Genomic DNA, 72,089 nt, shown 5'->3' with positions numbered 1-72,089 from the left:
CTTACTGATTTTTTTCTTATTTGGGGTACACATTTAATTTGAGCCTCTTATTATGGTGATTTTAAAATGTTTCCATGCAGCTTGCAGGCATTTCTCTCTTGTGACTGTTCCTTTTAATTTCTGTTTAACTAGCTTCCTCATTTTTTGTGTAGTTCCCCTTGTGAAGTTAAATGCTGCTGTGGTGGGTTTCTTTGGTATTTTTCTCCCTACAAGAATGGTAAATCTAATTACATCCTGGTCGCTATTACTGAGTGGTTCACCTCTTGGACCAGATCCTGTGTGCCAGTTAGGACTATATCAAGAATTGCCTCTCCCCTTGTAGGTTCCAGGACTAGCTGCTCCAAGAAACAGTCAGATGTTGTCATATGCTGCTTGACATAGGTGAAAAAAAAATCTGCCAAATTGTAAATGATCACTGGTGGGGCTGCATTGCGGTGTCAAAAATTTTTGCCACCTCTGAATCTCACTTATGTCAACACTAAATACCTGACTAAAATATGAAATTTTCCTTATTGCTATGACAATAGTTGGGTCTTTGGAAAATAAGTTGTTGAACCTGTCATGCATTTTCATTTAAGACCATTGTGTCACAGAGTTCCTGACTGCAATTAATCACAAAGTAAACATTTTGATAAAAGCATTCATTGTTTCAATTAGTAATTGGGCCTTGTCCAGAAAGGATGCAGAATTGTAACTGGTGATATAATAATACTGTCAAAATTAAACCTGCAATCATTTTGCTCAGCAGATTGTCCTGAAATGATCCCATGGGGAGAAGCATTTTTCACATTTTGTAAAAAGTGAATTGCATATGAAATTGGAGTTAATTTACAATTTGCTATTTCCAAGCTTCCTGCTGGGAGGTGCCATCGTGCTGAAAAGCAGCGTTATTGTGACACCAGCCATACAGTGGCTGTCAGCAGGAAACTCTGAAGTGTTTGTTTTAATCAGAAACTTTAACTTCAAATATAACGTAAAATTTGTACATTGCTACCAGCACTTTTCATGGCCTGACCTGTCAGGAGACTAAAGCAAAACATGAACCAGTCTCTTTTTCTTCTCTAAAGGAAACCAAGCTTTTGGTACTGCCCTCCAAAGATTTCTGGGCCTTTTATTTTTGTACTTTCAAGTTAATGAACATTTTTTTTCCCCTCTTCCTTTAGGGAACGGAGAGTTGAGTAACAAGGAGTTTGTTGCCATTATGAAGCAGCGACTTATGAGAGGTTTGGAGAAGCCCAAAGACATGGGATTTACACGACTCATGAGGGCAATGTGGAAATGCGCGCAGGAGACAGCTTGGGACTTTGCTATGCCCAAACAATAACTGCAGCAAATGGAAGAACCTGGTTTACAACATGTTATTGGGGCCATAAATCTGTCTGTACTGCTCCTGCAAAACATGCCATTGTCAGATGCTCTGCAGATGAACACTCGTCACACAAAACTCTACTGAATGATAACAGACCCATTGCTACATTGAACTAGAAAAAAACCACCCAAAAGACAGACTATTAACAACTGGAGTTTTTCCAAACACCAGAACAGAAATTGGAGTCTATTGTATCTTCTGCTTTAATTTTTCCACTGTTGATGCCTCTTTAATATTAATCTCTCAGGAAAATTACAAGAATAATTAGTTCTGTGTATTGCAGCCACCAGTTTCATCTCCATGGTACGCTCCAGTGTCCAACAAACCCAGGATTTTATGTAGAATTGAATATGGATAGCTTCAGAGAACAACATTGGTCGGAATAGTCCCATATGGGTCAAGCAGTGGAACAGAAATGCCTAGCAAATATACTAGTAACAAATCCTAGTCTTTTGCTCCTGAATTATTTTTAGTTTAGATTTTAAGCGTTATTTACAAAAAGTGTGTTTAGAATGAGCTTTCGAAAGAGAGCTGGGTTTATAGAAAACAATATCAACCTTTGTTTATTACGGAAGCTGTCCATAAGATTAAGGGCAGAGGGGGTCCAGCAAGGGTGAGAAGAATGCCAGAGAAATTTCTTCTATAGGACTGTTTTGTTTTTCCCAGTTGGATTTCTTATCTTGCAAGCTTGATGTGAAATAGGGATATACCTGGTCAAGCAGGGGGCTGCCTTGGATATAAGGAATTTAAAATGGCTTAATTTTTTCCCCACCTTTCTCCTGCCTTGCATAAGCAACCTAACATATATGCTCTTTGTAATTCTCTTTTTAATAAGGGGATCCTCCCCCGGTGAGACTGTCCTTCTATATGGGGTATTGGCTTTAAAGCTGCTATTTACTGAATGCTTGAACATTGTAAAATATTACTTTAATTACATTGGTTCACAACAAAAGCAAATGCTCATCTTTCAACTATGTTTATGGGAAGCCTTGTGACTTTAAGTCACATTTGGCTTTGTTGGCAGCAAGTCACCAAAAATCTCAACCTCTCTCTGCTGAAAATGAACTCCTACTAAATGTAAAAGGAGAAAACACAAAGGATCAGTTTTAGAGAAGGCTGGAGGGTGGAATTCTGTGCATCGTCCGTTCTCACTCACTGGTAAATGTGCTTGTTGTTTTGAAAGGATCTGTCGACCGAGGTTTTACGTGGCCTGTGTTTGGCAAAAAATCTGATAACACAGTGTACCCTAAAGTACATTGATTAGAAAGCTACCTTCCCCCTTTCACCTCCAACTCTAAGTCTGACATTGTTAAATATTTAGCCTTCCCTAGCTAACTTGTCTGTGTGGCATGAAGTATGCATCCAGATCGGAAATAGCATTATTTAACCCAATGGAAATCAAGACAGAAATGGATTGTCCTGTCAGGTTTGGGCACCAGTACAACAGGGCTGTACCAATTACTTTGAGACACCTTTGTGATACCTACTTTGAGCATCTCTCAAACTTCCCATGCAATTGCTTCCTGCATTTTTTCTGGCACCCAGGAAGTCTTCCTTACTGGTTTTACTTCTGGGTTGGTACAAGTATGATGGGAAATAGTTTTTCCTGAGGCTGATGAAAACTTATTAGTTCTTGGGCTTGTTATTCAGTTAAGCTCTCAGAAGAAACCATTTCAGCCAATGCCAAAGGCCCTAGAACCTCAGGACCTAGATTTAGCATATTGTCTGGATTGACAAGGAAACTTTCCCACTTCCTCCAGGTTTCAGCAGATTCACATGAAAGATGTTTTTTCCTTTTCTTTTGTTGGATTAGTCTTGGGTGCAAATAATTTAGCATGTACAAGTCCAAGTGTTGTCAAATAAAAAGATATAGCTCCTCTACATTCACATCAAGTATGTGAAACAATAGACTGTCTGTAAACTATCAAACCCCAACCACATTGCATAACTGAGTATTACAGTGCTCCTAATTCACTTAACAAATCCTAACTCTAGAGCATTAATGTAATCTATTTTCATGAGAGAGAGCTCCACAGAGCTCAGGTGATCTGAAGAAGAGCTCTCTGGAGCTTGAAAGCTTGTCTCTTTCACCAACAGAAGTTGGTACAATAAAAGATTTTATCTCACCCATCTTCTCTCTCATATCCTGGGACTAACATGGCAACAACACGCAGACATCTACTTTCGTGTCCATTGTCTCAGCCCTACACTGCCTTCTACTGTGAAAATGGTAGTCGTTTTCAAATTCTTTTAAATTTATTTTTACTAATCTTTTTTTGCAATTATTGAAAGTCACCACCTTCTCATGGATATTCAGTTGTCCTTGTGAAAGGTGTTGGTGTCAAACAGAATCCACATCATAACTGGCTTCGTAGTTGCTAGTTTCCACCAAGAAACAAAGGACTGAATGGGCATGAAGACAACCACTTGCTTACTCCTGGTTTTTCCAGCAGAGAGGGGAGGGGAACTTATGCTGCTGCTGCCTCTGGTCTACCCACTCTGTGTATAAACTTATCAACCAGCGATATTTGACAACTGTTCAACCTTCTCTGAGAACTTCACCACTCCCTTAGTTTTGTTTAAAAAGAAAAAACAAAGTGCATGTTAAAGTCCACTACAGAACTGAATTCACCAAGAAGCCTCTGCTGTGAATATGAAGAACAATGCATGGCAAGTATGAACTGCAAAGCTCCGATTCTACTGAGAGCTAGCTAGCCTAATCAGTTGCAGTAGCTATACTTCCCTCCATTTTGGATTTTTTACTCCAACAAACACATTCCTGGGTGCGTAGAGCAATCAGAAGCAGATGAATTTAAAGCAAAAGAAAGAACCACATGCAAGATCCTTCAGGAAAGCTAAACAATCATCCAATACTAGTTTGGCTCCTCTTGGAGACAAAAGAGCAGAGCCATCTGCAGTTGATCAAGCTGCACAGTGGTATCAAAGGCAGCTGAAAGATCTAAACACAAATATGAGCACTCTGTTTTTATCCATTGTCAGAAGGTCACTGACTGAGACCAGTGCAGTCTCTGCCATCCCCAGCTCAAAGCTGGACTGATGAAGTTGAGAAAACCTAAGGACTTCAGGTACTGAGTTGCTTTGATGCCACCTTCTTTATAATCTTCTCAAAAGGTAGATTGGTGACTGAGTGATAGTAAGCAGGAATCCCACTGTCAAGATAGACTCGTCATCAAGAAACAAACAGTTGTTTGTTTAAGAGATGCTGTGCCCCTACCATCCTGAAGAGAGGAAATGACACTTTCTGCTAATAATAGGTCCTGTGTCTGAGCCATAGGTTTTAATAGCCAAGAGGGATAGGAGATAATAGGATGGACCTTATTGAGGCTGGAAACAAAGGACAGAGCCCCAAAATCGGGCCACCTTTCTATGTCATACCATGGTCTTGTCAACTCTTCAACACTCCAGGGCTAGTTTGTGTAGGATAAGATCCTCTGCAGAAGAAGACATAATGAGACAGCTGAGGTAAGGTGATTAGAACTAAAATCCACAGAGGTGGGCATTCTCTACAAATTGCAGCAGAATCTCCGGTTATGCTTTCTACTCAGTGAGCATGGGGATGGGAGGAAAGAATGTGCTGACACTAGCCACCGCTGCTCACTTATTGTGGAACTGTTTCTGTGTGTCTTCCAAATGGTTAACATGTATTGGATCCATTCCTTCCTCAAGGCTAGAGCACGTATATTTCTCCTAGAATTCCATACGGCAGTTTGTTTCATATGAGCCCCTTTTGAACTGAATTGGACGTAAACCCACTAAATGAATGACACATGGAGCAGGAGAGACTTTTAGGACTCTTTTGTTGGTAGATGTGTTCTTTCGCAAATCTTGCCTGGATGAAGAAAGTAAGCTGGGTATCTAAAAGAAGCAGTGACTTGCTAGAGCAGTGAAGAATAATTGTCTGACGTTCTGGAGCTCAGCTGCCTCTAATCTTTGATTTACGTATTCCCAATTAAATGGTTAAAATAAGGCATAAAACCAAACTGACTTTTTTAAGGTTCAAGCCTCCAAGGCAGTTAAAGATCATTTAATTTAGTGGAGGACTGTGAGCAACATGAGTGATACAATCGAAGATTTTATTTAATATAAAACAATTAAGCAAACCGGCATTACAATACAACCATGCAGTGCAGGATATTCACATTCTAAGACAAAATGTGGGAGAAAAGTGGAGTAATAACAAAAGTAGGGATCAGTGGCAACCCCAGGGTGAAGGATTGGGAGAAAACTCATCTACCTTGGGTGCTTGGTGTTGACCCAGAAGGGAGACCTGGGGGTTTCAATACTTGAGACCTCACTAGCAAATGGTTTAAAAAAGCCGTTGACACAAGTGGCTTCTACAGTGCCAGGTGCAGATTGCATAAGCTAAAAGTATAAAAAGAAAAGAAAACCAATCTCCACTGCAGCTAAAGGCTTTCTTCAGTCAAGACATTAAAGGTAAACCTAGTCCGATAGCTAGAAGAACGATTCTGCCATCTGCTGTGCAAAGGGAGTTAAAGCAGCCCACACTGATTTCAAACTCGAAGGTGCAGTGAATCTGGGAGATCTTGTTTTAGTCCTTGCAATTCAACTTTCCTTTGAATGTGAGTCATGGAGCCTTTGCCTTTCGCCCCATATTACCTTGTCTATGTGTCATAAATCAGTGCCAGAGTTACAGATAAGAGTGAAAAGTTGTAAATGATTTAACACCTCTCGGCCAGAACGTTTGTGTCACAAAAACTGTTATACATTTAAAATGTGTCCTAGAACTTAAGAAATGGGGTTTCAAACACTTTTGAAAAGGGCTGAATTCCGTAACCCTTTAGTCAAGAGAGGTGCAATCCAGAGGCAAATATATAACCAGCAGAGGGCAGTGCTACTCACTGGAAGCCCGAAGCAAAAATATTTTGAGCGCCTCACCCCCCCCAACTCCCTACCACCTCCTAAAAATACTAATTTAATTATTTTCACAATCAAAAAAAAAATCCCAACACTGCACATCCTAATACACTTGTTAAACAGTTCATGTTAAATAAGATGAATGATATTTTGGGGTAATACTAAATCAAGGCCCCCTTGAACTGCCTGGGCCTTAAACAGTTGCTTAGTATACTTAGAAGTTCCAAGCATAGAAGCAGGAATTATGAACAACATGAACAAACAAAGAGGTTATTTTACTACACAAACGTTATGGGAATTACATGGAGGGAAAAAGTTTTCTCCGATGACTATGTTCATTGGAGTGACTACACACAAAGAAAACCCCAAAACATAAGTAAATCTTGGATGTAACAATTCAAATACTATATAAATCATAGTGTGCAGTGCGATAGAGAACATTTTCTACTCTACAAAACATCAGTGTAAAAGAACAGGAAAGCTTTTTTATATTACAAACAAGTTAAATGAAGCAAATGCAATCAGTTTGCTCACGTCTAAAAATATATATGCAGAGATATGAGTAATATTAAATGTTTTTAATATTGTGCATTCAAAACAAAATTGCCTCATAGAGCATTTACGTAATAGAAATGTAATGAAGGCTGATTAATACTTGTTACTCACTATAATTCAGCCAGAAAGAGCTTGTTCTTTTAACAAAAACTAAATAGACGTGGAGTTGGGGTAAATATGTAGTTTTTTTGTCTTTTCAATCAGATTGCACCCCATGCCAAATCCTGGATGTGGCTTAATGTTTGATGCTTTGTCCAATAGTGTGGGGCTGACGTCTTTATTATATAAGGATATAAAGATTTCAAAGTAACACATGACAGTCATTTCTTTCAGATATGCTTGTAGTTGCCATTGAAGTTGCATGCAACCAATGAATACATATAGTCCTAATTAAACCACTTTAATTATTTAGTTGATCACATATAATATGACCAAACAAAAGAAACATGTACAGTTCTGTGGTGCATTGTGGGATAGTGTACACAACTTGACAATATATTTTTGGTAATATTAATGAAGTAAATTAAATAGAATAAAGGGTGGCCAGTGCTGATTTGCCTTTGTGCCCACTCATTTCTATAAGGAAGGTAATCTATCAATTGATACAGAAGTGTGATTATGCAGATACTTAGGAAGAGATCTCTGCTCTTTAGTTTAAACACAGAGAATAAAATAAGACAAGTTGTCTAGTGACAAAATGCTTTTGTTACTATTTTCTTCATCAGATAAGGGCAGTGACCCGCTTTATCATTCGTTCAAGGCCTCTCTAACAGGCAAAATTGAAGATCCTCACTTCCAGTCCCATACTATGGCCAAAAGCGATCCCTTGTACGTATAAACAGGGCAGTAGTGAGCAGGATTTTACCTCTGTGTATTGCATTGGCGAGACCAATCCTTGAATACTATGTGCAGTTTTGGTGTCTGCATTTTTAAAATGTTGAAAAATTGGAGAGGATGTAGAAAAGAGCCACAAAAATTATTCAAGGTTCTGGAGAAAATGCCTTGTAAGGAGAGACTTAGACTAGAGCACAATCTGTTTAGCCTATCAAAAAGATGACTGAGAGGTGAATAATGGCTAGGAGTTAAAGCCAGACCAATTCCAATTAGAAATAAGACATACATTCTTAAAGTGAGAGCGATTAACCATTGGAACAAACTGCCAGACCAGCTGCCTTTTGAGAAGATATTTAGTCAAACACAAGTTATTGGACTTAATGCAGAGGTAATGGTGAAATTTCAGGGCCTATGATATACAAGAAGTCAGACTAGATGATCTAAATGCCCTTCTAACCTTATGCTTTCTGAATAAACCTATTCTGTCCTTATCTGTCAATGCCTGGCAATATCTAAGCTGACAATGCCAAGTCCTACGCAGTATATCAAATGTGGTAAGGTTCTGGGATGTAGTCTACCAAGGGTTTTAAAAATTAAATCAATAGCCTTAAACTCTACCTGCCAGAGACCAGCAAACCAGCATGTAGCTGGAATCTTCTCCATCCACACCTGACAACATTCCTGCTACTGCGTGCTTAGTGCATTGCAATAATCCAAAACTGCACAAAAGCTGCACAAATTTTTCGGGACCAAGAGACTGCAGTCTGCTAATATTAAGATGTATTTTTAACAAGCTGTCCTGACAATGGCTAAGTCACCTCCTGTTCAAAGATCATACTGAGTCTTGTCCTAGCCGTGTGAGGCAAGTTCTTGTCAAACACTAGGAAGCCTAGGATGATGATCTCTGTTCTCTTGCAGGCCAGAGAGGGAGAACTGGGTATTGCCTATATCACAATAGCTTGGATGGTACTGTTTAAAAAAAAAAATGGGCGGGGAGTATCCAAATACTGAAGAACATTTAAGACAGTTCACCCTACACACCTTGGAGCACATCACATGTAGTCTGAGCCCAGGGCCAAATGAACTATCCCAACATTCTCATCTCAAGGATGATCTCTCTCTAACCAGGATTCCCATGACCACTACACTACACTCCTCTAAAACAAAGGAAGTGCCCACAACAAGGGAAAGGCTCATGATAGAATTAGGCAGAGGTTTCTTGGCAGTTGGCCCACAAGTTGAGATGGACACAGATTTAGCACCTTCAGGACAAAGTACAGGATGTATCTTATTTCTCCGGCTCAGCTTTGCTACAACACATTTAATTTTCAAATAACATCATGGAACTTTTTTGACACCTCTGTTCCCAGACTTCCTCATCCCCCACTCCCCCATACAGCTTGCATCATCCCTTTTCCTAGCAGGATGTTATCGCTGCCAACAACTGGCCTCTTGCCTGGAGGTGTGGATGGTTGGTGGATGAGGTAGAACCTGGTTAAAACAATGAGTTATAAGCCATGTGGAATGCACACGGGACAGCATTTTAAGGGATTGGAGACCTGTTGTTAATTCATGCACCAATTTCTTCTGGGCCTGAGCCAAAGCTCACTGAAATAAAAGGGAATCTTTCCATTGATTGCAATGGGGTTTGGATCAGGCCCCAGATTAGCAGGAACTCTGAAATACTGTGGGCACCACACTGAGCCCCAAAAGGGGAGAGAATGACTGTTTGGGGGAATAAACCATATTGATAATGATTTGAGGTCTAGAAAACCTGTCTTATAGAGAGAGACTTAAGAAGTTCAATCTTTTTAGTTGATCTGGGAGAAGGTTAAGAGGTGACTTGATCACAGGGTTGACGGACTTATGTGGGGAAGATATTTCTGACAGTAGACAGTGCTTTAATTTATCAGAAAAAGGCATCACAAAATCCAGTGGTTGAAAGTGAAAGCTAGACAAATTCAGACTAGAAACAAGATGCAGTTTTTTAACGAGGGTAACTAACCATTGGAGCAATTTACCTATGGACATAGTCAATTCCCCAACTTTTAAATCAAGACTGTCTGCCTTTCTACAAGGTAAGCTGCAGTTCAAATGGAAGCTTTGGACATGATGCAAAAATTACGGGGGAAGTTTCTATGACCTGTGTGATGCAGGAGGTCAGAATGGATGAGCCTAATGGTCCTGCCAAGCCTTAAAATCTATGATATACACCTTTATTCCACCATAACTGTGTCCACAATAAGAGGTTGTACCACCTTAACGATAGGGTCCGGAGTGACCTAGACAAATTGGAGGATTGGGCCAAAAGAAATCTGATGAGGTTCAACAAGGACAAGTGCAGAGTCTTGCACTTAGGACGGAAGAATCCCATGCACTGGTACAGGGTGGAGACCAACTGGCTAAGCAGCAGTGCTGTGGAAAAGGACCTGGGGATTACAGTGGACGATAAGCTGGATATGAGTCAACAGTGTGCCCTTATTGCCAAGAAGGCTAATGGCATATTGGGCTCTATTAGTAGGAACCTTGCCAGCAGATCAAGGGAAGTGATTATTCCCCTCTATTTGGCACTGGTGAGGCCACATCTGGAGTACTGCATCGTTTTGGGCCCCCCCCCCCCACCACCACCACCACCACTACAGAAAGGATGTGGACAAATTGGAGAGAGTCCAGCAGAGGGCAACGAAAATGATTAGGGGGCTGGGGCACATGACTTACAAGGAGAGGCTGAGGGAACTGGGCCTATTTAGTCTGCAGAAGAGAAATGTGAGGGGGGATTTGATAGCAGCCTTCAACTACCTGAAGGGGGGTTCCAAAGAGGATGGCGCTCAGCTGTTCTGAGTGGTGGCAGATGACAGAACAAGGAGCAGTGGTCTCAAGTTGCAGTGGGGGAGGTCTAGGTTGGAAAGTAGGAAAAACTATTTCACTAGGAGGGTGGTGAAGCACTGGAATGGGTTATCTAGGGAGGTGATGGAATCTCCATCCTTTAGAGGTTTTTAAGGCCTGGCTTGACAAAGTTGGGGTTGGTCCTGCTTTGAGCAGGGGTTTGGACTAGATGACCTCCTGAGGTCTCTTCCAACCCTAATCTTCTATGATTCTATGATCTGTTTCTATATCTATGTAATTAAATTGGTTCAAACATAAAAAGTGTAGAGAAGCCCTCATTCACTCAGCAGAACCAGAAGAGGAAATATTAGTCTAGAAATACACTAATCACTCTCTAGATGTCAGGCGTACCTGGCTCTGTACTGCTCAACGTATAAGGGTGAGACAAAGATCCAGAGTAAAAATGGCAACTTGAAATTCTGAAGGCCACCTTTCTTTAGCATAAATAACATTTTCTAAAATTAGTATTTAGCCTTCGTTATTTCTTCTGTTTAGCACAAATCCAGGGAGACTTGTGCTGGATGAAGGTAATCTTTGGTCTAAAGCTATCATGATTATTATTAATTATTTGTATTACCATGGTGCCTAGGAGCCCTCATCTTGAACCAGGAGCCCATTGTGCCAGGCACTGTACAAACACAAAACAAAGACAGTCCCTGTCCCAAATAGCTTACAATCTAAATATAAGATGAGACAACAGATGGAGGAGAATAAGGAAACAGTGAGGCAGTATTGGTTAATACGATAGGCAGTGGTCTCTGCACACTGACAGCCTAACAGTTGTCCAGGTTTATGTAGCCATCAGGGCAAAGCATAGTTTTGAGGTCAGATTTGAAGGTGGGTGAGAGAGCTTTGTGGGTATTTGTGTGGGGCAGCAAGGGAGAGAGCATGAAGGTGTTTATATTTTTTACACTTAGCACTCTTTGGCTGTTGATCTCACGGCATTTTACAAAGGTAAGCACTATTATCCCTATTTTATATACAGGGAAACTGAGGCACAGAGGGCAAACTGACTTGCCATAGGTTAGACAACAAGTTAGTGACAGATCTGGGAATAGGATCCATGTTTACTTATTTCCAGTCAAGTATTTACTCATTGGACCATGCTGTCTGTCTTCCCCCACCCGCCTCTTTGGCTTAAGAGTATTTACATGCTCATTTGAGAAAGTCTAAAACTGAAGCATCTTTTCTTTAAGTTTAATAGATCTCCCTTTATTTTTTTTAAGTGGCCTGTGTTATTTGTAAATATGGTGTGGCCTAATGCAATCATATTGTCACATGCCTCCAGGACACTTTTTAGCCAGGTATAAAGCTATTTGGTAACATCAATATCAATTTAAATCTGAAATTGAACTAACAGTTTAGAAACAGCCTGAGGGCCTTTGAGCAGTTGAAGCACCTTGTTTAGTTCACCCTTGAAACAATGCAGGCATCTTAAAACAGAGCCTGAGGTTTCCTCTGTACAGCTATTGACCATGTATGATAAGGTGCAGTTGAGCTGTGTGTTCAGCAGACTGTAAATAACATCAACACTGAACCACAGAACTTAGCAGTGGGAAAGACTTTTTAGATCACCTAATCCTGCTTCCTGCACATCCAGGATTGTTCCCTACTTTGTCCAGTGTACTCCAGTGTCCCAAACAAAGGGGCATCCATCACTTCACTAAACTGATGATGGGACAACCAGATAGAGCTTAGTCGGGAACAACTTCCTGTTATGCAGCCCAAATTTTCTTTAGCTCATTTTCATTCCATTATTCTTAGGTATAACTGTTTCACACCTGGAGCAATGTCTCAGAAGGAGCCAGGAAACACAGTCTGCCTTGTACGCATGTTGAAAGGGTTATTTTGAAGTGATCAAACAGTAGAAAATTTGCATTAATGACAGAGTTCTCATATAGACTGGATTTTGTGAGACAGTCTGATCAGACTGATCAAAAGACCAAGTAAGAATCTTCCCCATCCAAATGTCTTTAGGCTAAGGGACGGTGCACTGAGCTGGGAGCCACAAGAGAATGAGTTCTGGTCTCACACCTACTGACTGTATTTTTGTGCACACCTTAGTGAGCAAGATGACATCCCATTCTGGAAAGCAATTAAGTATCATCCCCCTGTTTTACAAATAAACTAAGAGGCAACTCAAGGTCACTTTAAAGCGAGCTGGGAATAAAACCCAAGTCTCTCATATGACAGATCCAAATCTTATCCTTTTAGCTGCACTGCATTTCAGAATGAATGTGCTAAATCTATGGGCTCAACTGTCCTGTCTTCTACTACTATTGTAAACACCTGCTAACACTGCCCCCAGAGCCAGGAGCAGACCCCAGACTATCTCCAATAGCTTATTGGTGTTCAGCAAATGGTTGTGTAAAACACTGACAAAGCATGTGGCGTGTCCACAAAGAAAAAATAAGTGTTACTCTTTCTCTGAAGATCCAGGATTCAAACCCGCCTGTCAACCCATTGCTGGGAGGAGGCTTACAGTGGCAAATTTGTTTTTCCAATTTTCCTCTTTTAAAGATGATTGATTTAATTCACACACTGAGAAAGCATCTTTAAAAACAGCTTTTATAATTTAAAATGATCAGTTATAGCATGATGCAACAAAACACTGGTGTTCTGCATTTTGGTCATTTGTCATGCAATTCAATTGCTTGTGTCCAGTATTGGCAGGATTGAGAGGAATGCTGAGTGATGCTAGTTTAGGTCAGGGAGTTTACTTGTCTTTCATCCCCACTCTCCAATAAAGCTCAGTTTACATATTTTTTTGTAGGCTATCCCCAAAGAAGGATCAGAAACAAGTCATTTATGCTGCTCTGTATGAAGCATGGGGATAGGAATATGCTTGGGTAGTCCACTTTTAATTCCTCTGTTTTTCTTTCAGAAGCAAAAAAGTGTCTGACTGCCAAGGCAGTTATAAAAATAGTTAAATAAAATAGTGGATTTATCCTGAGAGGCTGTGCTTTTTATGCTGTCTAATCATAGAGTATCTCTGCAATTCTATAGTCCTTAATTGTATATTCTTTGTTGCAAAATTAAGGCAACTGGTTAAACCCCTTTAGTATAAAATGCTGAGGACAGTCCTTTCCAGTAGAAATAGTAAAATTCAATCTCCATTTTTAAATCTGAAAGTGTCTCAGTGTTCATTTAGAGGCTAGACAGCGCCAGGGTTGATTTGCATAAAGATGGCCCCACTCCCCCAAGGAAAAACCCATCAGAGCTGGGCTATCTGCTTAGTCAGATGAAGCCACAGTCACCCACAAATCACACCAAGGGTGGTACTGGGAGAGGGGAAGGTGGTGGTAGTTTTCTAAATTTCACCCACAAAATAAGCTCTGGCCGTGTCAATTGGCAAAATGAAATATGGCTCACAGATTTTCAACAGATCATTGATCACACATGCCATTGGGCTCAGCTCCCCCTTGTGGGCCTTGAATGTGCCCATAGTTACTGCTAGGCTGGTCAAGTTAGCTCCTTGAATGGGGGTGGGGAGAAATTAGTGGTATCCCACTATTGTCACCCAATTGTGACACCAAAATTAGATGCAATTTATCATACATTGTACTGATTTGTGAGACTCCCTCTCCTGTCTTACCTGAGCAATGAAATAGTTAATTATATTGATGTTTAAATTATCATCACTTGGCATCTGAGCTAGCACCCCCAATGAGACACATGGAGCTGCTCCCGCTTCTCAGAGCTATTGTTCTAGCCTCTCTGAAGACTAAATTCTGCATCAGTTACACTCAGGTTTTCATCACCACTATAACAACTAGAGGCATAGGGGGTTATTTGAAAATGAAAGCTAAGATTCTGGAAAATGAGACAGCAGCTTGAGAGCAGTGTCTGTTGGCATGTCCCACTATTATTATTCTCTGTGTCCCTATTAGTCTCTGTAGGTTTGGGGAGTTGCAATTGAATGAAATCAAAACAATGTTATAACTTATATTTTAATTGTATCTTCTCTTCTCTAGTTCCTCTCCCCAGCCAAAGCCTTTCCTTTGAGATCTAATCTGAATGCTTTGACATTTAAACAACCCTCTCTCTCCATCCCCGATCTCACTCTCCATGGTCTTGTTCCAGGGAGGCAGTGTTTCTGCTGGTAATGAATGTGTATCATGATTTCAGAATTCTGTTCCCTCACTCAGCCATTCCCTCTACAGCCTTGAGCAAGTCACTTCACCTCTTTTTTCCCCTTCTGTAAACTAAGTAGATTGTACCTGCCTCTCAGAGCTGTTATGAGATTCCATTAACCATTTATGCAGCACTTTTGAGATCCTCAAAAGGAGCTATACGAGTGCACCACTTGATTAGTATCATTTTAAGTCTCCATAAACACTACAAATAATAAATGGAACTAAAACTGAAAATTACCCCCTCAGGCCCAGCAATGGGATATTCACTTTGAAAGCTGCCCCTTAGCCAGCTGCTACTGAGATATGGATGGTAGTTTTAACAAAAGATACAGATAGGGTGCTGTGATTTTCAAGGAGCAATGTCTTTGTTGTGTCATATCAGATGCTTATTATCAGTAAATAAACTAGCAGAAGGTATTTCTTGATAGGGAAAGGGAAAGCAATTTACTACCAACAATATCAGCACTTACCATGATGATGAGTGCTTTAGATAGATGATGTATGGCAATGCATGCATCATTACAACTGACGGGGACTGTTTTATCTATTCAGAATATAAATAAGGAGCCTTTGCCAGTGAGAATGATGCAGGGTGTTTGAGATTGATAAAGATTTATTTGTTAAAAGAAAAAAAAAATGGCAAAGTCATTTGAATGTAGGTTGGCTACCCTCTAGCATGGCCTATCTTGCTTGCTCTGAGCTCATTCAAACTCAAATGGCATTAATGGAGCTAGAAGAAAAATGTCCAGCACACCACCACTTTTTTTTTTTTTAAAAGAATGCAGTTCACATGTCCTAGTGGTCTCCTGAAATCCTACAAGCCTCATGCTGGCCCCACTGAGATCAGATGAATTGTAAAGACTGATTGAAACATCTTTAAAAACAATCCTTTCAAAAAGGGAGGAAAAGAGCACTCCTTTTAAAGTGGTGGTGGTGGGTTGTTTTATTTTTGCATTAGTAATAGCAGCCTGAGCTTTGGATCTTTTAAATAAATACATGGAGATATCCTATCTCCTACAACTGGAAGGGACCTTGAAAGGTCAATGAGACCAGCCCCCTGCCTTCACTAGCAGGGCCAAGTACTGATTTTGCCCTAGATGGCCCCCTCAAGGATTGAACTCACAACCATAGGTTTAGCAGGCCAATGGTCAAACCACTGAGCTATCCCATAGGTAGATAGGTCTTAACATGTAAACCAGGAATAGTCATTGAGCAGGTGTGTTTCTAGTGGGGTCCTGCAAGGATCAGTTCTTGGTCCTATGCTATTTAACATTTTTAGCTGAAAAAAAAAACCCATAAAATAATCACTGATGTTTGCAGATGACACACAATTTGGGGGAGTGTAAAATAATGAAGAGGACAGGTTGCTGATACTGAGTGATTTGAATCACTCGGTAAACTGGGCGCAAGCAATGTGTTTTAATACAACTAAATGTAAATATATACATCCAGGAACAAATAACATAGGCCATACTTACAAGATGGGGCACTTGATCCTGGGAAGCAGTGACTCTGAAAAGGATTTGGGGCTCGTGGTGGATAATCAGCTCGACATGAGCTTCCAGTGTGACCCTGTGGCCAAAGGCACTAACGTGATCCTTGGATGCAAAAACGGGGAATATTGAGTAAAAGGAGAGTAAAATAACCTCTGTATTTGGCACTGGTGCGACTGCTGCTGGAACTTCTGGTGCCCACAATTCAAGATGTTGATAAATTGGAGAGGGTTCAGAGAGGAGCCACAAGAATGATGAAAGGATTAGAAAACATGCCTTATAGCGATAGATTCAAAGAGCTCTATCTGTTAGCTTAACAAAGAGAAGGTTAAGCAGTGGAATGATTAGAGTCTTTAAGTATCTCCATGGGGAACAAATATTTAATATCGGCTCTTCAATCTAGCAGAGAAAGCTAAAACGTGATCCAATGGCTTTAAGTTGAAGCTAGACAAATTCAGACTGTAATTGTGTGAGGGTAATTAGCCACTGGAACAATTTACCAAGGGTCATGGTGGATTCTCCATTTTTAAATCAAGATTGGATGTTTTTCTAAAAGATACGCTCAAGGGTTTTGGGGAGGAGAGGGGGGAGTTCTATGGCCCATGTTATGCAGGAGGTCACACTAGATGATCACAATGGTCCCATCTGGCGTTGGAATCTATGAATCTAAGTGTTGCTCTGCTGGCCAGCACAACAAGGTGATCAGCCACATTCTGCACCAGCTGAAGTCTGAGTGAGTCTAGGCACAGCACATTACAGGAATCCCGAAAGGATAGAGCACAGGTATGGATAGTCATGGTGAGTTTGGCATAACAAAGGAAAGAGCACAATATCTGGGCCAGTTGAAGGAGGTAAAAGGTATTCCAGGCCACTGCTGTTTTCTGGGAAACCAGGAGCAGAGATGGATCCAATAAGACTCAAAGAATACAAACCACTGTGACAAAAAGAAGGAGTCTTTGATCTGCTATACACTGAAAAGTGGCTTTAAAACAGCTGGAGATGGCCAGTGGGGAATTCACTCTGTGAAGGGGGACTCTCCACCAGCAGGTATCTGGTGGAGGCAGCTCTGCTGCCCCATGTGCCAACTGCCTCACCCTTGGCATAAGAAGGAGGAAGCATATTGGGGCATTCTGTGAGCAGGGTGTGAGTAGAAACGGATGGGCATGGCAGAGTGGAGGTCCCTAACTTGAGCTGAAGTTGAGTGGCTCTGAATCAGGGAGTTCTACCCTTTCTCAGATGGCTGAGCTCTGCTGAGATAGTGTGGAGAATCAAGCCCATAGTATCAGTTTGCACAGGTTTTTGCTTCAGTGCAGGATTTATTTGTCTTTGGAGGAGCTCTTGGGAAAGAAGAAGGCTGAGTTTTCTTTTCAAAGCAGAGATGTGGTTGGAGAGACTTCTTTTTTTACTGGCGCTAGTGCAGATTCGTCCATGGTGTAACTCTACTGACCACACTGGATTTACTCCAGAACTAACAGAGTCAAGTGTGTCAATTCACTTAATTTATGTGATATATATACACACACACACCCCTACAAGTCCCCTTTGCTAATTTCAATCAAGGGTGAGAAGAGGGAGCAATCATCCACCCCAAGACTTCCTCAAGATCCTTCTCTTGACCCAGGAAGGTTTTTCTCTCTGTCTTTTTTGGACTGAGATTAATCAGCTAATTTAACTGAGGATTGTAACACAGCCAGCAACTGGGAAAGCAAGGCAATCGTACAGAATCCAGCCTCAATGAGAAAGTGATGTACGGCAAAGTTCCATCCACCTCCTTCAATCCATCATTTGCAGCTCAAAACATCCCACACCCTTTCCTTATGATTGCATATATCTGCACACACTGAACAGGAAACTGTGTGTGAAGGGAGGATAAACAATTGCCCATTCCAGCCCTTTGAGTTAATATGGACAGCATAATGGTCAAGCAATTCCTTCCATTCCTGCCAGCTCCTGCAGAAAGGATTTCACTGAGTTTAATTGTGTATGAACATATGTATTACACAGAAAAAACTACATTAAAAGAACATCATTAAAGTTGCAAAGTCAAGCACACAAAAGTTAGGAAATGCCAAAATTCAGCCTGCCTGTGCAACCTTAATTTTGGTCCATTGTACATATGCATTATGATAATCTTTAATTACCAGATCACATATTATTTTTTCATAGGACATGTGCTTCATTCAGTGCACAGGGTGGATGGACAGTGCTCAGTTAATGAACAACTACTCAGTATTTTGTTTTACCTTCATTGTTCAGTGTGTGGCCCTATGCCTAATTTATTGCCTACTATTCAAAACCCACTCCGAATACAGAATTATTAATTTCCTCATGTGATTTTCTATCAGACTCATCAGTATATTCCCAGTTCTTCACAAACATTAGTTCTCTTCACAACATCCTTATGAGGCAAGGCCGTGGCATTATCCCCATTTTACTTATAGGGAACTTGAAGCAGAGAGCAATTAAGGTAAAAATTTCCACTAATTTTGGGAACCCAAATTGAGATACATGGTGTGAGGGAGGATAGCTCCCTTTTGTGGACACCCAGCCAGCCAGTTAGCTATAGAATTCCTCTTGGTAGCTGTTCTCTATTTGCTTTACCTGTAAAGGGTTAAAAAGTTTGACTGCATGCCTAGGTAAAGGGAAGTGAATGGACACCTGACCAAGAGAGCCAATGGGAGGGCTAGAACTTTTTAAATTTGGAAAAAAAACTTTCCCTTTGTCTGTCTGTTCTCCAGAAAGAGGGGAGACATAGCAGCAATGCTATAAGAAGCTTTAAGCCAGGTATGGAAAATCATCACATCATACCTAGAACTACTTATTTGAATCCCAGATATGTAAGTAAATCAGGGAATGTCTAGGAAGATGCAATTAGGGTTATTTCTTTTATTTCTTATTGGCTTGTGGACTCCTCTGTGCTAACCCCCAAATGCTTTTGTTTTGCTTGTAATCTTTAAGCTGGACCTCAAGAAAACCATTCTTGATGCTTAATTATTATATTTGCTCTTTTTAATTCTAGAAAGGGCTTGAGAGTACCCCACAGGAAGGAATTCCCAAGTACTCCTTCCTGGATTCTCAAAAGGGGGATGGGGGATTTGCACTTGGGTGGTGGCAGCATCTACCCATCCAAGGTCAGAGAGAAGCTGTGACCTTGGGAGTTTAATACCAGACTGGAGTGGCCAGTATTAATTTTTAGAATCCTTGCGAGCCCCCACCTTCTGCCAGGGCCGGCTCCAGGCACCAGCTTGGCAAGCAGGTGCTTGGGGCAGCAACTCCGGAGGGGGGCGGCAGGTACAACTATTCGGCGGCAATTCAGCGGACGGTCCCTTACTCCCGCTTGGAGCGAAGGACCTTCTGCCGAATTGCCGCTGCAGATCGCGATCGTGGCTTTTTTTTGGGGGGGGGAGGGGGCTGCTTGGGATGGCCGAAACCCTGGAGCTGGCCCTGCCTTCTGCACTCAAAGTACCAGAGTGGAGAATCAGGCTTGATACATGGGACTGGGTTTTTCAGCAAATTTAGTATTCTATAGCACTTTAAATAGTCAAGTAGAGCTGCCACTGACTTCAGTTGCAGCTGGGAGTGCTTGGCACTTCTGAAATCAGACCCCAGGGTCTCAAGTCAGACAGCCAGAAAATGGGGAACACACTATTAGTGACCACTTGTGAAATGTCTCGTTTTAGTGACTTGACTTGCATCTCACAGGAACTCTGTAACAGAGGCAGGGTTGGAATAAAATTCTTAAGGGCAGCATACAACTGCCTTTTCCATGAGATCATCCATTCTTTTTCTGCAACCTCATGGCTTATTCACCACCCACCCTCCAACTTCTACAAGGAGTCTCTTGTGACAATTGGGCTTATAAAGCATATCCCTATTGTGAGCTTAAATGTAAAAAATATGCCCACATTCAGAAGATGTTACAATAAAATGTACATGTACATGAAAAATAGGTCAAGTTGTTTACAGCAATGAATGTGGCAACAAATACAAAAGAATCAGACAAAAGCTGGATCAGTCTAAATGAAAAAGGCCACGTTGATATAATCCACAGACAGTTGAAATTATGTTGGTAAAAACAGAAGATTTGGAGCCAGACGTTAATAGACCAAAATTACTGTGATAGCTATTAGACCTAATTGGTGGATAAAATAATGCAGGAGCTGAACTAAGATCATAGACAATCTGTACCTCTGATAGTGGGGGGGGGGGCACAACCCCAGTATAGTTTGAGTCACGCCCCCTCCCCCAATAATCTCCCCTCTCCCTCTGGAAAGCAGCGCTGCCCTCCCGGAAAGCAGCGGCCCCTCCCTGCAGCTTCCATCTGTTCCTCCTGTCTCTTCCTCTCCCTGCCTGGCAACCTTGCAACTCGCTGGCTCAGTTGCCCGGCAGGGAGGGGGCCAGGCCACACCATGTGACCGAGCAATCTGGGGAGGCGGGCATGTGACCCTGCATGCCCACCTCTGACACCCACTTTTCCCTTCTTAGGTTTCTTAAAAAGAGACCTGTTCGGATAGTTCAGTTCAGCTCTCCCTCTCATCTCCTGTTCCACCTTGCATTCCAGCTCAACCCCTGAATAGCCAGCACCACAGCTCATCTCAATTCAACTAAAGGACTTTCTTCCTGAGAAGAAGGCCAGCTTTAACCTTGCTCTAGGAACTTTGTTTTCACCTGTGAGCACTGAAAGTTATCACAGTATCATGGCAACCAATCCTCAGACCTGTCAGTGGGGATAGGTAATTGTCAGCACTGCAGAGGCACCTTCATTGTCCCTTCACTTGTGTTATTTTCTGCTCCCTCCCTTTTCTTTCCTTCTATCCATTCACTCCCTTGGCTATTCCCTGAATCCTGAAGTCAACTATTCTGTATTCAGCCACGCCTGCCTTGTCTAAGAAGAACGATGTCCTTGACCAGATCGTAAACCGGGATCAAAGCAGCAGGTGTCATCGCTGACTTGCCAGCCAAAAACATCCATTCGAAACTAACCAGTGGTTCCAAAATCCTCAACCAAAGCCATGTTTCACTCATCTTTTCTCTCCTGGCTCTCTTCCACCTTGTGTGTGTCTAAGGCAAGGATAAGCAACAGCTCTCTACATATCAGGACTGGGAGTAAAATTAATCCCTTCCCTTTCATCAAAGAAAAGTTCTGAAAATTAGACTGCTGTTTTGCTTCCAAAAGGAGAAAGGCTTTAAAAGTTTTGACTGGTTGTTTTGCATAACCACTCAACCAATTTCATTATAAATGCCTGATGTAATTTCTTGTTCTTTCTTATGTTTAATCAATAAACTTTTAATTTAACTAAATGCTGTTGAGTGTTTCCAAGTAACCAAGTAAAACAAAGGCCTCTGCTTAAAATAACTCCAAACCACTGTTTAATGTTGGACAGTAAAAGAATCTATAAACATTTTTAACCCTTTGGGCCTTTGAGATCAATTCCATACAACAGGTCCAACAAATGACAGCCTTTTCAGTACGCAGTCCTGATTCATCAACAGAGCAGGCCCAGCCTGTACCCTGAATAAGGCAGGGGTCCTGTGGAAATAAAAGTATGTGATCATAATACATATGCATAAGGGGGCTGAATTCAGGTTGCACAAGCAACCTTAATTCTAGCATTTCCTAACTTTTGAATGTTTAACTTGCAACCTTAATAATCTTATTTTTATATAGATTTTCTATATAATTTCCTACATTTTTAAAAAACCAAACTGAAAAAACAGAAATTCCATCATATTAACACTAACATGGGTCATCAGCAGGGGGGTAGAACCTTAAGATCACTGTACAGACCTCTGCCACTTGAGCTAACAGAGTAACGGACAGCAATAATAGGTTGTCACCTTCTACATGGACCAGCACTAGAGGAGGATGAGACTGTGCCGGACATAGGACTGCTATTTAAGTATAATGAGATGCCATAATTTTATCAACACTGTATGTGATTTGGTCAGTGAGGGGACATTATTGTATATTGGGTTGTTAGAATTTCCTGTATCACTGCTGATCTAATTTGCAGTGGGGGTAGTCAATCTCCTTGCCCAGTCAGTCCCTCTTCTCCCATTCCTCATCCCCGTTCTCTTTGCCTAGCCTATCCCTGTTCCCCACTCCTAGATCCTAATCCAATTTCTCTCTTCTCCTTGCCCCACTGGCTCCCAGTCTGTCTCCCTCCCTAGGCTCCTCATCCAGTCTGTCTCTCCCCACCAGCTCCTTGTCCCAGTCTCCCCTCTCCCTGGATCCTTCTCCCAGTCTCTTTGCCCAGCCAGTCCCTATTTTCACCCTGAATCCAGCTCATCAGATCTGTCTCCTCTGCTCCAATTCCTTCCCACACTGGTTCCTAGTCCCCTTCTCTCCCCGCAGCTCCTTATCTGATTTCAGTCCCCCCGGTTCAACCAACAGGCTCTATTCTTCCCCCCACTCCCATTTCTCTCACCAGCTCCAAGTCTCAGTCTCCCTCTCCCCGTTTCCCAGTTGCAGCCTTCCCTCTCACACTCGATCTCCCAGTCTGTTTCTCTCTCCCCAACCCCCGCAACTCCAGTCCCAGTTTCCGACTCCTTCTCCTAATCTACTCCTTTTCCTTTCCCTTGTTTGGCTTTTGTCCCTTCGGCATTCAGATCAGACAGCTTCCTCCTCCACACTGCCTGGGCCCTGTGAGGTAGGAGGAGAGGTTGTCACTGAGGGTATGTCTACACTGCAATTAAAAACCCAAGGCTGGGACCCTCCCACCTTGCAGGGTCCTAGAGCCTGGACTCCAACCCAAGATCAAACATTTACAACACAGTTAAACAGCCTCTTAGCCCAAGCCCCGGTCAGCGGGCACAGGCCAGCTATGGGTTTTTAATTGCAGTACAGACATAACCTTGGAAAGACAGGCTTCCTGCTCTGTTACAGTGGCTGGCCCTACCCTGGCCTGCAGCAGCTGGGAACAGCAACTACAAGGAAAGTCCAGCTTTGCCCCATAGCCCTGGGCTGGAGAATGCACAGCCCAGTTACAGGTAGGAACTGTCAGAACAGGGAGCATGCTCAGATGCACTGTGGGGAGCATGCACAATTTGGTCAGCTCTAGAAACTGTGAGGGCATGGAGCATGCTCAGTGGGGACAAAGTCTTTGGGGAATTTAGTTGTTAAAAAGCAAAGTAGTCCATACTGAGCATATGCAAACTGCAATTTTTCAAAGGCTTATAATTTGGCCAAATTTAGGTGGATTTTCACATGGATGGAGAAAGGCACATCCATGATACAAAGGCCACCCTGTCCCACAGCCAAATTTCAAGTCTCTGCTTCAAAATATAGGGGTTCTAGGGCTTTTCAGAAGAAGGATCGCTAGAATTTAACCATTTTCCTCCCATCCTTGTTTTTTGAAATGGCTGAAATTTTCCAGAAAAAAATTATCCTGCAGCAGACATCCAGTATGGAAAACTTCAGCCCAGACAGTCCATGTTTGGCAAAGTGTTGTAAGCAACTGAAAACAGAGTCTTATGGGAAGTGCTGAGCGGCCTTAACAGGCAGTGCTGCCTATAATAAGAGAAAGAGAGTGTGTGTGCGTGTGTCTGTCTATGTACACAGAACGCAGGTTTTGAGTTTAGAAGGAAGAGGGAGGACCCCCTCTCTTTCTGTGCTTTGGATTCCTTTCATCTACTCCCATTATTTTTAACTGCTGTATATACTAGCTCTGAATTGTAAAAGCTCTTTTCCTTTGACTCTCTCTTCTGTCAGTTGCCTCTTTTCCAGAGTCACCAGACTGAGGGCAAGGATGACTTATATTTCAGAATAACTGCTCATTACAACAAAGGGCACCCTATGAATTGCACAGGTCAGAGTAGGAAAGGGAGACATTTGTGTGGAGTACAAATATAGTGGCCTGCGAGGAAGAAAATTGTTAAAATAATGAGGGGGTCAAGTAATCTCGCTAATAAAAGAATAATTGATCTGAGAGGAAAATAAAATTTCTGTGGCACTGCACATTCCAACACTACAGACCCCAGGAGAAGATGGCCTGATTTATGCTGCTACCATCTCATGATTTTCTATTTGTTGTAAAGAGGCTCCAAGAACATTTAACCTAGGGTTATCATATCTCATAAATAAAAAAGGAGGACCCTCCACGGGCCCTGGCCCTGCCCATTTCCCCACCCCTAGCCCCGCCCCAACTCCGCCCCTTCCCCACCCTAACTCCGCCCCCTCCTCCCTCCCATTCCCAGCCAGGGGGAAAGGGCTGCCCCAGTGCTACCAGCTTCACGGTTTCCTGGGCAGCCCCCAGACCCTGCGCCCCCAGCCGGCGCTTCCCCAGCGCAGCTGGAGCCCGGGAGGGGAAGCGCCCAGCCGGGGGCGCAGGGTCTGGAGGCTGCCTGGCAAACCATGAAGCCGGTAGCGCTCGGGCTTTGGGCAGCCCCTATGCCTCCGGACCCTGCGCCCCCAGCCGGGCACTTCCCCTCCCAGGCTCCGGCGGCGCAGGGTCTGGAGGCACGGGGCTGCCCGAAGCCGGTAGCGTTCGGGCAGCCCGGCTCTTAAACAGAGCCGAAGAGTCGGGGAGGAGCAGAGCTGCCATTTTCCCGGACATGTTCGGCTTTTTGGCAATTCCCCCCGGACGGGGGTTTGACTGCCGAAAAGCCAGACATGTCCGGGAAAAAGAGGATGTATGGTAAACCTATTTAACCAGTTCTTTGATGCCTCACGTATCAGGGAGAATGCAGCTTCAGTCCTACTTGTGTCCCAAATTCTTCACTGCCGGATTGCCGACATTCCGAAAAACCAGTGGTACTGTGAAGAAACACCGCTGGTGTGTGGATTGGCTAGGAAGGGATTAACATTTTGCACTTTACTACCATTATATAATGTGCTAGCTCTGCATCTTCCAGAGTCACCTGCTCTGGAGGTCAATGCTTTAAAGAGGGCAGATGAGTCGGACCCTTGCCACCTGTGGAACGCAAGTAGGCAATAAAAATTGGCTTTGTGCTAAAGATGCCCTTCTAACAAAGCCCTTGTTAAAGGGCATTAGGAGCTGGGTTTGCACTGCCAAGGTGCCAGGGGAAGTCGTTATTTTCTAATTACAGATGATAGACATTATGGAGCCATCAGTGCTTAAAATCTGCTGCTAAGTGCTCTTGCCTCTGTCAACAATTTCCTCTTACTTTGCTGTGCTCTTGGAAGTGACCTGCTGTGGCTCACTATGAATTGGTACTGGAAGGCTGCAGGTGGCTGCCTGCACAGTATAACTGGAGGAGCATTATCCATCTCTGCAACACTGTCTCTCAGGGGGTAGAGGTAGGAGGCTGAGTTGTTCCCCACCTGGTCTTCAGTGATGTTGCTGCATCCACTTTCTGTTTCACAAAACTATTCTTCTCTGGCAACCCTACCCATGCCCTTGAAATCTCCCAACATAGTAGGTGTCCATAATCTCAACAATCTTCAGTGTCTAGGTAATTTAATCTGACCTTAGAATTACCCAATAATTACTCACTTACTTGTTACTCACACAAATTCCAGACCTCTTAAGCATTTTAAACAATTATCAATAGAATCTGAACTCAGGATGTGCACCTACTGTATGCAGTGAACTAAAGCAGTAGCCTGTGATGTTCATCCAGGAGAGAGAACTACTATATCAGCACTACATACTTTTCATGAAAATTTGACAGCTTCCAGGAATCAAATCTGCACACTTGCCTTTTACCATGATTATGAAGTTAATGAAAATAACATTTTACTGACTCACTGAGTTACTTGCCCAGAATGAATAGATCAATAGAAGTTTGCAAGGTTCTTATAGTAGCTCTTTTCTCATACAAGAGCATTAGAACAAATATACACACAAGTTCATCCCACTCTCCTACTAGTTAACCATGCATGTCTTGCAGATCAGAATCTTTTACAGATGTAAATGAAAAGCACCAAAGAAGGCACCTGACTGAATTAGTAGGTCTCATTCATACAGGGTGAAATGCCCCAGTGTGCAGAAGGCCAACCCAAGGCCTATGCATCACCGAACTCCCACTTAAGCCCTTGGCACAAAGACAAATTTCATTCACAGTGAGCATCACCTGCACTGGCTTATTTGAAGCGCGTGAGATAGTAATAACTTGTGTATTTAAAAAAATATTGACAAATGCAACAATAATTGAGGGAGGGAAATAACATTTTAAAACATACGCAGAGCATCACTGAAAGTGAATTGCAAAACTTTGTTATAACAAAAAAAATTAAAAATAGATTCAAAGTTATTAACCAAATATATGTACAGTGTTAAACATTACAAATCCAACCATATTTCACAACAAAATATCTCAAAATCAGTTCCTTCTTCACTCACCTGCCAAAATGTGAATTAGGGATTCTGTGTTTGCCTTGCAACAGTCGCTAATTATCTGAGTCTATTCCTAGACAACATTCCAGTTCCTGATATTTCTGAATGGATCAAAACTTACTCTCAAGCAAACACTGAAATACTGACTACTGAGAACTGATCTAGTGATAGAGATGAGTTCTGGTAGGTGATGAAGGCCTGAATCTTCTCACTTATATCAAGGTAAGTCAGGAATAACTCTTGTGTAGAAACCTGTATTTTGGGAATTTTAGATCTGCTAGATTTTAAGGAGTTTTGCTGAGCCAAAGTGGCTAAAAGGCAGCGAAGGGCCCTCTCAACCCACAAACATGCCATGTAAAATTGTTGCCAAAAATAAGCACAAAATGGATTAAAAAGAAATGACTGAACTTCTGTTTAGCCTAAAAAGTGATTGTGAAATGACCTCCAGGAACTCTTATCAGGTCACAAGTTGTCAGAGATAGGCCAGAAATTCCAGGATAGAAAGGGAACTGTTGGGGAGCATCAGATGTGGTCTTGATAGAACATGTTGGTAAGACAGTGAAGGGTGACCATGCGGGACATTTTTCTGAGAGAAATATTTGGCACAATGGAGGAGGCCTCATGATCCTCAGATTCAGGATCTCAGTGAAGAGACAACTCCTTTGCCTGTGGGACAATTCTGGGAGAAATTCTCTGATATGTCCAGGCCACAAACGATCAGATTTGTTGGATCCTAAGCAACTTCTAGGATAATATACCCCTGGGGGAATTCTGCTCCAAAAAATTAAAAATTTGGCACCATAAACTTAAAAATTCTGCACACAATATTTTAAAATTCTGCATATTTTATTTGTCAAAACAACACAGTATAATCACAGCAACTTCAATTATTTGGGTAATTTATTTCAAAATACCAAGTATGTCTGTAACAACACAGACAACAAAAAAGATTCAATAAATGTTTTTTGACAAATAGATGCCTTAGTAGGTATATTAATACAGAACTCGTAGTTTAAATGAATTATTACTCAAATACAGAACCGTATTTCCCATACCCTCAGAAGCAGTGCAAAGGCTTGGGGGAGTCAGGGGTAAAGGAGGAGCTGAGGGAGAGGGAAGTAAATGCTGGGAAGGAATTTGGTTGTGAACTTCGAGGGTTGTTGGGTATGACTGGTTTTGGGGGGGGGGGGTTGTTAGGGAGCTTCCCCCAGGCTGACCCCTAAAGTCTCCCATTCAGTCAGAGACATCTGTCCCCCCATCCCTATGTGTTCCTGCACCATGTGTCCTTGCACCCTCAGTCCACATGTCCCTCCGCCCCCACTCAGATACCCACTCCCCCCATCCCCATGTGGCCCTGCATCCCTCCCCCATCTGACTCTGTACCCCCTTCCCCATGTCTCTGTGCCCCCCCAGCCACTCCCATCCCTGTGTCCCTGTACCCCTCCTCCTGTCCCCATGTGTGTCTATGCCCCCACCCACTCACTCCCTGTCCCTGTGTCCCTGCACCTGCCTCCCCCCGTGGCTCTGCGCCGCCACTCCCATTCAGCCCCTGCCCCAGTCTGTCTTCTCCCACTAGCCCTTCTGAGCCCCTGTCTGACTCCCCCCGGCACCCCATGCTGTCTGCTTTCTCAGAGCCGGTGTCCTGACCTGGCCCGCTTCGAAGAAGGCTCTGCAGGCTCTTTCTCTTCCCTCACTGGCCGAGAGCTGCTGTTATGTTCTATCACCACAGCACCTTCTGGTAGGCAAAAGGTGGAACTGCGACAACATTTCATCAGAAGCTTATTTCTGCGCAAAAATTTAAAAATATGTGCGGCTCACTAATCATGCGCATGATATAACGCAGAATTCCCCCAGAAGTAGATAATAAGATTTAAGATTCCTGCTACATCCCCTTCCTTGCTTGTCACTTCACCATACCCTTTTTTCCCCTTTTCTTCTTTTGTCTAATACATTCCAAGTTTGATCAGCTTTGAAATTAATGTAATTCTATGATATAATTGCCATAACTAGCATGACAGGCTGACAGCCTAAGCACCCTTGACTATGCGTGAAGGAGAACTGATGGGAGGGGACCAAAGCATGCCAAGCAGATGTCATCCTACTACAGAGACATGAGCTGGAATCTAGATTCTAAACTGCAGCTGTTCATGACTCACCTGTCTGTTCAATTCAATATCCTGTCTGCAGCATGGGAATGAAGCAAGCAGCTGGGTGACAGAAGTTTCTCTTTCTTTTCTATCTTCTCATCCCCTCCTGTCTGAAGAGCAGCAACAATAACTGTTGAACCAAAATCCAGCAGATTGGACAAGGTCCAATACAGTGGGCTCTCACTTCCCTCCCTCCCTCCACCCCCAAAGAGAGGCTTTCAGTATCTGCAGGAGACTTTTAAAGCAGTAATTCCTTTGAAGGACTTCACTGAATGTAGAAGAGAAAAATGGGGAACTTCTCCAAGATGAATAATGATTTAACTTCTGAATTACAAGTACCCATGTACTATAATTACCCATTAATTCTCTAACAGTAAAAAGAGGGGTCTAGAAACTCCTTTGAGCCATCCAAACAACTCAACTGAAATCAGTGGAGTTACACTAGCCTGACAGCTGGAAATGAGAAGAAATCCATGTTGCCAGGGTGGCGGCACTCCCTTGGGGCCCTTCTGGGAACAATTCACCCAGCTGCAGGTCTCCACTGGTATGACTCTGTCCCTAAGATGGCTGGTGTAGTGGTGGTTTGCGCCCTCTGGCCAAAGCACCATTCAGTCCTACCCCTTTCAGGGCAGTAAGGTTACCAGGGAATCAGGAACAAAACAAATAACTCAAAAACAGGGTTGTTCCATAAACTTTCAGTTGGGTGCTGGCGTTCTATTCAGGCTTGTTCTCCCAAACAATTTATGCTTCTGTCGATTCCCTTCTCAAAGTCTAGTCATCCTTAGTTGATCTGCAAGCTCCACCTCAGGGCTGCATTCAGGCTTCTCTCCCACCAAGAAAGGCAGAATTCTGTTCTCCTCCCTGATCAGCACTGAACTGGGCTAGGCCTTCTTTTATCTCCCCCCTCTCCATACCTGACACTGGCTGCAGCTATAGCAGGACAGAATCAGTTGGTACCACAGGATCTGTTGTGACAATTGGTCTATAACTTTTACCCACTTTGGAATTTACCATGGAAGGTAGGTCAAGTTAATTTCAATAAAGAAAAGTTATCAACAGGTACAGGAGTAGAGTTGCCAACTTTCTAATCGCACAAAACTGAACACCCTGGCCCCGCCCCTTCCCCGAGGCCCGGCACCCCGCTCACTACATTCCCCTTCCCTCAGTGGCTCACTCTCCCCCACTCTCACTCACTTTCACTGGGCTGGGGTGCACGAGGGGGGAGGGCTCTAACTGGGGCTGCAGGCTCTGGGGTGGGCCAGAAATGAGGGGTTCAGGGTGCAGGAGGGGGCTCTGGGCTGGGGGTTGGGGCTCTAGGGTGGGGGCAGAGATGAGGGGTTTGGGGTGCAGGAGGGGGCTCCAGGCTGGGTGGTGGGGCAGAGGGGTTCAGGGTGTGGGAGGGGGCTCTGGACTGGGGCAGAGGGTTGGGGTGCAGGGGGGTGAGGGCTCCTTCTGGGGGTGCAGGCTCTGGGATGGGGATGAGGGGCTTGGGTTGGGGGGGGCCTCAGGCCTGGGGCTCGGGGCCTGGCCTTACCTCCAGTGGCTCCTGGTCAGCGGTGCAGCAGGGGGACTAAGGCAGGCTTCCTGCCTATCCTGACTCCGCGCTGTGCCCCGGAAGCAGCCAGCAGGTCTGGCTCCTAGGCAGAGGCGTGGCAGGCGGCCCCACAGCTCCCATTGACCACAGTTCCCAGCCAATGGGCGTGCGGAGCCAATGCTTGGGGTGGGGGCAGCACACGGAGCCCCCTGGCTCCCCTGCCTGGGAGCTGGACCTGCTGGCCAGTTGCGCAGCGCGGAGCCAGGACAAGTAGGGACTAGCCTGCCTTAGCTCCACAGCACCGCCGATTGGACCACCGCCCACTGCTGACCGGAGCTACCAAAGTCCCTTTTCGACAGGGTATTCCAGTCAAAAACCGGACACCTGGTCACCCTATACAAGAGAACCAGACACAGAGACTAAATTAGTCCGAACAAAAAGCCACGTTGATAGTCCTTGAATTATATGTTGAAATCATTCTTGGTAAAAACAGAAGACACAGAATCAGATATTAATGACCTAAAATTGGTGTGTCAGATATTAGGCCTAATTGGTGGACAAAATAATGAGGTGACTGGCTATTCCACCCCACCATTCCCTTTTATGGGTCCTTAAAGAAAGAGATGGAGAGGAATAACAGAGGCTACTGAAGCAAGCTTCAATATCATATCTGCCACCCACACCAACTCCTGGGACCTTGGGCCCTCATCCAAAGGATCCAAATGACATTGCCATCTGCACTAGCTCCAGCTAAATCCCAAACACCACCTGGAATGAAAAGGGATCAGACTTTAACAGCAGCAGCAACAGTTCCAACTCATACCAACTAACTTCTATTTTACCCAAAAGGACAGTTATCGTCTTTGATACCATCTAAGAGACTGTCAAACAAGGGAGGTTTTCCTTCTAAAACTCTCTCCAGCTAAAGAGAACAGGAATATGCAATGTTGTTAAAATAAAAGCCTTACTTAATACTTTACATTTCAAATGCTTTAATTGTTTTTCTTTCCTGTATCTTTAATAAAAGGTTAAAGGGATTTCTTATGGTGTGTTTGCCATAGTACTCAGCAGACTAAGGTCTCCGTATGCCAAACCTTGTTTAACTCTGTTAAATGCTGAATTGTAACTGAGTTAGACTAGATAGGCCAAAGGTGCTAGCATATCTCCTTAAGCCTCTTGTCACCAGTGTGGAGCCTCTCTGCATCATCCATCAACTCCATTGCTGCTAGTGTGGGGCCCCATCCCACGCCTCCTACTCTGGTTTTCCCCTAGAAATAACCAGAGTCGGCTGTGTAGCCAGGGATTAGTCTAGAGTGCAAAGTGCACCTGTCACACAGAACAGAGTCTTTATTTAGGCAGCTACTTAGAGTTAATTAAGAAGATCAGAGTGGTGAAGCACACACAGAAACTTTGAGCCTTAGTTAATACAGACCAATATAATTGAAATAATAGGAAAAAATATACATAAGAATAAGATAAGAACAGTAAAGGGGTTTCCTGCATTGTTCATACTTAAAATTTTACATTGTGCATACTTACAACCTTATGGAGACCATCTGACGCAAGTAGGGAAAAACAGTCAGTGGAGCATGCCACAAGAGGAAGGTGCTGGACTGGCTGCCTTATGTTATCCCAGTGTCCCAACTAGGGATGGGTTTGATAACCTTTTTATACACCTTTTTCCATTCCACCCACATACCTCTGGGACTATATCTGATTATGTCTCAGCCCCTATTCATATTTGGTATTGCAAGAGACCAATTTTAGGGTTCCAACTCTCCATATATAGTATTCTGGTTGACCATAATTACATTTCCAACAGTTAACCCAATCATTTATATCAGTCCCTTTCCCAATAGTTCTGATATGTCAATGCAGGGCCACCCGGGGGGGAGGGGGGCAAGTGGGGCAATGTGCCCAAGGTCCTGGGCCCCACAGAGGCCCCCACGAGAATATAGTATTCTATAGTATTGCAACTTTTTTTATGGAAGGGGCCCCCGAAATTGCTTTGCCCCGGGCCCCCTGAATCCTCTGGGCAGCCCTGCATCAATGTGGTTAGCTCGTATTGCAAAAAGCCCGTAATATACTATCATTTGTTTGTGGTTTACCTGTTTATCACAGGATGCAGTACTAAACTATCACGAGATATATATTGCTAAATTATATAACTTTAGATCAAACACCTACCCTTTCATAGCCATCAGATGAGCACACAATACTCATGACTAATGGTAGCTTATGCCAACTGCCAACTTCTACTGGGCCTCACTCTAAGCCCTTTATCCTTAAACCCTATAGCCAAGCCAATTTTTAATACATATATTTTGGTTCTTCTGATTGCTGTTACTGCTTCAATAACTTCCCTTATTATTTCTATAAGTATGCTTAGCAGATAGATTATATTTTACTCAAAAGTATAGAGCCTCCAAGATCAGGTCAGGGGTCAACAGTCAATAGCTGAGTAGCTAACAGGCTTAATATACTGCAAAGGGAATCAACAAACCTGCCCTTAAATAACGAGTCAATGGGTAAGCAAATTCTCTAAGAGAGAATACATCACTGGGGACAGTGACTGCCAAAGCTGCATTCTGTACTCCTGAGGGAATTTTGCACCAAAAAAATTAAAAATTCTGCACACCATATTTTAAAATTCTGCAGATTTTATTTGTCAATAAATATATGTAGCTCCAGCATGACAGTGGGAAGCACAGGCCACTGCCTGCATTGAGGTGGGAGATCATCCTGAAGCCCCCAACTCCCCCAGTACAGGGACTTGGCAGTGAGGTTGTACCTGACCTGACACAGTGCAAGGGTTGGGCCTGCCCCAGAAACACCCTGTGGTTCCTCTGCACCAGGTGCATCAGGTGTGGGTGGGCAGGCTCAGCCCAGCAGTATCCAAGTGTGGGGGGATCCAGGTATGGGGTGAGAGGTTTCTGTGTGGGGCAATCTGGATATGGGTGGCTCAGCGGCTGCACAAGGGCTCATTGGGGGATTCCGGGTGCAGGGGTATTGGGACTCTGCAGAGGATCCAGATGAAGGTGGTTGGGGCTCAGCAGAGGGGTCTGGGTGTAGATAGGTGGGGCTTGTCAGGATGAGGGTTTGATGGGCTTGCTTAACGGGGGAGCCCTAGCTGCTGCCGAGGGGATGCCACATGCTGCTTCCCCCCGCGATTCCCTTTCTTCTCCATTCTTCTCCCCTCACTCCCACATTCCACCCCCCTTCCATCCCACCCTGTTACTCTCCCTTCCCTCATCCCTTCCCCCACTTATCCAGCCCCACTGTGGGCACTCACTGTTGCACAGAAAACAGGAAGGCTCCCAGCACACAGAATGGGAGCCTGACTGGCACTAGGACCCAGGAGGCATTCAGCTGCAGAGTCAGCAAAGGCGAGAGGCAGCCTCCTTCAGCTGGGCAGCTCCATGCTTGCAGAAATGAGGAAGGGGACAGTGGCATATAACCCAATATCCCCCCCATGCCTCACCTCTGTTTGGGGGAAGCAATCCCCCAGATAAAACTGCACCCATGGTCGTTCTCCCCCACCCCGTGCGGCTTCCCTTTGCTTCCCTGCCATTTTCAGCAGGGAAGCACAGGAATTCTGCAGGAGAGCTGTTTTCTGTGGGCGCACAGTCACTCAGAATCCCCCCAGGAGTATTTATCACATCCATGACAACTACAGACTAAAAGGGCTCAATGCCAACCCCGATGCAGGCCAACATTTACTGGAAATTCTATACTGTAACTGCACTTAATTTTGACTACCATAGTCACTCCATCATACTGTCCTGGATAAGTCAGACATATCTTTCTGCCACACCGCTCCATCACAAACTTCATCAAATCAGTTCTCTTGGTACACAAACCAGTTCTCTTGGTACACAATCTTGGGCCTTCTCAAAGTCCATATAAGCCACATTCATTTGTCATGTCTTTTCTTTGAATTCCTCCATGAGGATTTGTAGTGCAAATATGGCATCACAAAACCTGCTCTTTCCTGGCATGAATCCATATTGACTCTTCCAAATTTCAACTATTCCACACAGATGTTTTTCAATGAACTTTTCCCATACTTTCATCACGTGTGATGTCAACTTAATTGGGCAACTATCACATACTGTAATATCTTGTTTATGTTTAAAAATAGGCACCACAAAGCTTTTATACCTTTCATCTAGCATTTTCCCTTTCTTAAGAATATAAGTGAAAAAAATTGTTAGATACTTGATGCCTTCCCTTCTCAAAGACTTCAACGCATCCATTAGTCCGTCATCTGGCTAGGTGCTTTCTTTTCATTTTCCTAAGTACATCTGCTGCAATCTCTTCCTCCTGCATGTAATCTATCACACCTGGGTTTGGCATACATGTTCTTAATTCCCCCCCTTGCATTCTACTCATTCATCACTCTTTCAAAATAATCACTACAAACTTTGATTGATTCACCTTTTCTTTGCAATAAACCATATTCATTTCTAATGTAAGCAAACTCATTCACATTCCTCATAATTTTCCCTCTTGTCCAGGTGAATCTATAGATGTTCTTCTCTCCCTTATATTCTCCTACTCAGTTTTACAGCTTGACACAGGCCATGCTTTTAGCTGTCAACACATCTTTTGGCCTCTTTTTGTCTCCATGTCGCCATCTTATCACTGCTGAAGCCATTTACCTTAGGGTTACCATACGTCCTCTTTTTCCCGGACATGTCCGGCTTTTCGGCAGTCAAACCCCCGTCCGGGGGGAATTGCCAAAAAGCGGAACATGTCCGGGAAAATGGCGGCTCTGTTTAAGAGCCCGGCTGCCTGAACGCTACCGGCTTCGGGCAGCCCCGTGCCTGGAGACCCTGCGCCGCCGGAGCCCGGGAGGGGAAGTGCCCGGCTGGGGGCGCAGGGTCTGGAGGCACGGGGCTGCCCGAAGCCGGTAGCGCTTGGGCAGCCCAGCTCTTAAACAGAGCGGGGGCGGCTGGAGCCTCCAGCCCCCGGGGCTCTGTGTAACTGACCCAGTGTCAGTTACACAGAGACAAAGAGGAGAAAAGCCTCCAGCCCCCGGGGCTCTGTGTAACTGACCCAGTGTCAGTTACACAGAGCCAAAGAGGAGAAAAGCCTCCAGCCGCAGGGGCTCTGTGTAACTGACACAGTGTCAGTTACACAGAGCCCCAGCCGCTGGAGGCTCTGTTTAAGAACCGGGCTGCCCGAGAGCTACCGGCTTCGGGCAGCCCCCTTGCCTCCGGACCCTGCGCCCCCAGCCGGGCACTTCCCCTCCCGGGCTCCGGCGGCGCAGGGTCCGGAGGCACGGGGGCTGCCCAAAGCCGGTAGCGCTGGGGCAGCCCGGCTCTTAAACAGAGCCTAAGAGGAGCAGAGCCTCCAGCTGCGGAGGCTCTGCTCCTCTTCGGCTCTGTGTAACTTATACAGTGTAAGTTACGCAGAGCCGCCGGAGCCCCGGAGGGGAAGTGCCCGGCTGGGGGCACAGGGTCCGGAGGCATAGGGGCTGCCCAAAGCCCGAGCGCTACCGGCTTCACGGTTTGCTGGGCAGCCTCCAGACCCTGCGCCCCCGGCTGGGTGCTTCCCCTCCCGGGCACCAGCTGCGCTGGGGAAGCGCCAGCTGGGGGCGCAGGGTCTGGGGGCTGCCCGGGAAACCGTGATGCTGGTAGCACTGGGGCAGCCCTTTCCCCCTGGCTGGGAGTGGGAGGGGGCGGAGTTAGGGTGGGGGAAGGGGCGGAGTTGGGGTGGGGCTAGGGGGTGGGGAAATGGGCGGGGCCATGGCCCGTGGAGGGTCCTGTTTTTTTATTTATGAGATATGGTAACCCTAATTTACCTGCCTCCCTTTTTTTTAAGGTTACCTTTTCTTTTCCTCAGCAAATTCATTAACTTCAGGATTCCAGCCCCAAGCCTCCCTTCTTATCCTGTTCAGCAATGGTTTCGTCACTTCTACAACTTCACATGCCTTTTCCAGCAAAGTTGACTTTATTTTGAACTAGCCATTCTCTACACATCCCTGTGTGTAACCCTTCTGCCCATCTAAATTGGCAGCAACAAGGGCCGGGTTCTGTATCTAGGGGTTCCGTTTCAATAACACAATGCAAAACCAGCTCGAGCCCCCACCCAGTGACCTGGGACAATTACATACCACCTCCTGGGCGCCCCTAAGAGGCAATACTTCCCCTCTCGCAAGCACGGAGTCTGAGTGTAACAGAAAATGTTTAATAACATGAGGTAAATGACATCAGCATTAAATTGGAAAAAACACCACAAACAGGATTCATAACACAAACCATGAGCAAAAAACCCACCCCAGCAAGTTGGGCTGTGTCCTTTCCCTTGGGTTCTTGAAACCAGCAACCCAAGGTTCACCAAAGTCCCAAAAGTCCAACAACCCCCCAAAGTCTCTGTCCCTGGTCAGTGCAGCCCCAGAGTTCGGGGGGGGGGGGGCACGCAGGGTGTTAAGGGGCACCTTACGTGATCCGAGGCCGACGGGGTTCCGCCGCAGCCTTCACCACGAGCCGCTCCGCCCCGTGAGCTGCTCCCGCCATCCCACAAACTGCTCTGGCAGCTGCTCCACTCTGCTCACCGACCTGTGAGCCGCTCAGCTCTGCTCCACTTCAGCAGTCCCTTGGGCCGCTCAGCTCTGCTCCACTTCAGCAGTCCCTTGGGCCGCTCCCACAAGGCTCCACTCTGCTCGCTGCTCCGCCAGCCGCTTAGCAATATAGCTTCAAGCTTCCCCACTAGCTAACACAGCCTCAGTGATCTCAGCTCTTAGCAATTTCAGCTCATAGTAGTAGGGGAGCCCCAGTGCTAGTGTACCATTAGCCCAAAGTGAATTCAGCTCAGCAGTCAGTAACTAGACTTCTAATGGAATCAAAGTTAGCTCTGATATTCAATACTGGAGAGAGGAAATAGTGCAATTGGTGTTTCAACCCCTCAGAGAGGGGCCCATCCCATCAGGTACAAATACCTGTCCCCATCCTCTCTCTATTCACTGAGTTTTGTAACCCATGCCCCTTGTCAAGCAAGTGCTACTTAGGTAATGGTGAAGGACTCCCTCAGTCCTTCTGTCATACAACAGTTCCACTGGCCTTGATTCACAAAATCAGGGTAACAAAACTTTATTCTTCCTGCCCCAATAACAGAGAAACTGGGGATCCCACACCAGCCAAAGTAACCACTTTGAGTTGCTGTTGTTTCATGCCAGGCGAGTGGGTGTGCCTATGCAAACAAGATCAGCCCCTGGAGTTCTTTTCCACACTCGCCATAATTCACCACCAGATGTCAGGGTAGAGCTCATCCTGACTCTGCTTACATGTGTAGTCAGAAAGTCTATACATTACTGCTTGTTTAAAGGTTTTCCATCACTTAGGCCTCTCCAGTGTCCAGAGGTTCAGATGCTTCTGAGGTTTCTGCATTCTGAAGTTCATAAGGAGAAGTCTGTGCTGACTTACAATGCACTTACCAGGTATTGCCTTACAGTTGATTATTCATGATCTCTCTCTTCCTTTTATTAAAAAAGAAATCAATTTGGGACTTGGGTCTACCACTGGCATAAGTTATGAGAAGGCTTCCCTCTTCTGAACGTGAGTTTGCAATCACAAAGTCCAGTGCCAGACAAGCCTGTAAGACCATTTCCCCCTTGGAGTTTCTGGTTCCAATGCCATACCCTCCATGGACTGTTTCAGATCCAGTTTTCACAGTTAAACGTGCATTTCAATCTGCTCCAATAATTATCTTCTTGTTGCAGGATATGTTTCCAATAAGGCACAACAACTAATTAAAAAAACTCCTCTTTTACCTTTTGATCCTCTCCTAACTGTGGTGCATACCTATTTACTATGTAGATAGTTACCTCTTGCCAACGCAATTTAACCCTCATCAGTTGGTCCGAACTTCTGGTAACTTCTAACACATGGCTCAGCGTGGTTTCATCCAGAATAACTCCAACACCATTTGGGGAAGTTGAACTCCATAAATAGTAGATTTTGTAACCTTCCACCAGCATTGTGGCTTTGCAACCTTTCCATTTGGTCTCTTATACCCATGCCACATTTACTCTTCTCTCAAAGTCCTCACCTAGCTTCAAACTTCTTCCAGTTAGCGTTCTTACATTCCAACACACACTTCTCAACTTACTCCTTTAATTATAGCAGCCCTGGCCTAGTTACGATAGTCAGGCAAGGCTATTGTACATCACCTGCAGGGAACGCCCTCGCCATGGACATCAGTTCATATGAACATATCTGACACCTCTGGCTTGAAATCAGAGTTTTCTTTCTCCTAGGTGACCTGGCTGCCAATGCTGGCATAAATATTTCTCTTATCTTCATGCATCAGTACACTTTAGTGGGAATAATGTGATGCTTAATGTTAGGTTAACTTGAAGTCCTAATTTTTTAGGAATGTAGGGTAATAGCATACAGAAAAACAAAAAAGAAAATTTCTTATAAAGTCCTGGTCCTGCAAGTGCCAATGCACATGCTTAAATTTTTCATGTGAATAGTCCTATTGATTTAAATTAAGCATATATTTGAGGGACCTACATTTCAAATAAGATGGAAGGATCTGACACAGCAGACAGTCTTAGTAGATTAGTTATTAGAACAGGTAACTTTATTAATGCCTAATAACAACACATCAGTAAATCTGGACCTATATAAAAGAATGGGCAGTTGAGAGAGAAGCCAGGACTATGAATAGAGAATAGCTAGAGTGGTGTTTACAACCTGCTACACAACAACATTTTAAGGGACAGCAGAAAACAGTTGATGGGCTTCTTCGGAAGCTTTTCCACATTGTCCTTGCCTCAGTGAAGGATAAGAAGAAGAGGAAAACACTTATTTTTAGAAAAATATGATTGAATTTAGTCTGCCCATCAGGCACTATGAGAAGTGCAATGGTGGGAGGTGTTCAGCCATTAGCCCTGGCCACGGGAGTCAGGAGGTTGGGTTCTGAGCCTTGCTCTAGCAGGGACTCATTGTGCAGGTCTTAGCCCAGTCTCTGCAGCGCTCTAGAGGAGGACGGTGACTGATATTACATGTACATGTAATACCGATGCAAAGTACATGTCAGCGACAGCAGAGTCTTCATGACAATAATGCATTATGTGTGTAGGGGGTGATGCGCATGTCTCTCGCCCCCTGCATTAATAACAAAATGGCACTCTGGGCCTGGCCCCTGAATCCTGCACAGTGAGGGCAGCCGCAGGATCAGAGCCGCCCCAACGTGTTGATGAGAATTACATTTTGGCAAAACCAGAAATAAATTTTGCCAAGAATGTTCATGACTTCTCTGTTCTCCTGCCCCTGAGGGACCCAAGGCATACGGCAGGGCAAGGAAATAGGCAGGGTCCCATAGCAACACATAGGGCGGCTCAGGCCCAGCAGCCTCCTGACTCCCAGCCCTTCCCTAGACATTGGAGACGTCGCGTCTCTTCAGTATCGCCTATGGGGTGACCTAGCTTAAGAGTATGCGCTGATATACCAGCCAATACGGTAACTCCGCCGCTACTCCTTCCCACACGGTAACTCTGAGATGTGGGTCTCCGGTCGCTCTTAGAACTTCCGGCAGGGGGCTGCTGCGCGCACTCGGAGGGTGACGCCATCGCCGAGCGCCGGCCCCTCCTCCCGTCTCGGCCACTGCCGCCGCCATGGAGTCCAACAGGGACGAGGCGGAGCGCTGTATTGCCATCGCCGTAGCCGCCATCAAGGCCAGCCAGCCCGACAAGGCGCTCCGCTTCCTGGAGAAGGCCCAGCGCCTCTACCCCTCCCAGCGGGTCCGCGGTGAGCGGGGTCCGGGGCGCGGGGGAGCGGGGCCTGCGGCGCGAACGGCGGCGCTACTGACCTGTCACCTGTACTGCGCCTGCGCACTGAGCCCCGCCGCGCTGGGAATCATGGGACATGGAGTCCTCGCTTGCCCGGCAGGAAGGGCGGCGGGGGTTCCAGTGGGAGTCCCCGGTGGGTAGAACTAGGTTGTGACCGCGGGGAGTCATGCGGGAGCTGGGGCGGAATCGAGACCCTCTGCGTTGGGACAGGAGGCCGAACCCCACTCTACTGGGGCGCGAGGGACTACAGGTCCCAGAGGGCACCGCGCCGTCAGGCTGGGGGATACCAGCCCCCCCCCCACGGAACCCCCCGTCTGCCTCCCCGCCCCCAGAGACCCCGTCGCTCCCCTGCCCCTAGGGAGCCCCCAACGCTCAACTTCCTTCATCCCCCTAGCTCTCCGCCCCCAACCAGCCTGCACACTCGTCCCACCCACCAACAGACCCGCTCCCCATCGCTGCCCCTCCCACCCCAGCCTGTCAGGGGAAAAGGCCAACCTGGCTAATGGGGTGGGGAGGAAACTGCTGTCCTAGCACTGTCCATGCTGCCCTAGCCCTCTGTACCCAGGCATGGGGGCAGCTAATCCCATGTCAGTCCGTATTTCCCAATTCTGTACCTATTATTTTGCTGCACATGTTTGGGGTGATGTTGTCCTCTAACGGCCAAAGGTGTGACAGACCCAAACTGAACTTCTCAATCAGAAGTGAAGGAGGAAACATGGCATGCTGTTACGGTCCTTTCCTCTGTGTAAACTGTGTTCTGAAAATCTTGGTTTACTATGGACCTACAAACGTGTAAACTTCGTATAAAGCTAGACAGTGAAATAACACCAGATTTGGGTGTGTAGAAGTTTGAGTCTAGAACAGGTGATGTTTCACATAATGAGGTATAATAGAGAAATAGAGTCCTTCCTATGCGTAAAGGTCACCTCCTGTTGAGTTGGTTCAGACTTCTTTGGGATGAGCATCTTTGCTCAATATAATAGCCTTTATTTGAAAAATGTTATGTGCTTAAGCTTAGTCCATTTCTTAATAGTGAAAAGACACAATATTTCTGCTGAAAAAAGTCTAATTAATACAGTTTGGTGAAGTATGAAGACACACTTGATAAGCTTCTGAGTGAAATTGTGCTTGGAAAATTATTGGGTCTTAAATATTGTGATGTTAGGCAGATTATATGTGGACATGTGGCTGTGGATTTGAGGGTGTACCTCTGGTGGCGTGTTATTTGGCAACATTTAGGGTCTAGAGTTGCTTCCCATCAAGCTCTCACTTGAGAATTGAGGATTTAAATAATGAAACTCTTCCTGAAAAGTGCTGAGGGAAAAACTGTGGGGGAAAAAGGGAAAGAGAGAGCAGAAATGGCATCATGTTACATAGAAGCTTCACTCAGGAATGGACTGTTCTCCGCTGTTTCAGGAATAGGCAGTAGTGTTAAATAATTACTGGAAATAAAACCACCAGACACTGTGAAGTTCTACCTGAGGGATCTTGTCCCCTCTACTTTTACAGCTTTTTACATAGGGGAAAAGCCTGGAATAACTAATGCCGAAAAACTATTGCTGAACAGCTATTCCACACTGGCTCCTTGTGTATATACTTTGGAAGTGGCTTAACCAAATCCACAAAAAGATACTCTTAGTGCAGAATAAGTGTGTCCACACAGGGAGCTAGTGTGGAACAGCTATTGTGCTTTGAATTCACACCCTAGCTATTTCTCATAAACTTTGCTGTAACTTCCCCATGTAGACAAGACCTAAGGGCATGGCTACACTTGCAGATGTAGAGCACTTTGAGTTAAACCAGCCTTCGGAGAGCGCAGTAGGTTAAGCGCTGCAGTCTGTCCATACTGACAGCTTCAAGCACACTGGCATGGCCACATTTGCAGCACTTGTAGCGGAATTGGGAGCGGTGCATTATGGGCAGCTATCCCAGCATGTAAGTGACTGCAACTTGCTTTTCAATTGGGGGGTAGTAGTGTGTGATAGGGAGTGTGTTGTGTGTATGTGGGGGGAGAGAGAGTGGGTTTTTGCGGGGCTGAGAATATATCAGCATACTCTCTTGTAAGTTCAGACAGCAGCAGACCCCCTCTCTCCCCCCTCCTCACTCTCTCACACACAGCATTCCACAGTAATGGTTGATTTGTCACAGAGCAGATAAGCAGCGGCCTGTCAAACGGATCTTTCAAAGCGCATTTCCGCATTCCTGCAGCAATTCAAAACAATGACAAGAGTGGCCACTTGACTTAAGAGGATTATGGGACGTTTCTGGAGGCCGATCAGAGCACAGTAATGCAACACCGCGTTCACACTGGTGCTGCGGCACTCCAGCGGGGGCGCAGCGAATGTTATTCCTCTCACCGAGGTGGAGTACCAGGAGCGCTCTAGCCGTGGAGTCAGAGCTCTCTACGTGCCTTGCCAGTGTGGACCGGGAGTGAGCTAGTGCGCACGGGGCTCCTTTATTGCGCACTAACTCGCAAGTGTAGCCAAGCCCTAAGTACCACTTACATAGCTTGTCAGCCAATGAAACATAATAGACTTGTAAACAGTGCTTTTTTTGATGGAGGCAGCATGACCAGGTTGAAAGTTTTGTCTGGTTTTATTTTATTTTTTTAAGCAACTCAGAACAAAAAACCCCAATCTTTTAAAAATCCATCTGTCCTGCCACTGTTCCATTGCAATATCTAGTTGGTCCCCCCTCCCCCCAAACACACAATTTAGCGGTTTTGTGGTCTTCGGGGAGCTCATTTTCAGTTTCCCACCCCCGAAAGTAGACAACTAGGACAGAAGCAGAGTGTTAAATGAAAGGTTTGATAAAGTATCCCCTGCTCCTCCCCCCAATTAGAGGCATAATTACATCCGGAGTATGACTGAACAAGTTTATGTTGAAATCTTTGGTAGGGTGGAGGAGGAAAACTTGCTGTATGGCTGCCTCTATCATAATCGGCATACATGGGTAAACTGGAATCCAATTCCTGCATTACCAGATCTTTCATTCACCTAGTAAGGGTAGATGCTTGGAATAAATTCTTAGGTTTAACACACACTAAAACAAAACTTCTACCTGTCCCCTCTGGTTTCGTACTTGCTTCCCACCAGAGCTGTGTGGTGTGATTCCCAGCTCAGATAGACATACACATTCAGGGCCTGCTTTAGCAGGTGTGGGGCCCCACGCCGGGACGCGAATTGTCTCACCTCCGCCCCTGACCCGCCTCCTTCCTGCCCCATTGGATCCCTCCCCAAATCCCTGCCCTGGCCCCGCGTCTTCCCCAAGCACACCGCATTCCTCCTCCTCACCCCTCCCTCCCAGGCTTGCGCTGATCAGCTGTGTGGCGGCGCAAGCGCTGGAGGGAGGGGGGAGAAGCAGGACGCGGCTTTTTTTTTTTTCCACTCCGCCGGCAGCCCCGGACATTGTGGGGCCCTCTTAGGTGCGTGGCCCCATTCCGGGGAATCGGCCGAATCGGCTTAAAGCCGGCCCTGTACACACTTGAGCCAGTGCACTAAAAACAGCAGTGCAGCCACGGCTGCCTAAATAAGTATCAAGGACCTCAGATTGGGTTGTACTTGGGCAGCTAGCTCATGCTGCCATAGCCACTTAGCAGTGTGCTAGCTTGAATATAGCTAGTGTTTGTCTACCTGAGCTGGGTAGACACCTCCCAGCTGTTGTGTAGACATGTCCCTAGAAGTACTGAAACCCAGTAGCAGACAGGGTCTACATATTTTTCCCCTAGAAGAGTCCTTGTGCCTTTGACAGCCCAGAGTGGCCACATTCCACACCTGCTTTACACCCTATCCTAAAGCTGAGGATGCTCTTCAATTGATAAGGGAGACTGAACCCTAGTCTTCTCTTAAAATTTATATCAACCTAGCCACGTCGCTCAAGTTATTCGTAACATGCCTGTTATTTCACAGGTCAGGGTGGGCTTTGAGAGTCACAGAGAGGGATTTGCATGCAGGGAGAAGATGGGATAAAAGACATTACTCAAAAGCTCTGTATTTTGCTACTAACTTTCCAAACTCCCATTGCTTTCTTTCTCCTGGCATCTCTTTTGGCTGTGAGGTCATCTCCCTGTGTTTGTGATATTGTGGTCATGAAGATGACTGATGATGCATTCTGCATCATGATATCACTACAGGACTACAGTGAAGAAGCCTGGTTAGGTGGGAGAAAACAGTCTAACCCTACTTGCCCTTCCCAGTCTACACTGCTGAGATTCTATAAAGTCCTCTGTGATCTAGGCCTGAGGGTGCTACGTACAAGTGATGGTCATCCCCTAATGTCTCTCTGGGGAAGTTGCAATAGACATAATTGCCTTTACTGTTATCCTGAGATTCCATTCGCTGGGCTGGAAGTAGAATTTTCTTGGTTTACAGACCCTAGCTACAGAATTCCCTCATTGAGCATATCCACCAGAGTCCCTCTGCAGCTATCTTTAGGATTCTCTGCAAAGTCTATTCATCTCATTTCTACATTGTTGGGTTTTGTTTGTTTTGTTTTTAAACACATCTTCCTTCTTGCCTGCTTTATTTTGCAGGTGACTATCTGGCCCATTGAACTGTGTTTGTTTAGCTATTTTGAACTATGCAGCATCCCAGATGTGTGTCTGTGTAAGCTTTAGAAATAAATAGTAAACATATGCCTTTGACGTTTAGCAAAATTAAGTGAATAGTTAAAAAAAAAAAAAAAAAAAAAAAAAGAGGAAAGCAATTCTTTTATTGGTATATGTTTATTGTCACTTATGTGAATTCCTGCTCTAAATTTTTTAGACAGAACCAAAATTGGCTTTGATTTCTCAACTTTTTTGAGGGTGGAGGGGGAACTCTTGAGGGGACCATTTGTTTTGGGAACTCTTTCACAGTAGGGAGCTCTAGGCTGTTTGTATGCCTCTCTCTAGTCCTGTGTGGCTTCCTCCCGCAACTGCAGACATGATGAATAGGCTTGTTCTGTTTCTGATGTGATTTTTGCCTTAAGGTTGGTGTTTAACCTTTCTTATCTAATTACCCAGGAAAAAGTGTAATCTTTTTGTGGAAAAACTCATCCTAGAAGCTCTGTTCCAGCAAGAATGGATCACCCTCAGAGATGCCTTGGCTTTCTTGAAGAGTTTTGCTATGGTGCTGATCAGGAAAACAGATGCTGAAGAGTGAATAAATACCAGTTTGCTCATCATGTGTGGGCATCCTGCACCTGGAGCAGTGATACTCAGGCCTAAATATTTGGCTTGGGTAGGGCAGAATAGACAGAAGGCTTATTCAATGTAGAATAATGGATGGGTCAGTGGAAACGGACAGATTAGAGTCCTAGGATGCAAGGAAAGAGGGGTACGTTAATTTTTTTTTTAACGTACCACTTAAAAGTGCCTACTATAACCCCAACCATTCTATTATTGTGTCTCTCACCTTCCCACAGCCCATAGCTGAGTGTAAGCTCTATTTCTTTACATTCTGTGACATGCCTAGTAATACGCTGCTGGGGAGAAATCTTGAAGTCTCTGTAATTACATGATGTTAATTTAGACTTTGTATGGTTAGTCCGATTCCTAAAAATCTCCCTTACAACTCGGTTAGTGAAATCAGTGCTAGCAAAGATCAAAAAGTCATTTGTGTAGACTGTGTGTGTACACTGCCTGGCACAATAATAATAATAATATATAGCTCTTGTATAGTTCAGATTCTGACTTGGTTCTCTATGTGCTATCACTATATAAATTAATTTCTACAATAGTGAATTTTACAAAAGAATCACCACCAGTGATGGAAGCCCTGGCCTAGACAAAGTTTCAGTGGCTTATGGTAGTTTTACAACTGGTAGCTGACTTTCCTAAAACTACTTAATTTGGAAAAATGCATACTAATACATCTGAGGAAAAGTAATCTAAACACACATGCTAATGGGGAGGGAGAGAGCTGGGAAGTAATGCTGACTGAATACAGGGGTAATAATGGACAGCAAGTTTGACACGAGTTTGCAATGTGCTATGGCTGCATAAAAGGGCATTGTGATTTTTGGGATGCATATGCAAAGGAACTATGTTATGGAGCAGAGAAGTAGTCCCAGCATGTGACTCTGCTGCTGCTGAGCCTGGAATTTAACATTCAGCTTTGGAACCCACGTTACTGGAAATATATTGACAAATTAAAGGGAATTCAGAGAACAACAACAAAAAATAAAGGGGGTGGAGGGATTGCCTTTTGAGACCAGATTTAAAGAGCTAAATATGTATAGTTTAACTAAGGAGTAGCATAGGACCATAGATCTACAAATATTTGAGTAGTGTAAATACTAAGGAGGAAGATAAATTTAATATCAAGTAGAATTCTCTGTATAAGAATAGTGAGATGAAATTGAGAGAGAATTTAGACTGTGAAGAAATTTCTCCAGATATTCAATGAGGTATATTAGACTGGAATAGTTTTCCCAAAATAAATATTGGTAGCCTTCTTGCTTCAGACTTTAAAAACAAAACTGAACAACATACCTGAAAATGTAATATAAGAAACACTCCTGCTTTTGTAGAGAGAGGGACTGTCTAATCTAATTGAGATTTTCTGCATTTAACTGGTATGGGAAATGTGAAAAAGAATGAGGCAGCCTATCTGGTGTCACCTGTAAGGTCAAAAGAGGCAGCCTGTAAACTATAATCTATGGGGAGTTTTGGAACAGTCAGATCTATTTAAGAAAGTTTTCTGAAAGAAGAAATATTTTAAGGTTCAGAAGCTCAACAGGCAATTCAGCAAGGTACTTAGCCTCCAGTGTTCTTTGCTTTTTATCCTTCATTCTGTAATGATTCTCTTTATTGGTTGTAGGATTATTGATCTGTTTCTTCTTCCCCAAACATAAACTTTGTGTAGCAGATATGATATCTTAGTTCAGCTGCTGGCTTGCATATGTTGTTTGCTGTTACGTAAAAAATGCAATATCCCCATGGTAGAAAGTCTTAAATGTGCATTCAGGTAGACTCTTGGGCACTGCAGTAGATGGAATGTCCTTCTTTGGTATAGATTCTGGATAAAGGATTGCAACCTCTTCAAGTTACTGATATGTCTGTAAATACTATTTTCCATTTCTAGTTTTATTAAGTGTGTATACTTTTTATACAGTGGGGACAAGCCTTATGAAATACAGAAACTAAAGACTTGAAGAGTTGTCTGCAAAAAGGTGAACATTGCAAAATTAGATGACAAAGTGAATTTGAGTGGTGGTTTTATGCCTGCAGAGCACAATGATCTTCACCTTCCTGCTCTGGCCAATTACGGAGCTGCATTTTTGGGCTGTGGTCTAAATTATTATGTCTGCCATGCCCCAGTCTGAAAGGTGGTATCCATAGCATGGAGCCCTGAGGATGGAAGGGGAGGTTTTAAAGCAGAAGAGCCTTAGAGCAATATACATAAAATACTTGCACATCCCACTCAAGGACTTAAAATGTGAATTTGAAAAACCTCTCTATAACAAATTGAAAAAGAGGCTCTCATAGCTTCCCTGCATCCTGCAAATAAATGAGACAGTACCAAAAACCAAAGTGCTCTTCCAACACATTCTGCTATGGATCTGATGATGTTAGACTTTATAGCCACAACCCCACCACCATCGCTGTGTACTGTGGCTGTCTGTGCTCAAAGGAAGTTATTCAGCACATCCTGTATTTGAATCATTACAGTGTCTCTGGAACAGAGGAAAATTAGAAGGAAGCTTTATTTTTTTCCCCTTTTAACAAATTTGTGACTATCCCATGGGATTGTTTTCTAAACCTTGTAGATAGCAATGTTGTATTGTAACTTACCAACCATTGGGGGACTGAAAGTCAGGAGGTTAGTTGAGTTAAATGAATGGATGTGAAGTTGTTCCCAGGGTACCATTCTCTAAAGGTTGTTATTCATTCCTGAAGATGGAATACAAAGTGGGAAATATTTGTTCCTAAAGGAAAGGCAGAAAAAAGTGAAAATGAGAAAACAAATGTCTAGTAATTTGGGGACCCTGGTGTGACTTCCAGACTCTTGTCTCCCAGGCTGGTAGGGCCTGGGATTGCTGTGGAGGATGTGTGCTTTGCCCCTGCTGAAGTAGTAGTAGTAGTATCAGTAAGCTGTGCCCCCCCTACTTTTGGTTGAGAAGCAGTGAGAACACTGGCATTCCTGGGCTGAAAAGATGGCATCTCTGATGAAGGGGAAAGAACGAATGGAGGATCCTTATGGTTGTGACAGAGATGAAGAGGGATCCCTCTTTCTCAGTGGGTAAAGGGGCAATGTAGCTTCTGTGATTTGGATGATCTCTAAACTTTTCTCTTTTTCAATTGTTTTTAATTTTAGTGCTGATCGAATCCCTCACCAAGAATGAACAATCAGCCAATGGCCAGTCCAAATCCAGGGAGTCCACAAATGCCCACTTTAGGAAAATGAGTGGAGACTTCCCATCAGCCAATGGGGAGGCAGGTGGGGAGACTAGCAAAGGTTACACCCAAGATCAGGTGGATGCAGTTAAGAGGTAGGCAGTCACTGCTTCATTATTCATAGGACAGAATAGTTTGTTGTCCAGTGACATTAATGATCTACCCCAACGGTGTTTGGTTTTATTGCATGATATCAGTCTGTTCTCCAGAGTGTTTCAAAGACATTTAAAACTTGCAGAAACACAGATTTTTTTAATACATGGAGAAACTGTGTGGGATGTGTGTTACTGTAATGACAGACTTTGAATTATCTGAGAATGTTGGGTAATTGGAGAGTTGTTAATGGGCTTATAACATAAAAGTGTTAGAGGGATTTAATAGCCCTGGCTGGAATTGGCTGTCCTGTGCATAAGGTTCCCCCCTCCCACTCCATATGTATGCCTAGTACATTGAGACTCAAATTTCTAGGCACCTTAATTCAGATAATTAATATTAAGTAAACTCTGCCAGTGCACATCAGGCCTGACCTGTAGTGTCTGCTGGTATTCCAGTCCTGAGTCTCTCTTGATGAGAGCCTGATAGTGGTACATTGTGGTGGTTTCCCATGCTATCACACTTCCATGTTGTGATATGCTTAGTAAAACTCCTGCTAAAATTACCTGGAACAAGTTTACCTGGCATGTGCAGTATACTGTTTGAAAACAGGTTTTCAGCTGTCATTTATCCCCCACCCTGTAAATACGAAGAGCAGATAAACTTAATTGTAGACATAATCAGTAGACTCTTTTTTTTTAAAGCTATGGTATGTTTGAATTGCACAAGAACACTCATCTTGAGCTGATTAATTTCTGGATATCTTTACTACTTAATCCGTTTTTTAAGAAGAGTCCATTCTGTTACCTATATCATATTTTAGCTCTGAATTTTTGCAGTCTAGGTGGCGGGGGAGAGAGAACTCCTTGTGGAACTGCTAATGTACCTTGAACAACAGTAGTATGAACCAGGCCACTGTAACATAGGGCTGGATGACCTGAACAGGCTTTTTTCCTTCCTGTGGAAACCTTCAACAGACAATTTGGTCTGTGAATTAATTGAATCTGAGAGAACTGTTTTCCCCCAGATCCTGTCCCAGTGTTTGAGGGATCACTCTTGCTATCTGTCCCTGTTGTTGTGGGGAGCTCTCAAACCATGGACTCAGCTTCCCCTAACCAGCCCCTAGAACCTGAATTTATTGAGTTTCAAGTCATGGTGCGATGTTTGTTAGTTCTGTCAAACCTTTTCTTAAATTGCCTCCACACCAATGCAAGGTGACATTGGGCCACTTGAGGGCGCAGTCATTTTACTGGGTTGACTCATTTGTTCTTTAAGGACTGTAGATACCCTGGTAATAAAAGCACAGGGCAAACAGGTATGTGAAATAAACTGGTTCATACCGAGGAATCAAAATTGAGTAAACCAAAGTTCAGAGGACAATATTAACTGGAATTGGGATGTAGGGATGCTGAAAAGTTGATGCATTCAAAGGTAAGAAGCCTCCTTACCTCAAACTAACTGCCCCTGTCACCTCATTTCTCTTAACTTCTAGGGTAAAGCAGTGTAAAGATTACTATGAAATTCTAGGAGTGAACAGAGAGGCCTCTGACGAGGACCTGAAAAAGGCTTACCGAAAACTAGCACTGAAATTTCACCCAGATAAGAACCACGCGCCAGGTGCTACAGAAGCATTCAAAGGTAAAAACATGTTTCCTATTTCTTGAACTCAACTCCCTCACAAGCTGAAGGTCATGTATTGGGGTGACAATCTAAGTGCAACCTCAGCTAAAAGATACTAAAACGATAAATGAAGGCTGATGAGTGGTGTGTTGTTGATTTCTGAATGTATATTAAACAAAAATAAAGAAGGGACCTTGTAAGCCAGTGGACAAACTTGCCAGCCAGGAAAGTAGAATAAAGCTCCCAAAACAACTGAGTTCATGTCCCTTTCTTCTAGGCTCATTTTATTAACAAAGCTCAAAATAATACAAACACTGGGAAAAAAAGGCCTGGTCCACTTTCCACAACTAACTGCAAAGCAAAAGGACACATCTTTCCCCCTAAGTAGCCCTTCCTGGCTATCTCTTAGGCCTACTGGGAGGAACTTCCTCGGGGTGTTTCCTCAACCCTCGTGTTCAGCAGACTGAGCTAGAAGAAATCCTATACAGTTTTCAGCAGGCAGTTACATGATGCTTAGTCAGCGGACCCTTCTCCATCATGTTTCCTTCCTGGAGACAATAAATGCCCTCAACCTTCCTGGTCTTAAAGGGACAAGCCTTGGAACGGAGAGCAGGGATGTGCACGTGCACCTAAGGACCAGCAACCTGTTACAGACTCATTAGGTTGTGTGGAATAGGAGTCAGTAGTTGGGACAGAAACCCTTGTCTCTTATAACTGCAGGTATCAGAAAGTGCCTTAGTATAACTCTAAATGCACACAGTTTAACTGAATTTATCACCGGGGGGGGCAGGGGGATTGGGAAAAGTGTCTGGCAGAAAACTGTCCTCTTCTGAGCTGGCATCAGAGAAACCAGTTACATAGTTTAAATTCTCCCACCCAATGAGCTTTCCAAGCAGTCCTCTAATAAGACTCCAGATTTCTCAGCAGACACATCAATATTGCAATTAAACAAAAATATCATAAATGGAATTACAATATATAAACCCCAAATAACAAACTCAGTTGTGCACCTGAACCAATTATGTAATTATCACCAGCCAAGATTTTTTTTTAAATCCCCAATAACTTAAAACAAAACATAACTAAATGTAAAGATCCTGATTCTCAGAACCTATGTAGACACTGAAAAGGGAAATTTTCTTGGTAATGAGATCCATTAGGTTGTGGAATAGTTTACCAAGAGAAGCCCCGTCACTTGGAATATTTAAAACTAGACTTAAATGTAGTACTAGAAAACATAATATAGGGAGTCGTTCTGATTTTTAGGGATAAGGGCTAAATTACTGAACTTTCACCTCTAATTTCCGGGATTCTTAATGTTTTCCTTTGTGTTAATGTTGCATCTTAATTTTATCTGTTATGTCAGTCTTAGCAGAAAGAACTAGAAAGCTTGCATTGTCGATTTTCAGGGGACTTTGCAAAGTGAGCATCAATACTCAGCAATCGATTGTGGCCCAGGTAAATACTTGGTGTCACTTTGGGAAAATCAGTAGTGTTACATGAGGAATAAGTTTAGCTCATTATATTAAGTTCTGTAGAAAAGAGCCGTGTGCTAAGAAAAATAGGTTTATTTTTGTGCACATTAAATAGTTGATATCAAATTAGACAAGCCTGACAAAACAAATGCTTGAAAAGGTGGGGTCACTGGCTTAAAAATCTATTTACTAGAAAATAGCTTCTCCTGCCAACATTGTTATTACTGGTTCTGGACGTGATTTTATTATGCCAATGGGAGAGCTCTCTCCTGTCTGCATCGAGCGTCTTCACCTGACGCGCTACAGTGGCGCAGCTGCACTGATGTAGTGCTTATAGTGTAGACTAGCCCTCAGTCTTCTAGGGCCTGAGTTTTCCTATTCCAGAGGCACAGCTGAGTGTGGCCAAGGTTGTTTAGGATTCTGAGGCTGCTGGGAGCCATTTTGGCCTCTAGTGTAAACTAGAGTGACCCCAAAGCTACTAATTCGTGCCTGGGCTGCAGCAGTTACTAAAGGACTGTCCAGCAGCCCAGAATAGCCATCTGCATTCTGACTCTCCCTTCTTCCCCTGTGCCACCCAGGGAACTCCCACCTGCCAGGGGAATATTTTCAGGGAGGTTGGGGTTGGCCTCCAGCTGTTTTCCTGTCCTTTTAGCAGCATGAAAATGGCCAGAACATTGCCTTGAATTGGGACCTGAGAGTTAAGTTCCATCCTTGGTGTCCTTCTCACTCATGAGCACCAGTAATAAAGACTGTGCAAGCCAAATTATGTTCTTGTTGGCACCTGTTCAAATCAGAGTGAAGCCAGTGGGATTGTATAGGTGTCACTGAAGGCATAATTTGACCAGCAGAGTGTTTAATACTGGTGATGTTGGGTAAGAAGAAAGCCACCAAGCTTGATTCTGAGTTTAGGATTCAGAGTAGCAGCTGTGTTAATCTGTATCGCAAAAAGAACAGGAGTACTTGTGGCACCTTAGAGACTAACAAATTTATCGAGTATAAGCTTTCGTGGGCTACAGCCCACTTCATCAGATGCATAGAATGGAACATATAGTAAGAAGATATATATACATTTCATGTTCTCTGAATGTATATATGTCTTCTTACTATATGTTCCATTCTATTCATCTGATCAAGTGGGCTATAGCCCACGAAAGCTTATGCTCAAATAAATGTGTTAGTCTCTTAGGTGCCACAAGTACTCCTGTTCTTTTTGAGTTTAGGATGAGTTTCTAGGGATGCTGAGAAAAAAACCTATTTTTGTTTGTAAATTGAGTAAAATTGATGAGGCATCAGTGAGATAAACGTAGAACTTCAAAATGCTACTTTTACATGTCACTTTTCAAAGTGGAACTCTATTTAAAGTATCATGTCCAGTTTCAACTAGCTAGCTTGTGAGTGAAATACATGAGGTTCCTATGGGGGTTGGGAAGTCTATTTTCAAGTGTATACTACTATGTTATTTGATATTAGGGTATGTGGGTTGGTTTTTTTTTTTTTTTTTTTTTAATGGATAGGCATAAGTTGAGGAGCAAAAGTCAGAGGCAGGGGTTGTTCAGGCCTATTAATTCTTAAATCTATGACTGATAAGTGGATTGCCATTAGCAAATAGTGAGCTGAGCCTCCAGCTACCTGGGAGAGACCTTTTATGCATTGGGTTCAGATCAAATCTGCATGTGCATGCAGACATCCATATAGTGCCTGTCATAAACCTTTCTTCAACAGTTTACTCTTCAATCCTTGAAAAGTGGCAAAAGGCAGGTTTCTTCACCAGTAATCTTAAATAATCATATTTACTGAAGGCTTAGAAGCAAGTTACATGTCAAAACTGCGTTAAGCAAGGTGCACTTTATCCTCCATTACTGGACTATCAACTGTCAGGTTATCTTTCTTCAAAGCCATGTCTCCTTGATTCTCCACTCCATTATGCCTCTGATATTAGCACTCTTGTCATAATGCCCATTAAAGCCCAGCTGTTTGGTTCCAGAGGATGAAGGGGAAAATATGCAGGGCTCTGGAGATTTTAGTTATTTTTTTCTTACACTGATGTATTAGCTGATGCTTTAACATTAATCTTCCCAGTGACATCTGATAAAGTGCTGTTTTGCCTTGAGACTTTTTGTCTTAATCAGTAGTTGCAATAGCCCACATTGTCCCTTGGAGTTCCTATCACTAGCTTTGGCTGACTTTGAGGAAAAAAATTAAACCTGACCACTTTAGCTAAACTTCTGGTTTGGAGTGAGATAGCAGCAATACATTGCAAAATACTTATTGGGAACATAATTGCTAATATCTCTTGGGTTTTAATGTCAATAAAAGTGCATACAGAAAACAAAACCTAGACCTCAGATTCTTCCATTTGAATTGCCTGCCAATGTTCCTTGCACCTTAACTTATACTGGCATAACTTTCCCATGTAGATAAGCCCTCTTGCTGCTCTGGCTACATGTGCATCAACAGGAAAGGAGAAGTTACATGAATCTATCTGAAGGAGAAAGCCTTGCAAAGCTTATGTTGAAAAATCCTCCGTCAACTCCAGTACAATTAGCTTGTCTATATCCTCCTCACTCATAAGTTATCATCTCACACTATGTAGTTGAGGATGAGGAGAGAAATGGACTCTTGCAGAGTCAGGGACAGAAACTCTCAGGTAGATGGGTAGGTAGATAAGGGAGTTGACAAATGGAGGTGTGTAAAGAAAAGAAAATGCAAATGTAGAAGCAAATGCAAATTTAGCAGCAGTAAAGCTGCAAGTAAGCATTCTTCTAGGTTGGTTAGAGTGAGGCAAGAGTGGAAGAAGAGAGTTGGGAAGAAAGGAGGCTGGGGTTTAGTTTCAGTATTTTTCCGTTGTCACAATGCTGTGTAAGCTGTTCCTCTTAATTGTACCCCTTCCCTCTGGCCTGTGGAAATTTCTGAGACCTGTAACCTGCATGGACAAGACCTTTACCCAGGATTTCTTTAAGATGTTTTATTTGTGTGCTTTGGGCCTTTCAGTGATTTGAGCCATATTTTTGGACAATAAACTTGGAATCGCATAATGTCATTTTTAGAGTACATTTTCCAAGTAAAGCCATGCTTCAGTATATATTTTTGCATGGTTTAAGAAGTTAATCTGAAAATTAATCATTGCAAGAAAAAAAAAAGTACTCTGCAGAGTCAGGAACAGACTAGGGGAGGTAGATAGATAGGGGAGACCTGAAGAAGAGCTCTGTGTCGCTCAAAAACTTGTCTCTTTCACCAGCAGCAGTTGGTCCAGTAAAAAATACTACCTCACCCACCTCATCTCTCAAGTAAAAAAATAACTTTTAAACTCAGTAGAATGTGGAGTCAGTAATCTTGACAGTATCCTTCCAGGAATTTAGAGTTTTTGATTCATCTGGAAGGATATCTCTGTCACCCCAGGATTTGAGCAAAGTAGCACTGTGTGTATGGATCCTGGTTTGAGTTAATCAAGGTCTCAATCATTTTATCAAATGGCCTTGTCCTCATCTTCTATTTACATCCAGCCTAGAGATGCATTCCTCTAATGATCAGGGATGTTAAGTACCCTTTTAAAGAGGTTGAATAGTTGACAATTTAATCTATGTAATGGGACCTGTCAGTTTGCAGGTGCGAAACTTCTTCAGAAGAGGGGAATGTATTACCAGGAGAAATAGGCTAACTGCACTTCCTTTTTGCCAATATTTCAGCCATTGGTAATGCATATGCAGTATTGAGCAACCCAGAGAAGCGGAAGCAATATGACCAGTTTGGAGATGAGAAAGTCAACCCTTCAAGACATGGACACAGTCACACAGACTTCCACCGTGGATTCGAAGCAGACATCTCACCTGAGGATCTCTTCAACATGTTCTTTGGTGGTGGATTTCCTTCTAGTAAGCCTATCAAGTTTTAATCTGCTCTGTAGGCAGGGGTGGTTCTATTCGGCTATCTTTGCTGCCACTCTTGTGACAGAACAATAATGCAGTAATGGTTTATTGGCAGCCTGTGGTGATACTGAGAGCTGTGTTCCTCTCAACAGCTGAAGTAGATGAGAGTTCTCCTTACAAGTGACTGTTCGTTACTGATGTAAACATCTCAGTTTCCTAAATGTTTAAAATTAGAGCTCTGAGAACTCAACCCACTGGACAAATAGCTTGTTGAACCAGCAGGTAGTGTCATCAGAGCTGGAATTCTTAGGACCCTCAAATGGATTTTGCATATTGGTCATATTCACCTTTTTTTAATTTGTCTTAAACATTTTTTTAGTTACTTTTTTACACTAGTTTTACAAGCCTGTTTTGAGGATGTATTAAAACCCCCTTCATCAGAATAAACATACTAATTTCTAGGCCACTAACCACCAAGAAGAGATCTCTCACCCACATTGCTTCTTCAACATCTGCTGTGCTGCACAACTAAGACACTAAAACTAGCAGGTATCAGTCTCCAGTTCTTTCACCCTACTTTCCTATCTCTCCCATCACAAAAATCAATCAAAATATTTGTATGTGTGTGTATAATATATATATATATATATATAAAGGAGGTGTTGAGTAGTCATGGCCTCCCCCTGCTAGCCAAATCTGACTATAGTTAACTTTTAGGGATTTCTCTAGAACATGATTTAAATTTGTTCAGACTGAAATTAAATCTGTATAAATTGATCAGGGCAAGGAGTTGTCTCCCTAATTTCCTTTGTACACCATTTAATGGTCACCATTTTTTCCTTTTACAAGCACATAAAGTTACTGTGTTGTTCCCTCTCCTAAGTAGAGGAATTACCTGTGGAATAGCACAATAACATTAAGTACTTGCAGAGGCATTTGTAAAGCTTTTACTAGTATTCATTATACTAGCTGTAATGGAATAGGTGTTTGAGTGAAGGAACCACTGAGATAACTGAGAAAGATGAATATTGGGGTTTGTTTATAATTTCTTCTTCCCCATTACCTTGTGAATTCATAAACAGGTTAATAGTAAGGCTACTTCTATTATTCAAAACTACAGCTAAGTAAAGATGACAGATGTAGGAACTCTACACTTAATTATAAAAGAGAGCCATTTTTTTCTGATCAGGAAACTAGGAAAAAATATTATTTTATTTATAACGTCTTAGTTTTATAATCTAAAATTCTACACCACACAGTACTGAAGAGACCTGCACAATGTTTCCACCTACCCTGAAGTCCTCCAGTTTGGCTACACAAATAATGTGGACCACCCACCAATTACCCTTCAGGCAGGTCTACTTGGCACTCTCCCACCTTGGGAATAAGTCTTTTCTGATAGTAACATTGTTCAGTTTAGGACTTACCGCTCATTTCCTAAATGCTTACCAGGCAGTGAATTCCAGATTCTTCCTTAAAAAAAAAAAAAAAAAAATCTTTTTATCATCCCTGTTGAATTGGTGTTCACCCTCACAGCTTAGCCAACCCTGTCAGGTACATTTTTTTAAAGATGCCTCCATTATTATTTTCTAAAGTGATGCTGCAATGTCATTACTTGGTGACACTTGGCTAAAACTCCAACCAACATCACAGGGTGGCTTAGGTGAACATTTCTGAATTTCATTGTGATTTGTCTATGCCTAATCTTCCCATGTGCTGTCAGAATGTCCCAGTGTTCTGGATTCTTTTTAATGGATTTCTTTTGCCCACAGGTAATGTTCACGTATACAGCAATGGCAGGATGCGATATACCTACCATCAGAGGCATGACAGACGAGAACATCAGGGTGATGTAAGTGGAGACGAGCAAGGGGAAAGTTAAAAGGCTTTAATGTGTGCAACCCAAAAAACAGGTTGCTGTCGTAGCGATTGTATTAAATTGGCCACCTGGTTTTCCATTTTCCTAGATAAGTGGAGTGCTTTTCTATTGTTGTGTCAAGTGAGTTTATTTTTTTCTATCAGAGTTGCCTGTTTCACTTACTTATAGTTGAATTTCCATGACTTTCATACATATGCAGATGCAGCTTATCAGACTGGATTCCATTTACACAATGGGAAAATAAATGTCATTTTCTGTTTGGCATAGCATCATATTGAAATAAAATTGTAGCATCACCCAAATGCAGCATGAACTGAAATTTCTTTTTTACCTAAACACTTAATTCCAAAAGTCAGATTTCTCTTGAAACAATGAGCAGAAATTAACTGAATAGTGGAGGGTTTATCCACCTTATATGTGAGTCCTCATAACATCTACACCCATTCCTCCTTATTTTGCTACCCAGGATGTGCTGCTGGTGGCATGATGCTACAGTGTTAACTCATCAGGCCTATTTGAAGCTGTTATAATCTAAGAATGCCAGAAAAATAACCAGGGTGTTGTGATCATGATCTTAGAGGGGGATGGTTAGTCAAAACATCTGACTTATTCAATGACTTTCCTATACCTAAATGTTCTCAGGCACACTTTGTGAACCAGACCTGTTCAACATGTGAACTCTCACAGAATGCAAAACCAGAGTGGTTGAGAAGGGATCTCCAGACTTGATGAAACCAAGAGACAGAAAATTTAAAGATTTAAACATCTACCGATTTTTCTTTTGTCCCCAACCTCTGTCCGAACTCTGAGATTTCTTGCTTCTGAATCTCAAATTACCATGCCACTACCTTTCCACTGAGCACCGGACAGGACAGGACTTCTGTAGGGCTTCTAATCCGTTCTCCTCTTTAGTTAGTCAAGGAAGACACTTTTATAGTGACAGGAGGCATTTCTGTGCCTCTGTCACAGAGGCCAAATGTGCTGCTTCTGCAATGCTCCCAGCCCCATCTGGCTAAGGAAATGAGACAGAGGGACCATGGAGCTAACCCAGATCTCTTTCACGGCAGTGTAGACCATTAATACAGTATATATTTTTAAATGCTATTGGGTGTTTTTTCTTAGGTCTTTGGGGACAGATGTTCTGCACTAGAGTGGGGAGGGAATTTAAGAGGTGAGGCAGAAAGGGACGCAAACTCATCTTGCATATCATTGTAAAAGGGGAGCACTTTCTAAAGAATCTATCTAATGCTGTGGTACTAGTCTCTACAGACTGACATGGATATGAAATGCGCATTAGCAACTGTCCTGGAAATCTTTAAATATAACAATGACATGAGTCCTTCCAAACTCACATTCAAGACTTTTTTTTTTTTCTTCACCCCCCCAAAAAATGTGATGGTGATTTGGGATGTGTAGGATGGCTTTAGCACTTTCAGGTGTGCTTTCAAAGTAATGCTCAGGGATTTAACCCCATGACTGCCATTACTGCTGGTGGAAATCACTGGACAGCAAAATCCCCACAAGCTGCTTTGGCAATGTTCTTTTGACTCATTTTTATTTTTAAACCCCATCGAACCGTTAGTCCTGTTGCCTCTTTGACTAATGCAGAATGCAAAACACAGTTCCCACTCACATCAGTGGGATCAAGGGCACAGTATGATTGGGTTTGCAAGGGAGGGTGAGATGCTAAATAGTTCTATGCATGTAAACGTATTGATGACATTCCATTGTATATTTCTGTTCCCCCTCAGGGTGGCCTTGGGTTGTTTGTCCAGCTGATGCCTATTCTCATCCTGATAATTGTTTCAGCTCTCAGCCAGATGATGGTCTCCAGCCCACCTTACAGTTTGAGCCACAGGCCGTTAGTACCCATAACTCTCATATATATTTAGCTTGGGGGTGGGCTGGGAGCAGGGGGAGCAATTGGAAACAAGAATTGGCTGTTAGTGGTTGGGCTCTTTGTGTTTTATTTTCACTTTTTGGTATGTTTTCTTGCCTTTCTTTTCCTAATGTTCCTCTTGCTTTCACGTGACCCATAACATTATGTAACACCTGTAATTGTTGAGAAGGATGACTTGGAGATCTGCCAGCACCCATTATTGCAGCCAAGAATGCTAGTTCAATGAGCAAAAATAAACCTTTTTAATCCCATTTTTCTTCTTTGAGTGGCTCTTCATATTCCCACTTCTGGATATTGTGGCACCTCATGGGGCCTAACAATAGAACCTTCTCCAAGAAGCAGCCATTAGAGCACTCACGCGCCCCTTCCTACCTCTCCTGTCGGTGTCTCTGAATGTTTTGAGGATAAGGTTATATAAGAAGGTGCAGTGCCCTCTAGCACCTCAGTTCCTTCCATCTGCTGTGCCAGATGGACATGAACTACTCCAGTCCATTCGGATCCAGTTTTTTTTCCATTCTTGCTGTCATAATTTAGTTAAGTGATAAATACAGATAGTTTAGTTATTTAGTAGCCCAGTTCCGGGTTATGTTGGGACTGAAGAAAAAGAAGCTGGGATTCAAGAAATGTTCTTCGTGCTCGGCTGTCTTCCTGGCCTCGAATAGCCACGTTAGGAGACTGAAATGCCTGGTGGCATGTGTCTGAATTGTATTGCTTGTCTAACTTTAGGTTATAAGCTCCTCGGGTCATGTTATTCCTCTGGTTTCTACAGTACCAGGCAGACTCAGGAAGGTCATCAAATGATAAATACTATGTTTCTCTTCACATGTGCCCAAAATCTAGTCTCCTTTCTTGACATAACACCCAGGCATGGGGCTCAAGCTTGTGAAGAACCAAGGGCTCTGTTTTGAGTAGCAAGAAGGGTGTGCTTAGGTTCCCCTTTTTTCAAATTACATTAAGCTAAACAGGAACAAGACACTCTTGTTCTGAAATAAATGTGCCCACACATGAAATTAATCAGGAACAACTCCGTGTTTAGACAAGCCCTTACATTCCTCAGTAGGTACACCTAGATATACTAAGTATCTGTACATCTACGCTGTCTGAAGTGTCTGGTCAGTGAATCAGAAGAGAATACCCTTTTGGAGGTATTCTGTGTCCTGGCACTGTCTTGAATAAAGAGGGAAGGAATTGGGGAGGAAGAGGATATGGGGAAAGGGGAATCTAGCTCCTTTCCTGCAGCAATAGTGGATGCTGCAGCATGTGGCTAGGTAGAGCAATGTGCCCTCTTGGGGTTAACAGTAATCTGCAGTGAGAGGAGCTGAGGGTCTGGATTCATCAAGCAGACAGTCTTATTGAGCAAGCTTAGCTATCAGCTGTGTCTTTGTTCTACTTTGACCTACATTCTGACTTCATTCTGTGAACAAATATATTTCTGAAATACTGGTTTGTCTTAGTCTTCAGCTCGAGATCCATCAGCTTCAGAGATTCATAACCAGACACAAACAGCATCTTTGGGGCACATCCTGAAGGAGAAGGGCCGTATATTTGGGAAGGAAGTAGCAAAAAGTATTTCAAACACTAGCTGCTGAGGAGCTGTTGAAGATTGTAATGAGCACTTAATTCTAAAACATGTATGGAGTCCTCTGGCAGTCAACACCCAAGCTACCCCAGTGTTCTGAAGCACACCCATGTAGCTCAGGGAAGAATTGATTGGTTGGCTAGGTAGGTTTTATTTCCACCTGGTAGAATGTTCCACTATGTCCGTTCCACCAGAGATAAAACTCTCCTTACCAAAACAGCAAGTGTACAGGAAGGATATGTCCTTTAATAGATTAATAATGCATATTAGCTGTTGCTTGTCCAATAATTTCTACTTTGTGTTTGAATAACATTTACTATTTTGGCTTTTTCTCCCTGAACTAGGTCTGTGGGTCACATACACAGGAGAGTGACGGAGCACTTGAAAGTAGCTTACTATGTAGCTGAGAACTTTGCAGAAGAGTACACTGGTACAAATCTGAAAAATGTTGAGAGGAGCGTGGAAGACGATTACATTGCAAACCTTAGAAATAACTGCTGGAAGGAAAAGCAACAGAGTGAGTGGAATGGTGGGAGGAATGGAAACCTTCTGAGGCCACTTTCTTAAAAGTCTGATTTGTTTTAGAAAAAAGTCCTTAAGTAGGAACTGAGATACGTAAATCGCTGATAGTTCAATCATAATTTCCTTGCTGTGTAGAACCTGAGGCAGCCCATTGGCCCTGTGTCTGCAATGGTTTGATGACAAATCGGTCACCTCTGTCCTGTATAATTTTTTTAAACAATAATATTATAGAAATGATCAGTGTAGCAGCTCCATTCTGTGGAGCTCCTTTGCCATGTCAGTGGGATATGAACAGAATTCTCTGATTTCCTGAGGAATCGGGAAGGTAGGGCCAGGAGACTCTCAGGAGTTTCCTGATGTTTCCTTATTGCCTTGGGGTTATCCTGTCATTTTAGAACAAAGTGATTTAGTGCTTACGAAGCATATATCTTTGCAGTCCCGTTCAGTCTAATGAGCCATATCAGAGAGTCTACAAGGTAAAAAATGGAATCCTCTTCATTTTTTTTTTTTTTATGACTGTTTAACTTTCAAGGTTTATCATCAAAGATAACATTTTATTGACTCCACCCTCGATTGGCCCCTTTCTCAAATGACTGTATGATAGTTGATTACAGCTGCTTTGAACTAATGCCCAGTTTGGGATTTGTGTGCAAATATATTGGCATTGTTGTTTGTATGGGAGCAAAAAGAGATTCCAAAGCTTTCTTGGATCCCCACAACATGCAAACTGTCTTTCTGACCAAGAAGTGCTGAATGTGACACCCTGACATTGCTATTCTGAGTCAGCCAAAGTTGTTGCTGCAGAGCGATGCAATAGACCAAGCTAGCGTGATAAACTCTGATCCACCGTATTTCTTCTTTCCCACACTACCAGGCTACCCCTTATGTTACTCATTTAATGCACACTAGGGCTACTTCCAGTTCCCAGCACATATCTAAAACTTTCAATGAGCCATTGAAGGCCTGTTGACAAAGATCACTTTTGTTCTGTTCCAAAGGACATCAGGTATTCCCTACCCTCTCACTGTACTTCATCTGGCCCTGAAGAACTTGAGGCCAGATCCTTTTCCCATTGAAATCAATAGGATGTTGAGCAGTTGATACATCACACTTCACATCTTGGTGAATGATTGTTTTTAATGTTGGAATTTTTCCTTTTCAGAGGAAGGCTTGCTTTATCGAGCACGTTACTTTGGAGATTCAGATTTGTATCAAAGAGCACAGAAGATGGGCACCCCAAGCTGTAGCAGACTGTCGGAAGTTCAAGCCTCCATGCATGGATAGTAACTACTAGACCACTCAGCGGAGGTCTAAGTACGAGCCGGTGATTTTCCTGTGACACTGAAGCATGACACATCAATGATTTTCATACTTATTTAAATCTCTGAGATCTAGATCTTCATGTGTCTCTCCTCTCAATGTGCATGTGTAACAAGGAGAAAGCATAACCCTCTGTTAAGCATATACACCTTCACTGGGATGGTTGGTTTAATTTGCATGCCAGCACCTCAAATGCTCTTCCAATTCACATCTGTTTCTTAGCATTGCTGGTGTCAGCTCTCTGGGAGCAAAGTGAAAGGCCTGGGCATGTTTGCAAGTCAACTGAGTTCTTGTCAAGCATCCATTTGAGACAATGTCACTTTTTGCTTTGTCTGGTCAGAAGTTGTTCCCCTTACCAAGCATTTATCAGATTGGGCAACTGGCAGTCACATTTCTGTAGCCAGTTTTTGTTGCTCTGTTGCCTATTTTATTGTACCAGGGCACTTGAAGAAATATGATCACAGGGAAGAGATTTCTGTAAGATAGATGTTTCTTGTCCCTCTGCCGTCTTCCCTAGACACTCAGTGAAACCAAACCAAACTCTCACTGGATGCAGCAGGTTGTAGAGGTAACTTACTTCATTGAACTGGGGGTCAAGGGGAAGCCAGCTGTGAGTGCTGGAGACTCATGGTGTCTTCACAGCACAATAGCATGGTAAACCTGATGAATCAGAGTGGTGTGGTGGCAGTTCAAATGGCATAAAAGAAAGTAGCACTAGATTACTCAAAGGAGGACTGTGTGCAAATAAATTTAAAATTTGGCCCAGGGTTGGAGTCTCTTCTCTCTGTCATATTAGGTCTGATTTTTTGCAAAGGCAGGAGGCTTCACCCATCAGCATCTAACAGGATGAATGTGAAACACACAGGCTTTCCCCATCTCTCACAGATTTAATTAAAAGCAGGGGCTTTTTAGAGGGGAACAAAATGAGACTTTGCACCATATTTTCAGATGCACGCACACCCATTACACCTTAGTTATCTTGTATGTCAGACATCTGGTCACCTAAGTTGTGTACCCAAGTAAGTTAGGAGGGCTAGGGTTAGGTTTTTTGTTTTGTTTTTTGGCAGGTGGCACACATTTGAAAATTTGGTCCTTAATGTCAGTTCTGAGCTCAGGTGTCTGCCATTTTTGAGTGTCTTGCATTTGGGATTTTTCTTTTTTTTTTTTTTTTATATATATGTCCTGTACCTTGTTTTGATAATTGTTCCTCTTATTAAATGGAAATATTTTAATTAATTTTGTCACTCTCTCTCTAACTCAGCATATCTCTGTGTATCCATGGTCTAATGAAGAGCGTAGCTGTAAAACAAAGAACTACTTTAGCATTTTTCAGTTAGACATGTTACCTGTAATTTGGGGAGGTGGGTGGGAAAGGTGTTTTGTCTTAAATGGTTATCATGGATTGGAGACTGACACAGTTACCACTTTTATTCCCAGACTCTTGAAATGCCTGAAGACTTTTGGCGAAGTGCACTGAGCCAAGGTGACAGACTTTATATTTAAAGAATCAAACCTTAAATTAAAATGGAATTGGAGAATTAGCAACGCACAACTGCCCTCTCTCTTCTCTCTCTCTCTCTGTCTCCAACGTTAGATGCAGCAGGCAGCAGTTAGGAAATAAAGCTGCCTGTCTTCTCCCCTTCTTTCCAACACCACTAGAATGCGACAGTCTAGTCTCTCCTAGGATACAGCAACCACGAGAACAAGTGTAGAGTATAAAAACAAACTGCAGCAAGCCATGAAGCAGAAGGAGACCCTTCCATGATTGCACTGGGCACTTCGAACGGAGAGAGAAATTGGAAGATTTTTTTTTTTTATTTTTTTTTTAGGACTAAAAACCAATTAATAAGAAAAGAATCTATCTATTTAGAATTAATTTATAGCTATATGTATGTTGTACTTTTAAACTATGCAGGGATTGGATTAAATTATTTAGTTTTCTGCCCAATTTAGTAAACTGTAAAGTGTGAACTCTAACCTGTTTTGGGGGGCTGTGCAGCCCTGTAGACCTATCCAATTTCAGGTCGTCATTTGATGATACTTTGCATTTATTTTATTTTTTTTATTTTGTTGAGGAAAATACAATTTTGTGACTGAGTTTTTTTTATAAAAGAATCTCTAAATCTGTAGAAAGATTTCTTAAAATTGACCAGACCTCTGATTTGTTTTTGCTGTATTGATTTAATTGGTGGCAGTCAACAGTGTTGGATTCTTGTACAGCAAGGAGAGGATTGTCATAAATGGTCTTAGCTCATCAGTGTTAAATTGGTTTATGTGTGTGTGTAACTTTTTTTTTTCCAGAGTCTGCTTTATTTCTGCCTTGTAATCAGTGTGCAGCATTAGTTCTGTAAACAGGGCCTGCCAGGAGCTATGTCCTTTTGTTCTTATCTTTCCTAAACTCAGAGTTCCTCATCCAGCAGACTGCTAACTGTAATAGGGCTGTTACCTTGCCATAACACTTCTGATGTTTCAACCTGTATTGAAATCCCCCAAAACAGAGTCTTTGATTCTGGTGAAAAGTTTTGGTGGGGAGATCAGAAAGAGGGGGATGGTTAATCTTCGGTTGCTTTACGTGCTATACGTTTTACCCATTTTTTAGCAATGGTTTTGCCCATCATGCATTTTAGAAGAAGAAATGATGCTGCTAAAAACCTTGGGGTACCTGCTTGAGTAAGCAGGACCTGGATTAGAGCAACAGGATAGCGCTCAAGGTTATTCTAAACCCAGTGCATCTCTTTGACATATGAAGTGAGAGAGGCAAAAGTTGAATGAGCTAAGTTACCATTAATGGCATAAACTGGATTCTTCTCTACCCTGATGTTAATTTTTGCCTGAAGACGTTTCCTATAAGAACAGTTTTCAGAGTTCCCTTATGGTGGAATTTATCAAAATAGCAATGGCTGCCAAGTAAGGTGGTAAGGGGGTGGGAGAAAAGTGAAAGGCCAGATGGTTTTATTTCTGTTTGTTGTTTGAAATTGACCAGCTCTATTTTTTAACTGGATATTTATGTAGCAAAATGGTTCTGAGCCCTCCTGTTCATTGCAAGCCTTACTATCCACTACTGTGATGTATCTGATCGGATTTCAAGTTTTAAAAGATATCCCCCAGGTCTTTGGAGAGGGATATGGTGGAAATAAAATATTTTGGAATAAATGCTGTTTACAGAGGCACATGAGCTACCCACATTAGGAGATGTTGGAGGGGAAATGTGAGAGACAACTCATGTTTGCAAAAGGTGCTGACATCTTTCAAAATGGCACTCCTGCTCCAGTGCCCATCCAACCAAATCTTTTGATTTCTCAAGTAGATATCCATGGATGGTAAGCGCTATGTGCAATAAAGCATAGATCCTAAAGGATACTCACAGAATCTGTATTTCTTGATTTAGAATTAATTATACAATTGTACATCTATAAATAAATGTTTATTATGTGAGAGACTCTGACTTTGTTTGTGCCACTCAGGGTCTGCTGTGTTGTGTGCTGACAAGTAATTAGTGGGGAAACAAGTCAGAGATGAGGACAGTAAAAACAGTTACAATTTCTGACATGTCACCTGTGAGACTGAGGAATGCACCCTAACGATGAATTATGCTGAGTGGATGCAGGACACTTTTTCTGCTGAACACACTGCTGCCTTCCAAGGTTGGCAAAGTCCATTTGTCAGTGACAATGGGGATTAAACATTCTGCAGGCACAAACAGCATGAGCCGGAGAGCTTTCTAGTATTGTTTGTGGAAAGCTACTGTATACTAAAAATTAGAATTTAAATCATCCGATCTATCTAGTTTGTGGGGAATTATCCTGTAAATTTGAATATGCCAGTTTTCCATACAAAGTCCAGTTCTGCCATTAGCAATTTCATCCTCCCTCAATGGTTTTTTGTTTGTGATAAATGTGGTTTTAAAAAAACAAAAAAACACCATGTAGATTCCCCAAAAGGAGCCAGAAATTTCTGAATATTAAGTCAAGCTGTAATATTTAAATATCAGGATTGAGATTTTTCAAAGCTGACTCTGGGATTTAGACACAACTACCATTAACTTCAATGAGAATTGGCTGTTCAGATTCCATAGGTGGCTTTGAAAATATCAAGCCAGAGCTCCTGTAAGTTGCAGAGGGAAAGGTATGACCTTTGGTAGAGAAGGGACCGTTGTAGTTCTGTGTTATAACTTGTTTCAACACTTCTGAGCCACCCATTACAAGTATCTTGCTGCTGAATGACTAGTTAGTTTGCAGAAGAAGAAACTCCCTCAGTAAGATACTGCTCTTTTGCCTTGGGCTACAGCATTTTACTAGTGCTATTATATTCAATAACAGTGAGCACTTTAAAGAACAAATATTTAATTACCAGCAGTTCAGCATTCATGAACAACCTGACAATAACAAATCAGTACCACTATATGATAGAGGAAAACTAATTCATTAAGGAAAGAGTCATTAGTTTCACACTTTCAAGGAGCAGTTCTAAACTAGGAATTTTTTTTATAAGAAGACTACCTTGACCTGACCTGTTGCAACAGACTGACACCACTGATTTTGTTGTTTTTTCAAACATTACAGATAGGCCCAAGGAATCAAAATCAATCCCAGCATAACTCCATTAACTTCACCGGAATTACACCGGGAACAATTTGATCCACGGTTAAGCAATAAGCTGAATGTGGTTATATGGATCTGTAGTAGTGGACACTGCATCATTTGCACAACTATAAGAGAGCTCCCATTCTACAGAAGAGGGGATTTACTTCCTTTCTGTTTGTACAAGAAGAAAAAACTGCCCCGTTCTCTTCAAATGTTGTTCCCTTGTTTAAAGCCTTTAGGATCTACCTAGGAAAATTGAAATTGCAGGTTACTGACATACCAGCACAAAACATAATCAACTGAGTGAGTTAAAAATAATGAATAGTATCCTGTGAAATGTTTGCATTTGTGGAGACATATTGGTGCTCATGGGCCTGACTTAGCTTCCACTGAAATCAGTAGGTGTCTGGCTATTGACTTCAGAGGGAGTTGGATCAGGCCCTAACTCCTTTGTAATAATACCTAGCTCTTATATAGCAAAGCTCTTTACAAAGGAAATAAAAAGGTATCATCAGGCTGCAGCCACTGGAGGGTGACATGACCACATGCACCCGAATAAAACTTAATCCATCTACTAGAGCGATGGATAAACATGCAAATAGTGGTAAGATGTACACACACACGCACACAGCTTGCATTTGGCTTTTGATGTAAAGCAATCCAATCCACTCACATTGGAACAAATTGGGCTAGATGGGGTTGTGATGAGAGAGTTTAACTTCTATTTCCACAGATCAAGTTGTAGCCGTCATTCAAAGACCATTCTTTCACCACTTTTAAAATCTGCAAAGAAAGATTGCTTCGTTACTCTCTTTAGCTCCCAAACTGACTACTTGTATGAAGCATCTCACTAAGCTTTCTGTTCTAGTTAGGTTTTTAAGAGTACTCCCATCACCATGGTATCTGAGTTGGCCCTTAGTATGGGATTGTAAACATCACCCCACTACACACACCTTTCTTATATGAAGACTAGAGGAAAAAGACTGACCAAAGCACATTAAAGGTCAAAAGGGACATTGAGAGCTTGGGGGATGAAATTGGTAGTCAGAAGAGTGACTAAGCAATGTTAATGCACATTCTCCCTTTCAGTCTTGTCTTTTTCTGTTTAGCAAACTAATTTTTCTTCTACAGTTTAAATGGAGTTGAACTTTACTGTGTCTATTTTGTTAAATTCAAAAGTACCTAATCTCTTTTGTCTGTGTCATATTTTTAATACAGGTCTGGGAATGGTACTTATTACTGAACTCCTGTGGCTGAAGCACAAGCATTGCTCTTTGTAGACACTACAGAAATAATGGGCTCTGTTTAATTTCCAGGTGATGAGTTTATACATTTTTAAAATGTCTCTTACCCCCTCACCATGTACTTGAAAAGAAACTTTAAACAAGTGTAAAGACTTTTGTACATGAAGTTGCTAAGGCTGGCAAATATTGAGTGGCTAGTGTCTGAACTGTACCAACTAGAGATGGAAGACCTAGCATGTCATTCCGCTCATTGCCCTGCGAATACACAAAAACAACAAGGAGTCCGGTGGCACCTTAAAGACTAACAGATTTATTTGGGCATAAGCTTTCGTGGGTAAAAAACCTCACATCTGAAGAAGTGGTTTTTTACCCACGAAAACGTATGCCCAAATAAATCTGTTAGTCTTTAAGGTGCCACTGGACTCCTTGTTGCTTTTGTGGATACAGACTAACACAGCTACCTCCTGATACTTGACACCTGCTAATACAGTTTGTTCCCATGATATATGCTCAAGTGCTATGTTCAGTCCAGCTTTAAAAGACTTAAACTTACACTTACTTGCCTGAGGAGACTATTCCATGACATAAAGCAGGGAACTTTTCCCTGATGCTCAACATATGTCTTTTGTTGTCAACATTCATTCTAGAACTCCTAATCCTTGTTGTTTAGTTAGTTAGTTAGTTATTCTTTGTATTACAAAGGTGCCTTGTTCTGCCCTGAACTATTCCTCTCCCTCCATGATGTTGATACACTTGTAGAAAGTTAGTGTTAGGAGCTGAGTTAAACTTTATTGTGGGTTGAGTGAAAACCTCATTGAAACTGATGTGTGAATGCAACTTTCTCTTAAGATAGTTGTGAGACAGTTAAGGGACCACTCCTAAAACAAGCCCTACCAGCGCCAGCTCAAGAGACAGACAGACAGGCAAAAAGCAGGAAAACCAAGCAGTAACCAGTGAGCACAATGTAACCTGGGGAAAAAGCTAGTGAGAACCAGCTAGCTGGCTAAAGAGGCTTGGGGCTATAAACTAAGAAACTGCTCCTTTTGGTCTTGGTTTCTCCTCCTGTGTTCGGAGAAGCAGGACTTTGTACATTCCTTGTAAATAAACAAAATTGCATCAAAGACTCCATCAATTTCTACTTCAAACTGGAATATCCCCAGAAGGCAGAACCCTGAACTGTGACTAGCTACTCAGGTCAAAAAGAGGCAACCTTATCTCTCCTCCACCCAGTCATCATATAGCTAAGATCTACGTATTCAGTTATTTTAATTAATAATCCAGTCCTCTTCCCCCCCCATTCTCTGAATTCCTTCCTATTTATTAACATCATTCTGGCCCACACTGTAGTAGCTCTCTGTGAGCTGAGGGGTGAAAACATTTTCTATATGCAGTGTCAGTGCATCCCTGATCTGTGAGGCCTTAATGTGTACCACACAAAATTACATTGCCTTATTTTGCCACTATATTATGCTGCAAAATAAACTGATTTGCTATCTGATTTACTTTCTGCTTTACTATTTTCCAGGTGTCACCCTTCCATTGCGTATTGTCTTCAATAATTATTACACTGATGTGTGTTTGCATTTTTCTAGGCTGACTCTCTTTCTCTCTCTTATTTTTGCCCATATTTCTAATTCCTCCTGTTGTTTCTCTATACTCTTAGTGTTATAAGACCTCCCAATTTAGTATTCTTTGAGAACTTCATGTGCTGTTTGTTTACCCTATCTTCCAAAACATTAACAAAGATATAAATGCAAGTGCTGCGAGGCTGGGAGGAATGTATATTTCCTGGTATGCCTAAGGCAGGGATCAGCAACCTTTGGCACGCGTCCCCTCAGGGAAATCCGCTGGCGGGCCGGGCCGGTTTGTTTACCGGCAGCGTCCGCAGGTTCGGCCGATTGCAGCTCCCACTGACTGCGGTTCGCCATTCCAGGCCAATAGGGGCTGCGGGAAGTGGCGTAGGCCAAAGGATGTGCTGGCTGCCACTTCCCGCAGCCCTCATTGGCCTGGAATGGCGAACCACGGCCAGTGGGAGCTGCGATCGGCCAAACCTGCGGACGTGGCAGGTAAACAAACCGTCCCAGCCCTCCAGCGGATTTCCCTGACTGGCCACGTGCCAAAGGTTGCCGATCCCTGGCCTAAAGCTTGGAGCCAATGCTGTAGTTAGCTACAGTGAATGGTGGTTGAAAAACAGGAGAAAGCTATGGAATATAAAAAAGGAGGCTTGAGATTTTCTTTTTGTTAAATTGACCAAAAGATGTAGATAAAATAGCAATTTTGAAAGCTGCCTCCTTTCATGCAATGAATTCCCTGGCTGCATTTCCTATTCCCAGGATAACAAAATGACAGCTCTGTCTTAAAAATTATATTTGACACGTTTTCAAGGTATGTTCAGTGATTTATTACATTCCTTTTAATGCAATGCCTAGCTAAGTGTACTCAACAGTTTTTCTTTAAAGCTGCCTCTAAAGTCTAAAGCATGGGTAATCAATTATTTTTTTGTCAAGGTCCAGACTCCAGAGAAAATAATACAAAAATAATAATAATGATATGTAAATAAAAAGATTTTGTAGTCCATTCAAAAGTGTGTGGCAGTCTGGATTTAGCCCATGGTCTGCCTATTGACTACCCTTTCTCTAAAGGCTGCTGATTGGGTGTATTAACATCCTGAGCTCTGTGCCTGATGTGAAGTGTTAACACTCATTTTTGTAGTTTACTTCATTTTACATTTCAAATGAAAAATTTTATGCAATGTTAACACCTAACTAAAGAGTGAGTGTGTGTGTGTGTGTGTGTGTGCACGGTGTGCGTGCGTGTGCACATGCAGAAACTAATTTTAATCTGTCCTCTCTGCAGTATAGTGGGGGGATGAATAAATGGCAGTAAGCTAGCAACTTGCATTATTACTTAACACACTACAGTGTGTGAGACCCAGGTCAAGGAAGGCAGCAGTCGCCCTGTGAATTGTGTCTGATTGGACCTGGAAGGGTGGAGAAGCAGAGGCTCTTGACCTGCCTTTGTTATGAGGGGAAATTAGTTAGCTGTGAATAAGACACACTTCCTCCTGGTGGTGTGAGCTTGCTGTGAACTGTAGCAAAGAGACAGGAGTAGTGGGAGGTGAGGAACTGGGAATTGCTGGGATTAAGGGTTCGGTGAAATGATCCAAACCTGGCTCAAGAGTCTTCATATTTTCCAGGCCTTTTTATGGGTCTCATTGCTGAACTTCTTGCCTCCCACCTAGTAGAAGCCCTGCAAGCTCATTCAGGCTTGACCCATGCCCAAGGCAGATAACACTAAAATGCACACTCGACAAAAAGACTTCTGACTGTTCTCCTGTCCCTAGTGGTAATGAATAATTAAAAAAAAAATAATCAGCAGAAGAACTTTAGTTATAGAATAAACAACTCAAGTTGGTTCCATAAGACGGCTCACTCTTTGTGTAAGTGGTCACAATTCTATTGACTTCAATGGCATTAAGCCTTACACAGGGCTGAATGTGCTCGGTGAATGTGTCTGAATCGGTCTATTTCTTCCCTGTGTGGACTTGTAAAACTTCCAGGAGCAGTCAGTTTATTGCAGGGCTTTTCTTCAGCTTCTGTAGCCAGACAATGGTGCTATGGTATCTTTTACCACCCTCTTTTTCCTATTATGGGGTCCTGTAATGTGCCCTAGATGCCTTGACAC

General features: G+C 43.1%; 2 protein-coding genes across 8 annotated transcripts in view; both read left to right on the top strand.

The window, feature by feature from the left end:
• MICU1 (mitochondrial calcium uptake 1) overlaps positions 1-2,326 on the top strand; it is a 180,353-nt gene extending 178,027 nt beyond the window's left edge. The window contains exon 11 of the mRNA XM_034776856.1: positions 1,164-2,326. Coding sequence (XP_034632747.1) covers positions 1,164-1,324 — 161 coding nt within the window. The 3' untranslated portion in view covers positions 1,325-2,326. The remainder of the gene's footprint in view (positions 1-1,163) is intronic.
• A 37,384-nt stretch (positions 2,327-39,710) lies between these two features.
• DNAJB12 (DnaJ heat shock protein family (Hsp40) member B12) lies at positions 39,711-66,017 on the top strand. Of its 7 annotated transcripts, none has more exons than XR_004646491.1 (10): positions 39,711-39,906; positions 48,245-48,419; positions 49,910-50,055; positions 55,199-55,384; positions 57,151-57,230; positions 59,009-59,118; positions 61,081-61,253; positions 62,421-62,572; positions 64,016-64,061; positions 64,173-66,017. XR_004646491.1 is itself a non-coding variant. In XM_034776117.1 (10 exons), the coding sequence occupies exons 2-9, from the start codon at positions 45,247-45,249 to the stop codon at positions 62,540-62,542; spliced, it is 1,008 nt and encodes a 335-aa protein (XP_034632008.1). In that variant the 5' UTR covers positions 39,827-39,906; positions 44,950-45,246; the 3' UTR covers positions 62,543-62,572; positions 64,016-66,017. The 7 variants fall into 7 exon arrangements, 5 of the variants coding, with proteins under 5 accessions (XP_034632006.1, XP_034632007.1, XP_034632008.1 ...); XR_004646492.1 differs by having other exon boundaries at positions 62,421-62,582; XM_034776117.1 differs by adding an exon at positions 44,950-45,262 and having other exon boundaries at positions 39,827-39,906; positions 64,016-66,017.
• Positions 66,018-72,089: the final 6,072 nt, after the last annotated feature.

This window comes from Trachemys scripta, chromosome 7 (assembly GCF_013100865.1).
Source record: "Trachemys scripta elegans isolate TJP31775 chromosome 7, CAS_Tse_1.0, whole genome shotgun sequence".
Lineage (NCBI taxonomy): Eukaryota > Metazoa > Chordata > Testudines > Emydidae > Trachemys > Trachemys scripta.
Note: the sequence above shows the minus strand (reverse complement) of the source record. Positions and strands in the feature narration are given on the sequence as shown.

What these genes read in the sequence shown, in the direction of transcription:
- DNAJB12 (XM_034776115.1), top strand. Translation starts at nt 39,774, where the DNA reads ATGGAGTCCAACAGGGACGAGGCGGAGCGCTGTATTGCCATCGCCGTA. An exon ending in TGGTGGTGGATTTCCTTCTA is followed by an intron (nt 55,385 to 57,150) that starts GTAAGCCTATCA and finishes TTTTGCCCACAG; the next exon opens with GTAATGTTCACGTATACAGC. An exon ending in CTGGAAGGAAAAGCAACAGA is followed by an intron (nt 61,254 to 62,420) that starts GTGAGTGGAATG and finishes TTTCCTTTTCAG; the next exon opens with AGGAAGGCTTGCTTTATCGA.